The 51,861-nt window shown below is 43.7% G+C and overlaps 1 long non-coding RNA gene and 1 pseudogene across 1 annotated transcript; both read right to left on the bottom strand.

Annotated features, from left to right (window-relative positions):
* Positions 1-9,525: 9,525 nt before the first annotated feature.
* LOC100412094 (dnaJ homolog subfamily B member 6 pseudogene) lies at positions 9,526-13,660 on the bottom strand (annotated as a pseudogene).
* Positions 13,661-13,922: 262 nt separating this feature from the next.
* Positions 13,923-50,363, bottom strand: LOC118152133 (uncharacterized). Its single transcript, XR_004740496.3, has 4 exons — positions 50,298-50,363; positions 37,197-43,371; positions 20,588-20,673; positions 13,923-18,409 (listed from the first exon to the last, which is right to left on the bottom strand). It is a non-coding gene; the product is annotated as an uncharacterized LOC118152133 (long non-coding RNA).
* Between the last annotated feature and the right edge of the window lie 1,498 nt (positions 50,364-51,861).

The raw sequence follows: 51,861 nt of genomic DNA, 5'->3' as shown, positions 1-51,861 counted from the left end.
AAAAAAAACTTAAATAAGTATTTTGTAGCTGCCAACTGTGTTTATGTCAGTCCAAGGGTCTTCTGGCAGAAATCCTTTTTTTGTTTGTCTGTTTTTTCAAGACAGAGTCTGGCTCTGTTCCTCAGGCCGGAGTTCAGTGGTGCAGTCTGGGGGCACTGCAGCCTCGACTTTCAAGGCTCAAGTGATCCTCCCACTTCAGCCTCCCAAGCAGCTGGGACCACAGGCATGTGGCACCACACCTGGCTAATTTTTTGTATTTTTTGTAGAGACGGAGTTTCACCATGTTGCCCACACTGGTCTTGAATTCCTGAGCTCAAGCCATCACCCACTTCAGCATCCAAGAGTGCTGGAGAGTATGGGGATTACAGGCGTGACCTACCACACCTGTCCTCAGGAGTCCTTTTTCACCCAAAGCCGCCCAACAGACCCACACGGAGACTGCCAATCATGGCAGTTCCCTCTGAGGCTGCCTGCTCTCCCTGTGAGAGAGCCCCATTTTTTTTTTTTTTTTTTTTGGTGCTCCTTTGTTCTCCGTTTATAAGAGACCACTGACACAATTCTGTGTAGACTGAAGATCTATTTCAGTGTGATTTTCTTTTTTTTTTTTTTACCTGAAACTGCAATAAGTGAACAATTCTTTACAAAAAGACAAACCCACAAAGAGAAACCTACAGAGGGGCAGTGCTGACTGGAACACAGTGATGTGTGACTCCAGTGTCAGCACAGGTCATTCTATCATATGGGACATTTCTCTGTGCCCATCCTGCTCACTGAAAGTGCTGATTAACTATTTTCCAACAACACTGCACTGTGCCACCATGTGCCCCAAGTGCATTTTCTGTTTTTTTTTGTTTGTTTGTTTGTTTTTTTAATGGATTGGTGGTTTCAGTGGGACGGGAGAATCACAAGGAATCAGGTGTTCAGAGGAATGTATTGAGTAGAGGTGAGGAACTAGGATGTTGAAAAGTAAAAAAAGGAGAGAAGGAGAGGAAGAAAGAGGAAGAAAAAGAGGGAGAGAGAACAGGAATGTTGTTTCATTCTAAAAATGGGTATTAATAATGGCCGATCAATATTTTGTGTATTTAAAATGGAGAACTCTATAAATATTTATTGTGTTTACTTGTTCTGGATCTGAGTTGAAGTCCTGGATATCCTTATTAATTTTCTGTCTCGTTGAGTCTAAATCTCGTTATGGGTCTTATGTATCTGGGTATTAAGATCTCTTATTGTTGCATTGATCCTTTTACCACTGTATCTTTGCTGCTTTGAAATCTATTTTATCAAATGTGAGAATTGCAACTCCTGCTTTTTGTTTATTTATTTATTTTTGCTCTCCATTTGGTTGGTAAATTTTTCTCCAATGCTTTGTTTTGAGTTTTTGTGTATCTTTGGATTCACCGTTAGGTTTTGGCTGTATCTTTTGATTGGGGGATTTAGTCGATTTAAATTTAGGGTTACTGCCATTTGATGTTAACTGGCTATTTTATCCATTCATTGATGTAAATTCTTCTTTATGTTGATGCTCTTTACTTTTTGGTATATTTTTAGAAAGGCTCATACTGGTTGTTCCTTTCTATGTGTAATGCTTCTTTCAGAAGCTCTTGTAAAGCAGGCCCAGTGGTAATAAAATCTCTGAGTACTTGCTTGTTCATAAAAGATTTTATTTTTCCTTGAATTGTGAAGCTTAGTTTGGCAGGATATGAGATTCTGGGCTGAAGGTTCTGTTCTTTAAGGATGTTGAATATTGGCCCCCACTCTCTTCTGGCTTGTAGGGTTTCTGCTGAGAGATCTGCTGTAAGTCTAATAGGCTTCCCTTTATGGGTAACCTGGCCTTTCTTGCTGGCTGCCCTTAGTATTTTCTCCTTTGTTTCGATCCTGGTGAATCTAACGATTATGTGCCTTGGGGTTGCTCTTCTTGAGGAATATCTTTGTGGTGTTCTCTGTATTACCTGGGGTTGAATAGTGTCCTGCTTTGCTAGATTGGGAAAATTTTCCTTGATAATATCCTGAAAAGTATTTTCCAGCTTGGATTCATTCTCTCCATCACATTCAGGTACACCTATCAAACATAGATTGGGTCTTTTCACATAGTCCCATATTTCTTGGAGACTTTGCTCATTCCTTTTCATCCTTTTTTCTCTATTCTTGTCTTGTCGTTTTATTTCATTAAGTTGGTCTTCGACCTCTGATATCCTTTCTTCTGCTTGATCGATTCTGCTATTTAAACTTGTGCATATTTCACTAAGTTCTCGTGTTGTATTTTTCAACTCCATTAGTTCATTTATATTCCTCTCTATATTGTCTATTCTTTTCAGCATTTCGTCAAACCTTTTTTCAAAGTTCTTAGTTTCTTTACATTGGGTTAGAACAAGTTCTTTTAATTCCCAGAAGTTTCTTATCATCCACCTTCTGAAGCCTACTTCAGATAATGGCACAGAGTCCTTTTCCATCAGGGCTTGTTCCATTGCTGATGAGGAACTGCAATCCCCTGTAGAGGGAGAGGGGTTCTGATTTTGGGTATGCTCGGCCTTCTTAGGCTGGTTTTTTCCCTTTATTATAAATTTATCCATCTGTCGTCTTTACAATTACCGCCTTTCTAATTAGGTTTCTGAGTCGACGTCCAATTTATTGATTCCCAGTGCTAGGAGAGCCCCATCTTAGCCCTTGCTGTGTATCCTCTGCTGCCTAAAGGATGAGAGTTTCCTAAAGTGTAGAATGTGGGGGTGGAGGGACATTCCTCTCATGTTGGCCTGAGTCCGGCACCTGCTCAGGATGTCCTTTGTCTTGTACCACGGAGTTTGCATACATCACCTTAGAGAAGCAACCCGGTATCTTCCAGGCCGGCTGGATGCACCCCCAGGAAGGCATCCACTGGTGGGGCCAGGCGCACTGAGCGCACTTGGGAAATGAAGCACTGGGTACATTTCTGCTCAACACTACTCATAAGCCCACAAGGCCAGTTCAGAGGCTTCAGGGAGAGTGGGTGCCTTCATCCACTTTCCACGGTACCTCTTCTGAGGTACAGGAGATAGAGGTCCCTCATTTCAAGGTGACACTGGCATCAGTCAAGCACAGAGCTAACCAACTGCCGATCGTATATAAGGAAGCCAGTGACGACACCCAAGGACAGGTGCAGAAAGCTTCCCCCAGGGAGTGGGATTTGAGCTCTACCTTACAGAACAGACTGAAAATAAAGAGCAGAGTAATTGAAATTAGATTCATGTGTGTATATGTATCTGTTGCTGATGTCCAGCCTTAAAAAGCCTTGACAGAAGGCTTCAGACTTAAACATCTCACTCCACAGACAGCACCGATCTGGCAAACTCATTCGGTCTCTAGTCCATCCAGCTCAGTCTTCAAACCAAGGGGAGTTTGCTGAATTATATATTCAAGATATCAGTAGAGTTATAAAAGAAGGGTTGTTTCCCAATTAAACTTAGGGATGGTAAGAGGAATCCTAGATCCAACAGGTGGAAAAAATATGTGCATTTAATCAGATCCCTAAGGCAGCTCTCAGCCTCTGAAAGTATAGATGTAAAATTATTTCCTCGTGATACTTTAACCGATTCCTTAGGAATGAGAGAGAAAAGTTACGGTCACCAGCTAAGTGCCTGCAGACATGAATTCCTTGGCCCCTCTTACAGCACTGGTCAGTGGATGGGCTGATGTAATGAGTGCTTCACTCATTCGTGGTCACATGCAGGATATACAGAAGAGTAGCCTCAAGTTATTTAACTCGGTGTTTTACTCGCGAGTTAATTTAATTACATGGCTATGTCTATTCCATAACACCAAACATCTGGTGAAAACTAAAGACAATGTCTAATATCCAGATGTTTACATTGTGGTCATACAGAGAGAACACCTGTGCACTAAAGTAATACTCTACCCAGGTGCTTGGTGGTGTGTGCCCATAGCCCTTCTGCTATGGAATTCATCTCTTCCAGATAGCCGATGTAAAGCCCAAATTACATTAAAAATGTATCACTAATTGTAGGCTTTAATTTTTAAAAAACAAAGGAACTATAGAAATCCATGATGTGGTGACCCATGTTTTCTGCTGTAAGAGACCTGGTTTCAGAATAACCAAGTAAAGACACACCCACCAGCTGCCTTCTCTCAAAAATGACTCAAACAGCAAGAGAACAAGTCACAGAAATACACCCCATCCTTGGGAAACTAAGAAACATCTATAAACATGAAATGTGAAGACAGAATTTTGGAAGGAGACATATTTAAGGTGATGGATATCCCAGTTACCCTGATTTGATCTTTACATAATATATGAAGGCAACAGATTATTACATGTACCCCTAAAAATATGTGCATCTATTCCGTGTCAGTGAGAAAAAAAGACTTTGGGAAAAGGAATAAGAAATGACTTAGCAGAGAGAAGGAAAGTCAGACTCACTGCTGACGAAGGGAGTTGTTGAAGGGCTTCCTATGGGAGGTGAGCTAACTTTCCACAGAGAATCTTCAAAGGCAAGGACAGGAGCAGGGGAAACCAGGCAGACGCACAGCAGGATTAAGCTAAAGCCTGATAAGGACCAGTCAGATCACTCCAATTCTGAGTCTCCATCCAGTTCCTGGTTGACTCCTCTCACTACAGATACTGAAGAGGATGGAAATGGAGTTCTTTCCAGGCAAAAGGATGGAAGGACAGGCAGCTTCGTAAATAGTAAGATATCTCCATCCACACTCCCCCACTGCTCAGACCCAGAACAGCGGCCACCAGAGTAAAATCCTCAGAAAAGAAATTACAGGATGCTATCCCAGAGAAAATACTTGCAAACTCATGATATTTGGAGATCCTCAATGAAGCTGGTACCTCAATTTTCCTCAGCAAAGACCACCAGTGTCATAAGCCCAACACACGTACACAGAGCTTTCTGGTCAGGCTTTTTGATGTCTTCCTATTTTTATTATTGTTTTTGAGACAGGGTCTCACTCTGTCACCCAGCCTGGAGTGCAGTGGCATGACCTTAGCTCACTGCAGCCTCAACCTCCTGGGCTCCAGCGATCCTCCCACGTCAGCCTCCCAAATTGCTGGGATTACAGGCATGAGCCAATGCACTGGCCCTTGGTGCCTTACTTTTAAAGAGTGAATACCCACGGATTAAGAGACACTCAAGGAAGAACTCTTACATGGCCAAGATGAAAACAAACAAATAGAAGAGACAGAGAAAAGCAAGATGATAAAGGAAAAAAGGCCTGTGGCAGTGCCTCGTGTCTGTAATCCCAGCACTTTGGGAGGTCAAGGCGGCAGGATCACGAAGTCAAGAGTTCGGGACCAGCCTGACAAACAGCGTGAAACCCTGTCTCTACTAAAAATATAAAAATTAGCCGGTCATGACGGCATGTGCCTGTAATCCCAGCTACTCAGGAGGCTGAGACAGGAGAATCACTTGAACCCGGGAGGTGGAGGTTGCAGTTAGCGCAGAATGCACCATTGTACTCCAGCCTGGGTGACAAAGTGAGACTCCATCTTAAAGAAAAAAAGAAAAAAGACTGCAAAAAAACTTTGATTAGTATCACTAGTGATGTGAGGGAACATATTTTACCTACGAAATAAGAGCAAAGTAATATAAAAATGAATAATTAGAGAACCAAAAAAAAGCTCTCAGAAATAAAAATATGACAGAAATTTAAAATCAGTAGAATAATTGGAAGATGATATGGTTTGGCTCTGTGTGCCCATACATATCTCATCTCAAATTGTAATCCCCACATGTCAAGAGAGAGACCCGGTGGGAGGTGATTGGGTCATGGGGGTGGTTTCCCCCATGCTGGTCTCATGATAGTGACGGAGTTCTCCCAAGATCCTCCCCAGCATGCAGAACTGTCAGTCAAATAAACCTCTTCCATTTGTAAATTACCCAGTCTTGGGTAGTTATGCAGAGCAATGTGAAAACAGACTCATACAGAAGACAAGGTCAAGTGCATCTCACATAAGATATAAGGAAATAATACAGAAATGGGCAGCATCCAAAACAAACGAAAGAAAGAACCAAGGAAAATGGAGGGTCAATCCAAGGGATCCAATATCCAATGGAAATTCCAGAAAATGAAACTGAGGTAACCGTAGACAGGGAGCTAGCGAAGACATCATACAAGAACACTGCCTAAAAATTTCCAAGAGCATGATTTTCCTAATTTAAAAGGCATCTCAAGGTATAGCGCAACATTTGAATGAAGGTCAGATGTGGAGATGAAGACCATCATCACGATTAAGAACTAAAGGGATGGCTGGCCACGAGAGAGTAAAAGTGCTGGACTCGAAATCCTGGAGAACACTGGACAAGACATAGGAAGCAATTGTTTTCAGGCATGAAGTATTAGGCAGCACAAGACTATGGTCTTGAGGAGAAAGAAACAAATGAAGCGAGCCCTGTGATCATCTATGACAGACGCAGTTTTCATCCTGCAGTTGCAATGATGGGAGGACTCAAAGAGAGCCGGGAACGGGAGCTGAGAAAACAAACCTCAGAGATCAGATAGGCTGAGGCCGCTGGAAGGTGTGAAGCAGAGTTCCGGAAGAGAGGTGATTACGCAGAGTATATCTGCTTGAGCGTCTGCTGGGTATTAGGCAACATGTGTGGACAACAACAGTATTACACTGTGCAGGACAAAGAATGACCAGAGCATGGAAACAAAATATTCCCAGAGCTCTCGTGGGCCTTAGAATAGATAGAGCTCCTGAGAGCCAGAATGGAGCTTCCTCACTGATTCTCCAAGGCATTCATGTCTCTCTGGTAAGGCCGAACAACGCTTGGACTGAAAGCTATTTTAGCCTTGCCTGAGCAAAGCTAAAAATCAGGTCTTAAGGAATCCAACCGGTCTGCAAGTATAACTGCCTGCCTGAATAAAACCAAAGTATTATTAGAGTAAGACAAGAAAATCAAGTAAACAAAAATCCAGACACACGACAATGCAAAATTCACAAACTCTAAAATCTAATTAAAAAATCGCCAAACACGTCAAAAAGTAAGAAAATATCACCCATAATCAAGAAAAGCAATCAATCAATAAGGACTATCACAGATAAGAGCCGGAGATGCTAGAACTGGAAGATAAGACTGGTTTTCAAAGAGCTGTCACGATGGTGAACGCGCATCTCAAGCAAATACGAAGCTAAGGAGGAAATAAACGGGAGATATTAAAGAGCCACATGAAATTTCTAAGATAGAAGTGCACCATCTGTACTTAGCGGAGCCGGCGCTGAGATCCTGGTTTCTAAAACCATCCTCAGACAAAAGGAACCAGGCCTCCCTGGAGAAATGGCTGACTCTAGGGCTGTGACAGGGAATACACAAGGTGAGGCTGGAGCACCTTGTAGTGCCACAAAGTTAAACAGTGCTACATAGAAATGATAGTTCAAAGCAAGTTTGTGGTAGACAGAAATTTTAAAAAAGAAAAAAGGAAAAAGATGGTAGCATGTAAGAAAGTGCTAAAGAGTAAGAGTCGAAAACGATCTTTACTGTCAGAGGGTTCGCATTTTGTTTGTTTGCGTTTGCTTTTGTTTTTCTGAGACTGTTACTGACACAGCAGCTTCTGGAACTCTCGCGCGGAGAGTATGGGACTCTGGCGAAACTGGGCAGGTGCAGTTCCAGCTGCGTGGCAGCCTTGTCTGGGCCACGGCGTATCCACGGCATCCTGCTCCGCTCCAGAGGTTTCTTCAGACACCGCAGTGTATCTGGCCATGTCATTTGTCACAGGTGCACAACAACTGAGAGCCTGCAGCTGCTGGCTGAGTGCCTGGACGGAATGCTGCTCCTCCCAGGCACAGCTACAAGGTGCTCTTGCACTCTGGACCTGCTCCTTCCCAGAAGACAGGCACAGGGTCGACCGCAATCCCACTCCCTCAGCCACGGCCCCTCTCCCTCAGCCACGGCTGCACTCCCTCAGCCACGGCCACAGCCACACTCCCTCAGCCATGGCCGTCTGTGTGGGCAGCAGCCCTGAGCGCTTTCTCAGACCTTCTTTTTGATTTCCCTTCTCCCCACTCTCACCAGGCGGCAGTGTGGCTTCTCTAGGCCTACTAGGGACTGGGTACAGGAAGGAGACACGTGGCCGAGGGCCTGAGGCAGGTGGGCAGCCGGTGGCCCCCGAAGGACACCTGCTCTGGGTAAGATGCCTCCTAGGGCCACCCCATCCTGGCTCCAGGCCTCAGACTCTGCCACCTTCAGGAGCTCCAAAAAGCTGTACCAAGAAGGAACGAGACACTGCTGAAGATAAAGTCCACAGCAGCAGGCCATTCACATTAATTTTCAAGAGAAAAAAAAAGGTCTTGTTCATGCCCTGATTAAAGAGGACTGACAATTAACAGCAGAACAATAGCCACCAGGGCAGACCTCACAACTGGTTCAGCTTACACAATTCTGACCAAAAAATTAAGTTGAACAAACTCTCCCCTTGATGGGAGCCAAAACTGTTGCACCCAGATCAGCTGCAAAGAAGAGCAGAGCTTTCTATGGAAATTTTAAACAAGAGGGGTCAAGATCCTGAAGCGTTTCTTCAAAGAATTGTAACAGGAGAGGAAACATGGCTTTGCTAGTACAATCCCCAAGACAAAGCACAATCAAAGCCCAGGCTACCAGGAGGTGGAGCAAAAGGAGACTGGCCCGGAGCAAAGGTGATCCTCTGGGGGAATGCTCTAGGCATTTTGCTTGTTGGCCTTCTGGATTCCCAAAGAACAATAACACCTGCGCATTATGATGGGAGTATTTTGAGGAAGTCAGCCAAAGCTTAGCAGCCAATTGCCCAGGAAAGCCTCACTGGAGACTCCTTCTCCACCCGGACAATGCTCCTGCTCATTCCGCTCATCAAACAAGGATATTTTTGCAAGAGTTTTACTTATTTTATTTTATTTTATTTTTGAGATGGAGTCTTGCTCTTCACCAGGCTGGAGTGCAGTGGACCATTCTCGGCTCACTGCAACCTCCGACTCCCTGGTTCAAGTGATTCTCCCGCCTCAGCCTCCTGAGTAGCTGGGATTACAGGCACACACCACCACAGCCAGCTAATTTTTGTATTTTTAGTAGAGACGAGGTTTCACCATGTTGGCCAGGATGGTCTTGATCTCCTGACCTTGTGATCCACCCGCCTCGGCCTCCCAAAGCGCTAGGATTACAGGCGTGAGCCACTGCACCCAGCCACAAGAGCTTTAAAGGGAATCATCAGGCATCCACCTTACAGTCCTGATTTGACTCCTTCTGACTTATTTTTGTTCCCTAATCTTAAAATATCATTAAAAGGCACACATTTTCCTTCAGTTAATAATGTAAAAAAGACTGCATTGACATGGTTTGATTCCCATGACCCTCAGGGGTATTTAAACTATTGGTTCTATTTCTGTAGAGAACCCTAATACCGGCCGGGCGCGGTGGCTCACGCCTGTAATCCCAGCACTTTGGGAGGCCGAGGCGGGTGGATCACGAGGTCAACAGATCGAGACCATCCTGGTCAACATGGTGAAACCCTGTCTCTACTAAAAATACAAAAATTAGCTGGGCACGGTGGTGCGTGCCTGTAATCCCAGCTACTCAGGAGGCTGAGGCAGGAGAATTGCCTGAACCCAGGAGGCGGAGGTTGCGGTGAGCCGAGATCGCGCCATTGCACTCCAGCCTGGGTAAAGAGAGCGAAACTCTGTCTCAAAAAAAAAAAAAAGAGAACCGTAATACCATGTATCTATAGGTAAGTGTGTCTGTGTATACACACGTGTGTGTGTGTGTGTGTGTGTGTGTACCACACAGAGAGAGAGAGAGCAGTTTATTACAGGAATTGGCTCATACATTTATGGAGGCCAGGAAGTCCCACCACCATGTGTAAGCTGCAGAAGCCAACGGTGTAATTCAGTTCAAGTCTAAAGGCCTGAGAAGCAGGAGAGCTGACGATGTAAGTCCTGGTTCAAGTCTGAAGCCCCAAGGACCAGGGGCACTGACGTCTAAGGGTCGAGAACAGGGACGTTTTCATTCAAACAGAGAATGTCTGACCACCCTTTCTTTGCCCTTATGTGCTCTTCCGGCACTTCCTCAACAGAGTGGACGATGCCTCCCACATGAGGAGGGAAGATCTTTATTCAGCCTGCAGACTCAAATGCTAACCTCTTCCTAAAATACAATCAGGGACACACCCAAAAATCATATTTTGCCAGCTCTCTGGGTACTAGGTGTTCCTTAGCTCAGTCAAACTGATACCTAAACTCAACCATTGTGTGTGTGTGCGTGTGCGTCTGTGCGTGTGTGTCTGTATTGTTCTGTCACAGTCATGAACAGAACATGAACATATGTCTGCTTACTTTCAATAACATTATCTGACCTGTTTTAAATAGAACAACCCATTTTAGAGATTTAGAGAAAGCCAAGTATTCTTAGCTTTGTCCACCGAGGAAGGAAAAAAAGGGCAAGGCACTGGCATTCTGAGTGTAAAGTACGTGCCAGGCACTCTTGGATCCTTAAACACACTCTCACCCCGAGAGATCATTCCTTCTGAGGTTGGGGATGGAACTCCCAGGGTTGTGTTTTGCCATCTTTGCCTGGTCTGCTGGAGCAGGCTCCTCACTGGTATCTCTGCTTCTACTTTTTTTTCCCAATAGTTCAGTCTGCTCAGAGGTACCAGGTGTGATTCAACTATATCATGTCACTTTCCTGCCTAAAGTTCTTCACACATTTCCCATAGCAATTAGAATACAATTCATACCCTCTGCAATGGCCTACTGCCTCTCTCTGCATATGGTCCGGCCTAACTTTCTAATTTCCTCTGCAACTATTCTTTTCCCTGCGCACTGTGCTTAGCATAGAGGTCTCCGCACCACAGCCAGCCTACTGCCTGTTTTTGTTCAGCCTCTGAACCAAGAATAGTTTTTAGATTTTTAAGTGGTTAGAAAAAAGAAAAAAGAAAAGCAGTATTTTGTTCACATGAAAATGAGATGCAATTCCAACTTCAGTGTTGGTCAGTGAGGTCTCACTGCAACACAGCCATGCCCACTCACTCACGTATCGTCCGGGGCTGCTTTTAGGCTAAAGCAGCAGCTCTTACGTTTTAGAGCTCAGCTGTTGCGACCAAGGCTAAATGGGCCACCAAGCTTGAAATACTTGCTAGCTGGTCCGTCACAAAAGACGTTTGTGACTTCCGCTCTAGCCGCACTGAGGTTCTTTCTCTTGCTGAAACTCACTCTGTGCATTCCTTCCCCAGGGCTTCCTGTTTCCCAGCCTCTATTCCTGGTATGCTCCTCTCCAGTTTCTCACATGGCTGGTTTGTTCTCATAAAGTCTAGCTTAACTTGGACAAAACCAGCAGAAGGTCATAGACGATCGGACTGTATCTCCTTTCACAAGTGACCAGTTTCCAAACCCTGCCTAGAGAGATTTGGTTTCAGAGTCTCTCATTTTTCTCTGGCAGTAGTGAGGGAATGAAAAGCTTTCCTGAGGCCACGGTGGGTTCCGAAATCCATCAGCCTAGTGAGTTCTCCTGCAATTGGTATAAATCAAACTTTTCCAACCCCTGCATGAGGCCCAGGATGGCTTTGAATGTGGCCCAACACAAATTCGTAAACTTTCTTTAAACATCATGAGATTGGGCCAGGTGTGGTGGCTCATGCCTGTAATCCCAGCACTTTGGGAGGTCAAGGCAGACGCATCACCTCAGACCAGGAATTCGAGACCAGCCTGGCCAACATGGTGAAACCCTGTCTCTACTAAAAATGCAAAAATTAGCTGGGCATGGTGGCATGTGTCTGTAATCCCAGCTTCTCGGGAGGCTGAGGCAGAAGAATCGCTTGAACCCAGGAGGCGGCGGTTGAGGTGAGCCGAGATGGCGCCATTGCACTCCAGCCTGGGCAACAAGAGCAAAACTCAAAAAAACGCATCATGAGATTTCTTTTGCAATCGATTTTTAGCTCATCAGCTATTGTTAGTGTTAGTGTGTTTTATGTGTGCCCCAAACCAATTCTTCCCAGGTAAGAAGAAGCCAAAACACGGGACACCCCTGATACAAACCGATGTTCCTCCCTCTCGCACCCAGGAGACTAAGAAGCTGAAGGAAGAGACTGTGTGTTCTGTATCCCAGACTCGGGGGAACAAACGAGATGTCGCTGAAACTCTCCCCCTGGTCGTTTCGGCCACATCTCCATCACATTATAGCCAGAGAGGGTGCAAGGTGCAAGCACAACACAGAATTCTTTTCTTTTTTCCCACTCAGGAAGAATGCACCAACACATTCGCATTTATTTTCTTTTTTTTTTTTTAGCAAATGACAAAGACCCAGTTTACCAGCTTTACTTTTTTAAACCTAAGCTTAACATTACGTATTTAAACAATTGTCAAAACTTACTAAGTTGCCAGCATTCAAGCACAGCTAGAAAACATCCCGTAATTTAAATTAAACCAGAAATGTATTACCATTAACGCGTTAGTATCTTTCACTACTAAATTCTGAAAGAAATGGAAATTATTTCTGTAGAAGATTCGTCCTGGCCATGTTAACTTCACAGCAGGCCGACGCCACGTGGCTCACGTCTCAGACACAATGGAAAGCAGGTCCGTGCTGGTGTTAGTGTACCATCTTGTCCGACACTAAAGAGTCAAGACTCACCTTGGAGCACGTTTAATAAAAAAGCAAAGTGCCTACAGAGATTTACAACAATTTTAAAGACAAAAAAAAAAAATGGTCCTATTATGTGGTCCCAACAGTAAACTCAAAAGTCTACGACAAATAGAGGCTCCGATGAGCTGCTGATAAATACTTTAGGTACAGTTGTACTGAAAGTCGAGTTCGTTTGAAATCTTCAGAAAAATGCTCCTGTTAATCCTCAAACGGTGCTCGTTACAGCTGAACGTCTCTGTTAAGCGCACGTGTTGAGTCACTTGCTATCCAGGCGCCGCAGCTGCTCCTTCCCATTTATCGTAAGGACTTTAGCTGGCCGTCGTCTTCAGCTTCTACTCTTTCTTCACCATTCTCGACAAGTCTCTTTGTAGTGATTTTTCTGCCATTAACTATTTTAGTTGAAGTTGAGATCGATTTGAAGTTGCCTGTCCCACTACCACCGAATGACACAGAAGAAAATGAAGTGAGGCCTCCGTGAGCCAGTGACCCAATGAAGTAAATCCCCTATCAAAAGAAAGACGGAAATCCACTGAACGTGGAGAACAGCCCGTCCCTCGGCTTCTGCTTCCTCAGGGACCCTTTGATTCCCAAGGAAGTCCTCCAAAGAGTCTTCAAAGAAGTCAGATGAAAATGGGTCCCTTCCACCAAACAATCCCTGGAGACATCATCTGCGTCACTGGATGTGAAGCCAGATTCAAATGGACTGTCAAAATTACTTCCGCCGCCTCCTCCACCATGGATGTCCTGTTTCTTAGCATCCGACAGCACCTCATACGCCTCCACTACTTGTTTGAATTTTCCCTCTGCTGCCTCTTTATTCTCAGGATTTTTATCTCAGTGCCACTCCAGTGCCAGTTTACGATATGCCTTTTGAATATCTTCGGGCGAGGCATGTTTCTGCACGCCTAGAACTTCATAGTAATCCACCGGCTTTCAACAGATTGTTGGAATAGGTCCAAGGATGAAGGTGGCGGGACGCAGGGGAGGCGGGGTGATGGCCTGAATCTCCTCACCGCTCCAGCACTGCTGCCACAGCCCAGAATTCTTAATGGAATCATGGACGTGGGACTTCCAACAGAGGATGAGGTTTGCTTTTGATGACGGCACTGCTTCACTAAAGAGGACATCAGCAGGCCCTCTGGATACAAGCTGCATTTATCCCGATGTGGAGAGAGGTCTTCTGAGCTAAGGTCAGTGCACACCGTCTACACCACGTGTAGTGCAGTGTGGTGTAGACGGTGTGCACTGACTTCAGCTCAGAAGACCTCTCTCTACATCTGCTGCGGGTGCTCCAAGTCACCCACGCATTCTGAGCCTCTCTCATCTGTAAAATACCGACCGGCCTAATCCTCTTAGAGATTGTTTAAGGATCTGGTGAGAAAATATTTTTACAATTGCTTTTTAAACTAAGTCTTACAGAAATACAAAATACTTCACTAGCCCTTTCTCAATGGCATGAACACAAAATTCTGCTTAAGAAATAGCATCATGAGGCCGGGCGCGGTGGCTCATGCCTGTAATCCTAGCACTTTGGGTGGCTGAGGCGGGCAGATCACCTGTGGTCAGGAGTTCCAGACCAGCCTGGCCAACATGGTGAAACACCATCTCTACTAAAAATACAAAAATTAGCTGGGCATGGTGGCGGGCACCCCACCTGTAATCCCAGCTACTCAGGAGGCCGAGGCAGGGAATTACCTGAACCCGAGAGGTGGAGCTTGCAGTGAGCTGAGATCACACCACTGCACTCCAGCCTGGGCAACAGAACAAGATTCTGTCTCAAAAAAAAGAAAAAAGAAAAGGAATACCCCCATGGACAACTCCCATGATTTTGTGAGCATCTCAAGAGCATTTAAGTTGGCATGTCCTTAAAGGTATTGTTTTAAATATTTATAGGAGAAAAAGATACGTGTGAGGTTTGAGGGATGTCGCTTAGAATGCAAATACATTCTGTGACACGCGGGGTGGGGGCCGACTGTGGAGGCAGAGACCAGAGAGGGAGATTCTGAAAAAGGAAGCTGCCAGGATAATAGATCGAGGCCAGACCAGGAGAGACGCATCCAGACCTCCTGGGCAAGGATAACTCTCGCATTTACATGACAGCTTTGATTTAGAAAGCAATGTTTTCCAAAGCAATTCAGTGAATGGGGTTCATGGTAGGAATTGTTTCAGGGTTACTGAGGACAGCGAATACCAAGGGGAGTTTCATGACAGAGGCTACTGAGGGACTCTTTTTTTTTTTTTTTCTGAGACAGAGTACAGTCATGGTTCACTGCAGCCTTGACCTCCTAGGCTCCAGCAATTCTCCTGCCTCAGCCTCCCAGGTAGCTGGGACTACAGGTGTGCGCCACAATGCTCAGCTATGTTTTACTTCTTTTGTTTTTTAGAGACAGGGTCTCACTCTATCACCACAGGAATGCTATGGTACAGGCACAGCTTACTGCAGCCTCAAACATCTGGGCTCAAGCAATTCTCCCTCCTCAGCCTTTGGAGCAGCTGGGACTACAGGTGTACACCCCCATACCCACCTACATTTTCATTTATTTTTCAGAGATGGGGTCACATTTTCTTGCCCAGGCTGGTCTGAAACTCCTGGCCTCAAGCAGTCCCCCCAACTTCAGCCTCACTGGGATTATGGGCGTGAACCACCACGCCTGAAGGGACTTTTGAATTGGCATTTATAAGAAAATGCAGCAACTCCTGAGAGACTGAGGACTCTGCATGGCCCAAGGCCTGGTGTGAACATAAACTGTATCTCTATTAAGGCCCATGTGAGGGCCCCGAGGTGCCCCGGCCCTGGAGTCGGGAGATGTGGGTCCCAGGCAGTGCTCTGATGGGCCTTGGCTGAGCGAAGCTGCTGTCTGGGAGCCAGTTTTCTGGCTCTATCTTTCGGGGTGGCGGAGGGGGCTGTGTGAGGAGCAGAAGTAACGCATGGAAAGCAATCTGCACCGTACCCTGCAGGAAAGCAAGCTGCTGTTCCTATTCGAATGTGCCAGGCCAGTTACTGCAGAGATGTACACTTCATGAAAACACCGTCCAGGCTGCAGAGATACCGTGTTACAGCACAGCTGAGATGAGAAGCTGACTGACCCTGTTGGAGGACCTGGACATGACTCACGGTAAGAGCACGACAGGAAGAGGGGAAACACCTGCCCGCCCCCGCCCCCAGGTGCGAGGGCGCACAGAGAATCTTCACTTGGCTGAAGTCTCGCGTGAGTCTGGGGTTTAATTCAGAGGACTGGAGAAGGCCAGCACCATGGGAACTGTTCAGAATGGGGGTCCAGGGCCAACAGAGAGAACCCTAACTGTGTTCAGGAAGAAAGGCGAAACTTTGAGCCAGAAGAGCTGAGCTAAGCATGAGATCGGAGAGGTAGGAGTAGCATGCAGAAAGTGGGCCATGAGCCAGGAGAGGCCTGGCGAGGCGGGCTGTGCCCACCCTGATGATGCAGGCGCCTGGGGCCAGGGCGTGGTGGGGGCACTGGCTCACGGCACAGGGCCCAGCCTTCACGCCTGTCCACACCTTTCTGTGCAAGTCCTTGCCCTGGCCACGCTCCACTGGCATCCACGGCTCTGCTCTTTTCCTCACCTGCAAAGGGCAAAACAAAGCGGGCAGCAAGGTCAGGCCAGGTGAGAGGCCACCCACCCCGGCCAGCAAGTGTGGGTGAGCCAGGACAGGCCAGCGCCCCGGCAATTCAGAAGTCCCCTTGGAACAGATGGAAGAGGCAGTTCTATCCAGCGAGAGCCAATCCTCTTGCCCACTTACCAATCCCAGTCTCTCCACACAGACCTCCAGAGCAACTCCCTGGGCATCTTCAAAGCCAGAGGCCTGGAAGTGCTGAGACCCATGCGCTCTAATGAGAGACAGCCCGGGGTTCCACTTCATCTCCTTGAGACTACAGCTTGTGCTTGCTCTCCCCACGGCCACCTTCCCTTCCCGACTGCAGCGGCAGCCGGCAGATCGTATTTCCATGCAGCAGCTCAATGTGCTCGGCCAATGCATAAAGGAAGCCAGTGGAAGGTTATCAATAAATAATGGATCGAACAGTGAGGGTGTGAAAGGTGAACTGGATGTTTTCCGGGAGTTTGCGTAGTCATTCACATACATGTATACTTTGGAAATTTCCAAGAAGGAAATATAGCATGTGGCATGTCTCAAACCTGATTGTTCTATAGAAAATATTATGAGCTGGCTGGGCGCGGTAGCTCACGCCTGTAATCCCAGCACTTTCCGAGATCACAAGGTCAGGAGATCAAGACCATCCTGGCCAACATAGTGAAACCCTGTCTCTACTAAAAATACAAAAATTAGCTGGACGTGGTGGTGGACACTTGTTGTCCCAGCTACTCGTGAGGCTGAGGCAGGAGAATCACTTGAACCCGGGAGGCAGAGGTTGCAGTGAGCCAAGATGGTGCCACTGCACTCCAGCCTGGAGACAGGGTGAGACTCCATCACCTCCCCCCTCAAAAAAAGGAAAATGTTATGAGCTCAACTGTGCTTCCCCAAAACTCACACATTGGAGCTCTAACCCCCAGTACCTTAGAATGTGGCTGTATTTGAAGATAAGGCCTTTAAAATGGGAATTAAGGTGAAACGGGGGCACGAAAGTGGGCCCTGATCCAGTATGACTAGTGCCCTTATAAGAAGAGGAGATTAGGACACAGACAGAGACGCTGCACGTGTGCGAGCTCAGATGAACGACCATGTGAACACACAGCAAGAAAGCAGCCACTGTCACCTGCAAGCCGAGGAGAGGATTCAGAGAAACCAAGCCTGACAATACCTCGGTCTTGAATGTCCTGCCTCGAGAACTGAGAAATCTATTTCTCTTCTTAAAGACCCCGGTCTACGGTATTTTGTTATGGCAGCCCTAGCAAACTCATGCAGGAAACCTCTTAGTATCTGCACGATCAGTTTAGATGTGCTGAAATAGTATTATTCATCATTTCAATGCTATATTACTTATTTTTATTTTTTTTGCGATAGTGTCTTGCTCTGCTGCCCAGGCTGGAGTGCAGTGGCATGATCTCGGCTCACTGTGACCTCCACCTCCCAGGTTCAAGCGATTCTCCTGCCTCAACTTCCCGAGGAGCTGGGATTACAGGTGCCCACCACCACACCTGACTAATTTTTGTATTTTTAGTAGAGACAGGGTTTCACCACATTGGCCAGTCTGGTCTTGAACTCCTGACCTCAAGTGATTCACCTGCCTCGGCCTCCCAAAGTGCTGGGATTACAGGTTTGAGCCACCTGCCCAGCCCAGTGCTGTTTTATTAAAGGTTTATTCTATGTGTCTATTTGTATTTACTGGTTATCTAGTGTCACGGATTTCTAAGCACTAACTTTCCCCACCTTTGGTTGAGTTCTTCGCGTCTGATGCACATAAACCCTTAAATAGTACCTACTCCATAAATAGGCAACGCTTCCTGTGCATTCTCAGCCTGCACTCATAATCCCTCCCTGGCCAGCTACTGTGGTGGCTTTGTACCGTGTCAGCGTGCCTAAGCTGGTACTACGTTTCTGAAAAAATCTGACCAAAATGTGGAAGGCAGAGTGAAACAGCAATCATGTTTACAATCAAAAAGTCTGCGTAGGGCCCACCACAGCGCTGTGGGGGCTCACACACGATGCCCTGCACCCACTGGCTGCATTTATTGGTACAGGGTAGCAGCTGTGCCTGCACTGCCTCCAGCTCCCACCAGAACCGCTTCTTCAGCTTCTCTGAATCCTGGGTTTATTCCATGGTGAAGGGCGCCAGCTCTTCTGCAGATCATCTTCACTGTCAGAGCTGGAGTGTTGGAGGCCTGAGGGGCTGACATGGAAGATGTCAGTTTCCGTCCATCCTCAGGGGTTCCATCTCCTCCCTGAGGGTGCAGCTCATGCCTGCCCTCTCCCACTTCACATCCATTTGCCAGCTCTGCAGACTTCAGGCCCACTTCTGGACACAGGCAGTAGGTTGCAGCTCTCATAACAATGTGTATCCTAATCTCTTTAATAAATTCCTGGTTGTGGCCGGGTGTGGTGGCTTCTGCCTGTAAACCCAGCACTTTGGGAGGCCAAGGCAGGCAGATCACCTGAGGTCAGGAGTATGAGACAAGCCTGGCCAACATGTCAAAACCCCATCACTACTAAAAATACAAAAACTTAGCTGAGTGTGGTGATGTCTGCCTGTAATTCCAGCTACTCAGGAGGCTGAGGCAGGAGAATCGTGTGAAACTAAAGGTGGAGGATGCAGTGAGCCAAAATCATGCCATTGCACTCAGCCTGGGTGACAGGGAGAGACTCCGTCTCAAAAAAAAAAAAAAAAAAAAAGTTAGCTGAGCATGGTGGTGGCACCTGCAATCCCAGCTACTCAGGAGGCTGAGGCAGGAGAATTACTTGAACCCGGGAGATGGAGGTTGCAGTGAGCCAAGATCATGCCATTGCACTCCAGCCTGGGGAACAAAAGCAAAAGTCTGTCTCTAAATAAATAAATAAAAGTAAATTCCTTGTTTTGCTCAAGGTGGTTTTGTGTCTGTAATCAATCCTGGAACCATCGCAGGTGCTGTAAAACCTAAACTGTGTGGCACTGGCTTTGGGACCAGGCAGTGAATAGAAGGTAGAGGGGCCTTGAGAAGTGTGTCAGTGAGGGGCTCAGTAAACGTGATGGATTATCACTGAACCCCGGAAGAGAGAAGACAGGTCTATGTAGTGGTGAGACGCTCAGCAACACTGAAACCCAGGATGACCCGGAAAACAGAAAATGCATCAATGAGCTGCATGACTGAGTGGAGGGAACTGACAGCACACGGGCCACCTAGCTTCTGGAAGCCGCAATAAAGTAAGAGAGAATGGGCTGGGCGCGGAGGCTCATGCCTGTAATCCAGCACTTTGGGAGGCCGAGGCAGGTGGACCATGAGGTCAAGAGTTCAAGACCAGCCCGGCCAACATGGTGAAATCCCGTCTCTACTAAATATACAAAAATTAGCCAGGCATGGTGATGGGTACCTGTAGTCCCAGCTACTCAGGAAGCTGGGGCAGGAGAATCGCTTGAACCCAGGAGGCAGAGGTTGCAATGAGCTGGGATCACACCATTGCACTCTAGCCTAGGTGACAGAGTGAGACTCTGTCTCAAAAAAGACACACACACACACACACACACACACACACACACACACACAGAATGGGCATGAGCTAAGGAACCCATGGTGAAATATACAGGTGGCATGACTTGCAGGATTTGAAAAAAGTAAAAAAAAAAAAAAAAAAGATTTCTCATTCCCAGCCTCTCCAAATGGCAAACACCTCAAAAATTAAGAAATGGCTTGTGGTTCTGGTTCCAGTTAAGAGAGAGAGAGCCAATGCCATGTAGTTCCCCAACGGGTTCCTTCTAAGAACCCCAGAGTGGATACATAAAGCAACTTAATAGGAAATCTGCAAGGAAATAATAGCAGGTGGGTTGGAGAGGGACAGCCAAACTGCAAGAAAGATGAATAAGGTGGGGCGTTTCCTCTCTTTCCCCTTCCACGTCTCTTGACATAGATTCAGGGCACCTAAACCCAGAACTGCTTAAGTGGCAAGGCAGGAAAAGTTTCAGGAGAAATTCTCTCTTTCTAATCAGTGGAATAGGAACAGGGGTGCCTGCATGGCAGAGCGAGTGGGGGACATCTGGCTTTATTCCATCCTGACCTGTCCTGATGCCACACGGGTCTTTGGGGAGGAGATGAGTATGTTGCACAGGGAAGGCTATGAGTTACTGTTGCCAGAGCACAGGCCGGTGGACTAACACCACACACGGTGCAAGAGCCCTCCCCAGCCCACCTGCTCTTTTCATAATGTGATCTTGTCATCTCCCATCAGGAGGTGAAGTCTGTCCCTTCCCCTTGAACCTGGATGGGCTTTTGTTACTGCTTTAACAGAGAGACGATCAGAGAAGTGACACTCCGCGACCCTCAGACTAGATTCTAAAAGGCAATGCAGTTCCCTGCTGGCTTTTCCTCAGGACGCTCACTCTTCAAAAGCAGTGGCCATGCCGTCAGGAAGCCTTGACCACATGGTGAAGCCCCAGCTGAAGTCCTAGCGCCAGTAATCCCCAGACTGCAAGAGATAATAAGAATGAATGATTTTTGGTCTTTTATGCCACTGAAGTTGTGATTGTTTGTTATAAAGCAATAGCTATATAGCTATCTACCAAAGACCTAAACTGGAAACCTGGAAGCCAGTTACTTTATAAGAAGGATTAGGTCTCCCCAAAGACTACGTGCTCCATCCTCAGCAACCCTCTCCAGTATCCAGGTCCCTTAGAGGCTACTGGATGAATAAGAAAACAGAGCACAGACACCCACAGGCCTGGTGACACCTACTGAAGCTTCTGCCCTAAACTGTGTGCACCAGTGACTGTCCTTTCCCTTCCCACCCAGCCCCAGTGCTGTCTCATTCCTTCTGGGGAGGGTTTACATCTACCTATCTCCTGCTCTTAACAGTCGATCTTTCCTAGATAAAGCAAGCACAACAGACTCGTGTTCTTCCGGGTTAAGATGCTTCCTATGTTCAGCCTCACAGAAGTTACTCTAGATGTCCTGATACAACACATGGACTCACTGGGGACATCTCTCCTCGGTCAGTAATTTACTAATTATTCATTATTCTGACTTCACCCTCTACCTTTTGATTCTTCTTCATTGTAGTCTGAGAGGTTAACTCATCTCTGAGTTTTGACTGCCTTAGTGTCATCCCACGGACTGATATACATGGTCCGTCCCACATATCAGCCACAAGCCATGCCTAGTATCCTGTTTGGGTGCCAGCCAGAGGGTGCTCGTGCATCGTATCTTGAGAAACCATGAAGTTTAGCGCATGTAGTTGTTCATCTAATATTTTCATTCTGAGGCACATGAGGCTGAGCTGCTGCGTTGAGCCACACTTCAGCATAACCCCTCTGGTTACTCTCGGTCCCTTGTTATAGGACCGACAGGTTCATGTTCCCACTGTGCAGTAACAGATCCATTACACAGAGACAGCAGGGGTTGCAGCAGAGAAAGCTGAAGAATCACAGGGTGCCAAGCAAGGAGACGGGTGGAGACTCTCAAATCCATCTCCCCAGGGAGTTCTTGGCTGGGGCTTTTAAGGGGATCATGAAGGGCAAGGGGCTGGGTAATTGGGGTTGTTGATTGGTCGGGGAGGGGGATAAAATCATCAGGAAGTGAAAACTGCATTCTTTGGCGAGGCAGCCTCTTGCGGGGTCCTTCGGACGGGCTGAGACAGTAGTTTCATCAAGATGCAGGAACTAAAGGAGTAGCTCAAACGGACAACTTAATGTTTCGCAATTCTCGAGTTGTTTTCTACAGAGCAGGGAAGGGGAACTATAATCTTGCAACAGGGTGTACATGATCCCAGGACAATAGGTGTTCCTCAAACAACTCTGAGGACGCAGATCAGAGCTGGCTAACCTCACGGTCCATGCTGAACGTGACGCAAGCTGGCTTTATTTTCATGTCTCCCCCTTCCGTATCCTCTGATTAATTTTATAAAGTTGATAGGGTCAGTTTCACCCTTTTATTCAATTTTCTGTTCCCTTTTTTTTGAGATGGAGTCTTACTCTGTCGCCCAGGCTGGAGTGCAATGGTGTGATCTCGGCTCACCACAACCTCCGCCTCCCAAGTTCAAGTGATCCTCCTGCCTCAGCCTCCCAAGTGGCTGGAATTACAGGCCTGTGCCACCACGCCCAGCTAGGTTTGCATTTTTAGTAGAGACGGGGTTTCTCCATGTTGGTCAGGCTGGCCTCAAACCCCTGACCTCAGGTGATCTGCCCACCTCGACCTCCCAAAGTGCTGGGATTACAGGCGTGAGCCACTGCGCCCAGCTACTTTTTAAATCTTTCTCCTCCCTTTCCCCTCAATCTTATGTCACGGCACTCTCATAAGTACTAGCTGTGCTGACAAACTGCTTCAGTTCTTTTTGGGGAAGCAGCAAACGTTAAATCCTTACTTTTGTCGCTGAGCTTACTTCAGTTCTCAGACATGTAACCTCTTGGAGCCTCAGTTTCCTCATCTGCAAAATGGTGACAGCCACTATTGTCACCTGTTCTCTTCCCAAAATGTTCAAATAATTTCATGTGGGCGAGAACACGATGAAAGGCTTGGCAAGCCACACAAATGTCAGGAAAACATGCAGACAATTTCCTACAAAAATAATGAGGCATTCACTTTCATTCATCCAAATGCGACCTTTGTTCCTTTCTTGCATCTAATTAAGAGAAATGTCAGGTGTAGAATTCTTAGGGATCAGGGTTTTTTCTTTTTGCTGGGCAAGAAAAAAATGCCCTCAAGTGCTTTGGGCAAATAGTTAATTCGGTTTTGCTGTGCTCTACAATCAAAGCCTTATCTGGAAGCGTTATGGCTTTGTATCCTTTCAGCCATTTTTATGCTAATCAGGAAAAGTTCAGCAAGGAGGAAACTCTAAATATCTGCTACTTTATTTCATGAGCATCTTCATTAAGAGTCATGGCTCATTACACGACCGGCCTTCTCAGAAGCGAGAGGAGGCAGATGCCACGCAAGCCCTTGGAAAAGGAAATTTGGAAACGCAAATAAGTAAATTTCATTCGCGATCTCACACGAAACGATTGTGGGATGCAGGCAATTTCCCCTGCCTTCCGGCGGGACGGCTTTGTCCTCGCGTGTAACCTTTCAAAGGCCCTGGCTCCCGAGAGCCATTTTTCTCCACAGCAAGGGTGCTTTTGCATCTGCTGTAAGGTGCAGGGATTTCACTTTAAATACAAAACGCGCTCCAGCATCCCTAAGAACCTGCAGCTGTTTGGCCACCCTGTGCAAGAGGCTGAATGTTGTGCATTGTCCCTGGAGCTGCTTTAGACCAAAAGCAAAATATTTTCCACTTCCCAGGATTGGTGAAGGGCCACCTATCAGAGGAAATTTAAAATAGTTCTCCAATTAAGCTCCATACCTACAGAATCCACTTTGAATGCGAGAAGAAAGGGGCAGCCAGTTAGCAGAGCTGCTCTTTAAAAAAGCTGTTCTTGAGTTGACAAAGCTCTGTTCAGAGCAGGCTACAGCCCTATTTCTGAACAAGGAAATACCTGCATTCAAGAGGGGGCCTGCAAAGTCCTCATTCCCTCTAGGCAAAAGGAGAGAGAAGAGCTGGAACGGTTCCGTGTTGTTATCTAAGGCTGAACATCTAGAAGGAGTGAATGCCTGACTCACAAGTACTGCACGTGGTCAGTTGGCAATAAATGTTATTGAAGGAATGAGCTAATGAATACCACAGAATGCTAACGTTTTAGCTGTAAAGGTGATTTTCTTTACAAAACTCCATCAGCCTGAGTTCAAGCTGTTCTTTACGGTTCTGAAACTCAACTCACAGCTGTAGATGGACGGTGGGAAAAGGGGTAGGCTCACCTGGAAGCCGACCTGGCAGGTTAGCTGCAGCAAACCTGGCACTTACTGGGGTGAGACTTGGCATTTAATGGGATCAGAGGTCCCGGCAGGCTTTCCTTAGATCCCGTGACCTCTTCTATTCATGCACTTCAGGAACAACTATTGGCCAAACGCTGGTTTATTGCCAGACTATCACTTTTTCTTCTTTTCAGATTATTCGGAATTGACCACACGAACTTAGCTACATCCCAAATCCTTGCACCGATTATCTGTGACACCAAATGTCAAATCGTGGTATTTCGTTGTGTTCTGGAGGAATATTTGAGTCGTGATTCTAGACTACGGAAATCTATGGAAAAAGAAGTCGTGGCATACTTGCCATTGTCTTCAACCTCTTCTGTCCTGCTTTTGTTTCTGTCAGAGATGGGACAGAAGCAAAATGTCAAGGTCGTGCTTATGCCATTTGCTTGTCACAGCCATTTCACTTTTTCCTTTTCAGATGGGACTCGGGTGGCGAGGTGGCAACTTTCAGCAAAATGCTTTGCACAGAACCAAGAAGTCCTTCAGAGGGGTGACCTTTGGGGCCTAGGACACAAGGTTACACAAGAGGGTTTGGTACACAGAGGTGCTGCATTTGGCCCCGCCCTCTCTGTGTTCCAAACCTGAGGTTCTGTGGTTTGTCATGGCGTAATTTCTACAGGTAACATGCTGTATGCCAGACAGAGTCAGCTGTCATGTAGGTGTTTGATGGTATCTCTTTTGGTGTGTGGAGCAGCTTAGCGACAAGGTGGGACTGAAAACTGCAGTCTCCCAGAGTGGGACACCAGGACCCCGACAGTAAATGTCTTAACCCAGAGCTGTGACTCGCAGGCATCTGTCGGGAATCCTCGAAGGGACTTTTATAATAAAGCCCTTCAAATGGGAAGGGAGTGGCCGTTTAAGATCCTTGTAAGGTATACTAAGAAGATAAAGGACGGAGGAAGAGCCACGGAGAAGGGAAAGGGAATATTCCATCAGCCACTCTCTTCCTTTGAACCTAACCAGACAGCTGTACCAAGATCACAGTCCTCAGAGTCCTTTAGGCAGCTTTGACATCCAGGGGTCTCTCTGGTCAACGCCTGCCCAGAGATGTCCTTGGTATGCTGAACAGCTGCTCCAGTCTGACACTACTTCTCTTCTCCACATCTCTAGCTTCTGTCCAGTGACACCCTCATCTTAGGTGGTGCTGATGAAACCCAACCGCATCGCTTATGCCTCTTTTTTACGCTCCTTTTTATTATGAGCCCTTTCCTCCTAACACGTTTAAGGGGCGGTGCAAAAGTGTACACGCGAACTTCTGCTTGTTTGAATTGAGAACATGACGAAGCATTAGGAATGTCCTAGTTTTGAATGTGCAGTATCAGCAGATCCCTCATGCAACTCTCCCAGAAAGGGTGCGACTCTGCGCATGCATGCCTACGCCGTCTGGGCATCTCCTCCCGCAGGTCCCCTCTGTGAGCTCAGCCTAATGACCGGTCCTCACAGGTTGTCCCTGAGTGGAACTGAGATATTAAGGTACATTTTCTAAATGTGGAGTTTCCTATTCAGGACTTCCCAACTCGTTCCTGTACCGCCCCACTAGAAGGAGTACAGACAGACTCTCTGACATGGTGAAGCAAGTGCCCACAGCTGGCCGGGCTGAGCCGTTTCTGAAGCTCAGAGCAGCTATGACTCATCCCTCCTACAGTCCGTTAACTTCCCACTCCTGTCACTAGACCAGCTACTCCTCTCGCTCTGACTCCTGCAAACCCACTTATTTTCAAATTTGCTCAATAGCCATGACATTCAAACCCAACATGCTCCATGCACAGGATGCTGTGGAAACACACGGTGAGAATTAAGGGTCCACAGAAGAAATAATGGCCACAGAGTGAAGATTGTTTTCTTGGATGCAGGGTGATGAGAAATTTAGGACAGATGGCACATGTCCTATAACTTGCTAATAAGAGACAATAGCAAGTTTTAGGACATGTGCCATCTGGCCCAATTGAGTTAAGGGAATGCAGTCATCCTAACTGGTGGTTTTGGAAAGCCACACATTTTAATTGAATGCACAGGCTCCTGCATGATTAGGAACATAATACGTTGGTGCCCAGGCCGGATTAAGCCAGTAACAATGAGCTGAAATGGCTTCCTGCCATGAAGCAGAGAAGCTCAAGCTTATTCTCCCTGTGACACTTCCAGGCCCTGTTGCAAAGTCACAGAAGAAACTCAAGAAGCCAGTTTTCAGAGGTTCAGAGCTTTCCTGAATGGTTCTAACTACCTGTGAAATAAAATGCAGCAAGGAGGATTGCACTTGGATTCTGGAGAAACTCTCTGAAGAACGGACAAGAGGAACCAGCAGTCTGGTGCAAAGTCACTAAAGCAAGTAGCAAGTAGGACCACCTCCTCCCATCCTCCCACCAGACACCATGAATTTACAGTGGTCTCCAACCATGCAGCCATTTCACAGGGTTCGCATCTCAAGCCCACCTAAGATATTGTCAATAAGATATTGTCTTGAATTCCCAGCCAGAGTCCAGGGAATCCAGAAGTTTCCAATACTTTGAAAATAGGAAATATTCAACAGAGTCATTCAGCAAAGTATTTGTTCAGTGCCTAGCACATTCCAGTCACTAGTACTTGCCGTGGATAACAGTCCAATAAAATGAACCACTGGACTATCACTGGGAACCCCTGAGAGACACATTCAACATGAGCCTGAATTAAAAACACAACTAATTGGCAGGGCATGGTGGCTCCCGCCTGGCACTTTGGGAGGCAGATCACGAGGTCAAGAGATCAAGACCATCCTGGACAACATGGTAAAACCCCGTCTCTACTAAAAATACAAAAATTAGCCGGGCGTGGTGGCGCATGCCTGTAGTCCCAGCTACTCGGGAGGCTGAGGCAGGAGAATTGCTTGAACCCAGGAGGCGGAGGTTGTGGTGAGTCAAGATCACACCTCTGCACTCCAGCCTGGCAACGAAGCAAGACTCCATCTCCAAAAAGGAAAACGAAAAGAGAGAAGAAAAATATTACTGATTTTCCATATTGCGATTTTAAAAATGTATTTGCTTTAAATGTTAAATCAAAACGCGCCTTTCACCTGAACTCAGCTCTGGCCATCTCCATGCGGCTATCAGTGGAAGACACACAGAGACGGCCCCCCGAGCAGCCCTTTCATCTCAGCGTGTTTACAACTGAACTTCTTGTCTTCCCTGCAAATCTGTGTGTCAGCTGGTGGCACTCAATCACCCAAATCAGGGCCTGTGAACCACCCTTGCCTCTTTCCACTCCCTTATGCTCAAGATCCAATCAAATCACTGCATCATATCACTTTTACCCCCAGACATGACTCAAACAATATAACAGTCCCTTCTGTAGACAATGTAGCAGGCACACCACAGATGGGTACTCCTGTTATCATCCTTGTTTTAGGGATGAATAAACATGGCTACAGGGGTTAAATAACTTCCCTAAGGTCACACAGTCAGTATATGGCAAAGCTAAAAATCAAGCGTGGCTAGGCACGGTGTCTCACGCCTGTAATCCCAGCACTTTGGGAGGCCTAGGTAGGTAGATCACATGAGGTCAGGAGTTCAAGACCAGCCTGACCAACATAGTGAAACCCCGTATCTACTAAAAATACAAAAATTAGCCGGGCATGGTGGTGCATACCTATAACCCTAGCTACTCGGGAGGCTGAGGCAGGAGAATCACTTGAACCAGGGAGGCGGAAGTTGCAGTGAGCCAAGATTGTGCCATTGCACTCCAGCCTGGGCAACAAGAGGGAAACTCCATCTCAAAGAAATAAATAAATAAGAATTTATAAATTAAAAAAAATCAAGCTTAAGTCTGTCTGATTTTAAGGAGGAGGATTTTGAAACTCTGCATCTCTAATTCAGCAATCACTTCCCCAATTTAAACTTCATTCTTTCTACCGTCTCCTTCCTGGTTCCTCTGCCCTATGCCTTCACTTTTTCTTTTCTTTTAGTGGCTTTTCTATATTCATTCATTCATTTTATTTATTTATTTATTTGTTTGTTTGTTTACTGAGATCGAGTCTCACTCTGTCACCAGGCTAGAGTGCAGTGGCGTGATCTCAGCTCATGCAACGTCTGCCTCCCAGGTTCAAGCAATTCTCTTGCCTCAGCCTCCTGAGTAGCAGGGACTACAGGTGCATGTCATCATACCCAGCTAATTGTTTTGTATTTTAGTAGAGACGGGATTTCACCATGTTGGCCAGGATGGTCTTCCTCTCCTGACCTAGTGATGCATCCACCTCAGCCTCACAAAGTGCTGGGATTACAGGAGTGAGCCACTGTGCCTGGCCCATTTATTATGTTTTTTAAAGTCAAATTTATATGGGCATAATATATAAAAGTAAAATTCACTCCTTTTCAGTATAGTTTGACAAGTTTTGACAAATGTATATGGTTGTATAACTATTACCATAATTAAAATATAGAACCCCCAAAAGTTCTTTTGCCCCCCCCAAAAGTTTTCTATCACCCTCAAAAGTTCTTCACCATCTTTTATAGTCAGTCCCCTTCCCTGGGTTCCTGACTGTGGTAATCACTAATCTTATTTTTCTTTCCCTAGTTTTTCCTTTCAGATAATGAAATGTAAATGAATCATACACTACAGAACCTTTGGCGTCTGGGTACTTTCCCTTAGCAGGGAGCTTTTGATCTCATCCATGTTGCTGTGAGTGTCAATAGTTCAGTACTTGTCATTGCAGAGTAGTATTCCTTTGTATGGATGTACCACCATTTGTTTATCCATCCATCACATGAAAGACATTTGAGTTATTTCCAGTTTGGGGCTACTATGAATAAAGCTACTAGAAGCATTCTCATACAAGTCTTCATGTGGACACATTTCTTTCTTTTGGGCAAATAGATACACAGGAATGGAATATAGGTTGTATAGAAAATGTATGTGTATTCTTAATTTTCTAAGAATCTGCCAACCTGTTTTCCAAGTGGCTATATCATTTTGCATGCCAACCAGCAATGAAAGAGAGTTCCAGTTGCTCTACATCCTTACCAACACTTAGTGTTGATAGTCTTTTTAATTTTAGCCAGGTTAATATGTACATAGTAGTATCTCATTATGATTCCTATTTGAATTTTCTTAATGCCTAATCATGTGGAGCATCTATTTCATGTCCTTATTTGCTATCCATTTGTCTTCTTTAGTTAAGTAAACCCGGGAGGTGGAGGTTGCAGTGAGCCGAGATCGTGCCATTGCACTCCAGCTTGGGCAACAAGAGCAAAACTCTGTCTCAAAAAAAAAAAAGATATTCTCTAGAAGACTGTAGCTTCATAATAAGTCTTGTACCAGGTTAGTATAACTTCAAAAACATTTTGGCTGTATTAGGTCCCTTGCATTTGCCATAAATGATAAAATCAGCTTGTAATTTTAACAAAAAGCTTGCTGGCATTTTGACTGAGATTACATTGAATATATTGACTTGGAGAGGCTGACAGACTATTGCGTTTTCCAATCCATGAAGATGACTCAAGTCTTCTTTAGTTCCAGCTTCGTTCTGAGTTTTCTATCTACAAGTCTTGCTTTTTTGTTAAATTTATCCCTGAGTATTTCATTTTTATAATATTATAAATTATCTTTATTTAATGTTTCTATTGACTGTGTAAACCATAACTTGGATAATCTCACGTATTCTAGTAGTTTTATGTGTGGGTTACTGGGATTTTATATGCAAATGATCAGGCAATCCATGACTAAAGACATATTACTTCTTCCTTTTGAATCTATATGCATTTTGTATACTTTTCTTGCCTTAGTAGAATGGGCAGAACCCCTAATACAATATTGAGTAGACGTGATGACAACTGACATAATTGCCTTGCCCTCTTTCTAAGGGGTAAAGCATTCATTCTTTCACCAATAAATATAAAATTGCCTGTAGGTTATCCACAGATAACCTTATCAAAAAAATAGATCTATTCCTCATTTCCTGAGAGCTTTTTTTTTGTTTTATCGTTATTCAACATAGAATTCTGTAAAATGTCTTTTCTGCATCTATTGATGCATAGTTAATATTTTATATTCTGTTAGTATGATGATTTACATTGATTTTCAAATATCTCAATTCAAACATCTAAAGAAACTTGCATTCCTCAGATAAACCCCACTTAGTCCTTGACATATTGTTGGATTATATATACATATATAAATTTTGAGACCGAGCTTTGCCCTATCACCCAGGCTGGAGTGCAAAGGCACTATCTCGGCTCACTGCAACCTCCGCTGCCTGGGTTCAAGTGATTCTCCTGCCTCAGCCCCCCAAGTAGCAGGGATTACAGGTGCAGGCCACCACACCCAGCTAATTTTGTGTACCTTTAGTAGAGTCAGGGTTTCACCATGTTGGCCAGGCTGGTCTCAAACTCCTAACCTCGTGATCCACCTGCCTCAGCCTCCCAAAATGCTGGGATTACAGGTGTGAGCCACATGCCCGGCCTGGATTATATTTTTTAATATTTTGTTTGGGACCTTTGCATCTTTGCTCATGAGGAAAGTTAATCTGTAGGTTTTTTTCCCCTATAATATTTTTGTCTTGTTTGGGTATCAGCGTAACGTGGTCCCATATTTCGGAAAAATTTGTGAAGGACTGATGGTATTTTTTCTTAAATGTTTGGTAAAATTCACCACTGAAGTTACCTGGGTCAGGAGTTTCTTCATGGAAAAGTTGTTAACTGTGAATTCGATTTCTTTAAAAGAAGACTGTTCAGGCTTTCTCTTTCTTCTTGAGTGAGCGTTAGCAGTTTGTGTCTTTTGAGAAATTTGTCTGTTTTATCTAGAGCATCAAAATTATCTGCAAAATATTTATTATAATATTTCCTATCATCCTTTCAGTATTCGTAAGAATCCGTAGTGACATCCCTCTTTCATTCCTAATATTGTCATCTGTATCTTTTCAGTTGTTCATCAGTCTGGATAGTTTATTGATTTTGCCGATCTTTTCAAAGACTTAGATTTTTGTTTCATTGTTTTATTCATTTTCTCTATTTTTCCTCTATTTTATTCATTTCCTCTATTATTGATTTCTGCCTTTAGTTTTATTACCTCCTTTCTTCTGCTTCTTTAGTTTTAATTTGCTTTGTTTTTCAGGTTTCTTAAGATGAAACTTAGGTTAATAATTTGAAACATTTCTTCCTTTCCAACATAAACTTTTACTACCATAAATTTCTCTGGAAACGCTGTTTTAACTGTGTCCCATAAATTTGACATGTTATGTTGTCAATTTCCTTTAAATCATAGTGTTTTCTAAAATTCTTTGTGATTTGTTCTTTACCCATGGGTTATTTAGAAGTGTGTTGGTTAATATTCAAATATTTAGAGTTCTTTCCAGATATTTTTCTGTTACTACTTTCTTGTTTAATTCAGTGTGGTCAGAAGACTTACTTTATATGAATTTCAGCATTCCATCTTTTTCTCCTCAAAAATATCCTTTAAATAAAGAATATCTTCATACATTTTTATGGTATAATCTCCAGAATATAGTGTGACTAAGCAAGGTAGAAATATATCTTATAGGTGTTTCTAAATGGAAGAATAAACTACACAATTATAAACAAAATTATTACCCTACAGGAGCAACTGAAGAACCAGGTAGAGGTGAGTGATAGAAACTAGACTCCTCTAAATACATGTTGTTTTGTAAATTTTATTTTGGAATCATGATTATAAAACAAAGTTGAGTAAAGGAAAGAAAAAAAAGGGCAAATTCTAGAAATAAAAAATAATATGATACCAAAATCATACAGACTAGCAAAATACTTTTCCCACAATGCTTTGTATATGCTTATAAAAGTAAACAAATGCTTTGTTTGGACCGTCTCAGGGGAAGTTTGTGACTTAACTTGGCAGAGTTGTGTCTGTTCAAGATGCAGAGAACAGAGAGGGAACTACAAACCCTCAGTCTTCAGAAGGACATTCCGTAATGAGAAATGCCCATCTGCATTACTTAAATTTTAAAAATGTAAGTAAAATGTTTAAATTTGTATTTTTTGTAAAGTAAGTGTCAGGATAATGTAATCAAGTGCAAGGTAAAATGTTAAAGACAATATGCATCCGTTGTTTCTTTTTTTTTTTATTTTATTGAGACGGAGTTTTGCTCTTGTTACCCAGGCTGGAGTGCAATGGCGCAATCTCGGCAACCTCCGCCTCCTGGGTTCAGGCAATTCTCCTGCCTCAGCCTCCCGAGTAGCTGGGATTACAGGCACGCACCACCATGCCCAGCTAATTTTTTTGTATTTTTACTAGAGGTGGGGTTTCACCTTGTTGACCAGGATGGTCTCGATCTGTTGACCTCGTGATCCACCCGCCTCGGCCTCCCAAAGTGCTGGGATTACAGGCGTGAGCCACCGCGCCCGGCCTGCATGCGTTGTTTCTACATGTTACTGTTGCATCATAAAATGAAGTAGTCAGGAACACGAGGGCAGGAGCAGGACCCTGTAGATTAGACTCCTGCTCTGCCAGTGCATATCCCTATGACCTTAGGAAACTTACTCACCCTGTGATGACTGTTTTTCTTTTCACCTCTCTCATTTCACCTTCAAAATTCCTTATTTTCTTTCTCTAAGTAACATTATGCTCCCGCTGTAAAGCACACTAGTCTAGCCTCCTTCCACCCGCTTAGCTTTAACATAATCTGCTGAGCAAGTCCCAGTTAGCAAGACAGCAAAGACAGACTTACCTCAGGAGAGGAGACCCTATGCATATGTTACCTTTTCTTTCCACATCTCATTAAGTCAATCTCCCAAAATCACATACACATACACAGCAGGGGAGGAGGGAGTGTTTCTTTCCAACTCCAAAGCTCATATTTTTGTTTCTTCCAACTTTTAAGTTCAAGGGTACATGTGCAGGAGTGCCGGTTTGTTACATAGGTAAACATATGCCATGGAGGTTTCCTGCACAGACCATCTCCCATCACCTTGGTATTATGCCCAGCATCCATTAGTTATTCTTCCTGATTAGCACATGTGTGTTGTTCCCCCGCCCCCATGTGTCCATGTGTTCTCATCACTCAGCTCCCACTTATAAGTGAGAACATATGGTGTTTGGTTTTCTGTTCCTGCGTTAGTTTGCTGAGGATAATGGCTTTCCAGTTCCATCCATGTCCCTGCAAAAGACATGATCTCATTCTTCTTTGTGGCTGAATAGTATTCCATGGTGTATATGCGCCACATTTTCTTTATCCAGTCTATCATTGATGGGCCTTTAGGTGGATTCCATGTCTTTGCTATTGTGAATAGTGCTGCAGTGAACATACACGTTAATCTGTCTTTATAATAGAATGCTTTCTATTTCTCTGAGTATATACTCAGTCATGGGATTGCTGGGTCAAATTGCACTTCTGCTTCTAGGTCTTTGAGGAATCACCACCCTGTCTTCCACAATGGTTGAAATATTTTACACTCCCACCAACAGTGTAAAAGCAGTTCCTTTTTCTCCACAACCTTGCCAGCATCTTCTTTTTTTACTTAATAATAGCCATTCTGACTAGCGTGAGAGAGCATCTCACAACAGCGAGAATTTTGATTTGATTTTTTGATTTTGGTTTGCATTTCTCTAATGATCAGTGATGTTGAACTTTTTTCATATATTTATTGGCTGCATGTATGTCTTCTTTTGAGAAATGTCTGTTCATGTCCTTTGCTCACTTTTTAATTGGGTTGTTTCTTTTCTTGTAAATTTGTTTAAGTACGTTGTAGATGCTGGATGTTAAGAGCTTTGTCACATGAATAGATTGCAAAAACTTTCTCCCATTCCATACGTTATGTGTTGACTCTGATGATAGTTTCTTTTGCTGGACAGAAGCTCTGTGGTTTAATTAGATCCCATTTATCAGGTTTTGCTTTTGTTACAATTGCCTTTGGCATCTTCATCACAAAATCTTTGCTTGTGCCTATGTGCTGAATGGTATTACCTAGATTTTTTTCCAGGGTTTTTGTAGTTTTGGGATTTTACATGTAAGCCTTTAATCCATCTTGATTTTTGTATATAGTGTAAGGAAGGGTTCCAGTTTCAATTTTCTGCATATGGCTAGCCAAATCTTCAGCATCATTTATTAAATTGGGAATCCTTTTCCCATTGCTTGTTTTCGTCAGGTTTGTTAAAGATCAGATGGTTGTAGGTTTGCAGTTTTATTTCTGGGTTCTCAATTCTGTACCAGTGGTCTATGTATCTGTTCTCATATCAGTACCATGCTGTTTGGTTACTGTAGCCTTATAGTATAGTTTGGAGTCAGATAGCATGATGCCTCCAGCTTTGTTCTTTTTGCTTAGGATTGTCTGGGCTATTCAGGCTCTTTTTTTGGTTCCATAAGAATTTTTAAATATTTTTTTCTAATTCTGTGAAGAATGTCAGTGATGGTTTAATGGGAAAAGCACCGAATCTATAAATTGCTTTTGGTAGTATGGCCATTTTTACCATATTGATTCTTCCTATTCATGAGCATGGAACTTTTTCCATTTGTTTGTCCTCTCTGATTTCTTTAAGCAGTGGTGTATAGTTCTCCTCGAAGAGGTCCTTCACTTCCCTTGTTAGCTGTATTCCTAGGTATTTTATTCTTTTTGTGCCAATTGTGAATGGGAGTTCATTTATGATTCGGCTCTCTGCTTGCCTGTTGTTGGTGTATAGGAATGCTTGTGATTTTTGCACACAGATTTTATAGTCTGAGAGTTTACTGAAGATGCTTATCAGCTTATACTATGTTGAACAGGAGTGGTGAGAAACTGCATCCTTGTCTTGTGCCAGCTTTCAAGGGGAATGCTTCCAGTTTTTGCCCATTCAGTATGATACTGGTTGTGGTTTTGTCATATACAGCTCTTATTATTTTGAGGTATATTCCTTCAATACCTAGTTTATTAAGAGTTTTTAACATGAAGGGATGTTAGATTTTTATCAAATGCCTTTTCTGCATCTATTGAGATAATCATGTGGGTTTTGTTTTTTTTTTTGAGATGGAGTTTCGCTCTTGTTACCCAGGCTGGAGTGCAATGGCGCGATCTCGGCTCACCACAACCTCCGCCTCCTGGGTTCAGGCAGTTCGCCGGCCTCAGCCTCCCGAGTAGCTGGGATTACAGGCACGCGCCACCATGCCCAGCTAATTTTTTGTATTTTGCATTTTTAGTAGAGACGGGGTTTCACCATGTTGACCAGGATGGTCTCGATCTCCTGACCTCGTGATCCACCTGCCTTGGCTTCCCAAAGTGCTGGGATTACAGGCTTGAGCCACCGTGCCCGGCCAATCATGCGGTTTTTATCTTTACTTCTGTTTATGTGATGAATCAGTTATTAATTTGTATATGTTGCATCCCAGGGATGAAGTCTACTTGATTGTGGTGGATAAGCCTTTTTACACGCTGCTGGATTTGGTTTGTCAGTATTTTATTGAGGATTTTTGCATCAATGTTCATCAAGGATACTGGCCTGAATTATTCTTTTTTTGTTGTGTCTCTGCTAGGTTTTGGTATCAGGATGATGCTGGTCTCATAGAATGAGTTGAGGAGGAATCCTTCCTTTTCAATTTTTTTGAAATAGTTTCAGTAGAAATGGTACCAGCTCTTCTTTGTACCTCTGGGAGAATTCTCAGCTGTAAATCTGTCTGGTCCTGGCTTTTTTTGATTGGCAGGCTATTTATTGCTGCCTAAATTTCAGAACTTGTTACTGGTCTATTCCAGGATTCAATTTCTTCCTGGTTGAGTCTTGAGTGGGTGTATATGGTCCAGGAATTTATCCATTTCTTCTAGATTGTCTAGTTTATGTGCATGAAGGTGTTTATAGTATTCTCTGGTAATTGTATTTCTGGGGAATCAGTAGTGATATCCCCCTTATCATTTCTAATTATGTGTACTTGAATCTTCCCTCTTTTCTTCTCTATTAGGTCTATGTATTTTATCAATTTTTTCAAAAAACCAGCTCCTGGATTTGTGAATTTTTCGAAGGGATTTTTGCATCTCTATCTCCTTCAGTTCTGCTCTGATCTTGGTTATTTCCTGTCTTCTCCTAGCTTTGGGGTTTGTTTGCTCTTGGTTCTCTAGTCCTTTTAGTTGTAATGCTATGTTTAGTTGTTAACTGGAAATTTTTATAGCTTTTTGATGTGGGCATTTAGTATTATAAATTTCCATTTTAACACTGCTTTAGCTGCAACCGAGAGATTCTGGTATATTGCATCTTTGTTCTCACTCGTTTCAAATAACTTCTTGATTTCTGCCTTAATTTCATTATTTACCCAAGAGTCATTCAGGAGCAGGTTGTTCAATTTCCATGTAGTTGTGTGGTTTGGAGTGAATTTCTTAATTTTGAGTTCTAATCTGGTTGCACTGTGGTCTGAGAAACTGTTAAGATTTCAGTTCTTTTGCATTTGGTGAGGAGTGTTTGACTTCCAATTATATGATCAATTTTAGAGTAAGTGCCATGTGACAATGAGAAGACTGTATATTCTGTTGTTTTGGGGACAAACCCCACATTTTTTGCAAACTCCATCAATATAAAAGGCAAGATTATTAAAAGCAGAGCTGTCTTGAGCTGTAGTGATGAAGAAGAGATCCGTGGTTGTGAGAGGTTAGTGTGCCACAAGGATAGACAACAGGGAATTTTATCTGGTAGTGGAATTGTTCCGTACCCTGTTTGTGGAGATGGTTCATAGGGATGAATGTATACATGTATTAAAATTCAGAGAAGCTACACCCCCACAAAGAGTCCATCTGCAGTGTAATTTTTTTTTTTTCAGACAGAGTCTTGCTCTGTCACCCAAGCTGGACTGCAATGGCATGATTTCAGCTCACTGCAACTTCTGCCTTCCAGGTTCATGCGATTCTCCTGCCTTGGCCTCCTTAGTAGCTGGGACTACAGGCACACACCACCATATCCAGCTAATTTTTGTATTTTTAGTAGAGACGGGGTTTTAGCATGTTGTTTAGGATGGTCTCAATCTCTTGACCTCAGCCTCCCAAAGTCCTGGGATTGCAGGTGTGAGCCACCACACTGGGCCTTATAATTTTTTTAAAAAACAGCTGCTTCAACAGAAACATTTTCTGCTATCCAATGTGGATGACACTGAAATTGACCCAAAAACTTTAAAGTAAAAATCTAAGCTATCTTTCCTTCTCTAGAACTGTACTCAGTCAGCCGTAGGCAAAGCTGTGACTAGATAAAGGCCCCTCCTACCTGCCAACTCCTTTTCTGAGCATCCCTTTCCTCTCTGGATCCTCCCACACAGCTCTGCAGACAGGCCACGCACAGGCCCATGCTGCCCTCACCATAAATGCACATGCTCTGTTCTTTGTGACATCCAGGCCCACTGCCCCTAATCCCTGCACTAGGTAGCTCCTCCCATTCTAGAACCCTAACCTATTTATCAAAACCTGACTTCCTGAGAGGTTCTGCTCTCAGTTAACTGTGATAGTAAAAGAGTCCAATAAACCCATCCTCACCATGTAGAGCTGTTAACGACCAAGAGTAACTGAATGGACAGAAGTATCAGTCAAGCACAGGCAGATCATGGGGAACTGGAGGCAGGGAAGCTTTCACATCATTCACCTCACTCCTTGTAGTTCCGGCTGATTCTGGCCTCAACACACACATAAGCCCTCTCAGAAAGCTGTTATGCCTTTTCTTAAAAGTCTTCAGAATGGCCGGGTGTGGTGGCTCACACCTGTAATCACAGCACTTTGGGAGGCCCAGGCAGGTGGATCACTTGAGGTCAGGAGTTCGAAACCAGCCTGTCCAACATGGTGAAACCCCATCTCTACTAAAAATACAAAATTAGCCAGGCATGGTGGTACATGCCTGTAATCCCAGCTACTCAGGAGGCTGAGGCAGGAGAAGCACTTGAACCTGAGAGGCGGAGGTTGTAGTGAGCTGCAATGCCACTGCACTCCAGCCTGGGCAACAAGAGCAAAACTCCATCTCAAAAAAAAAAGTCTTCAGAATATTGAAAGAGGTTGTGCACATGTGGGAGCGAGGGCTCCATTTTGCTGTGGACTTCAAACTGATTCATAAAATAAGGTCTTTTTTTAAGTCTTCACAGACTTCTCAGTGTATATGCTGCACAGCAACTCTTTAGCATAGTCTGGCCAAAGCTGACTATGTTATTCAATGGAGTAATAATAAATAACAGTAGCTAGTAGGTTTTGAACATTTATGACATGCCCAGCACTGTTCTAAGTATTTCATGTGTACTTAGAAGTCACTGCATTTCATTTTCTAGCAATCCTAAGTGGTAGTCACTGTTATCATTTCAATTTTACAGGTGAGGAAACTGAGGTGAAAGCAACTTGCTGTGGTAGACACAGAGGGGTGCCACCCACACCCCACACCCCGGTCAGACCTGGCCTCGTTGCCTGGCTGTGGGGAGGGGACCAATGCCGTGAGCCTTCTTCTGCCAGCTGTTCAGGTCAGCCTTAGATACAGAGCCCCTCATTAATGAGGGCCTTCGCAGGCCGCTCACAGCAGGCCTAGGAGCCAGGCCCGTGTGTAAAGGTCTGGCCATTTCAGCCCAGTGTAGGCGCGCTAACTGTCAGGGCTCCCGCAGGGCTGGCCCAGCTGTGTCTGGCCGGTATCTCCTTCCCACCCCTTTCTCTGCCCAGTCCTGCTCCACCATGGGCCTGCCCTGTGTTGACCCTTGCAAACACCCTGCACCCCAAACTCTATCTCAGCACCGGATTCTGGAGGACCCAACCTACAGCACTTGCCAAGGGTCCCACAGCAGCTAAGTCATGACCCTGCAGTTCAAACCCTGATAGTCTTACGTTCTTCCACACTATTATACGCTGCCTCCAAATACAAAAACAAATCTAGAACTCTCCTATAGCAATGGTTAAAACTACTACTAAGAGTGTCAGAAATTTTTCCTTTAGTTTTTAATAATAGCTTTATTGGTATATAATTCACATACCACAAAATCCATCCCTTTAAAGTACACACAATTCAATGTTCTTAGCACATTGGCAAAGTCGTGTAATTGTGGCCTCTAGCTTATTCTAGAACATTGCACCACCTCAAAAAGAACCCCTGTCCCCACCAGCAGTCAGTTCCCACCTGTCTTTAACTTTGCTCCACCTGAACAATAATTCACGGAGTTAATCTGTTCTTGCCAGCTGTGAAATGTATCCACGGTGATGGAAGACACAAACTCTCTTAATTTCACTTCCTTTTAAAGATTAAATCCATAAACATGCTCACATTCTTGTTTGGTAATCTCACTCCTGGGAATTTATTCTAAGAAAAGAGTAACAAAAGACGGGAGGAAAACAAAACGGTTTGCTGTAGCAGCATTTAAAACAGGAAGAAACTGGAAACAAATATTGTCCGTCATGGGTGACTGTTTAAACTGTGGCACCTTAACAAAACGGAATATTGTGCATCTATCAGCCTAAATTGCAACAAGAAAAATGTTTGGTATAACATTAAGCATAAGAGCAGAAAACAAAATTGCATCTACAACTATGTAAACTATGTGTGGTTGGAGAAGGGTCAAAAGGAAATGGAGAAAAATGCAAACTGGCTGAACAGGATCTGGAACTGTGAATTACTTTCATTCTTCTGAGTTCCTTTATTCTTGTCAAAATGTGGTCTCTATAATAAATGAGAATTGAAGGGAAAACATGCATATTTCTACTCTTGCCAGGAAAAATTTCACTCATCAAGGGAGGTGCTATGACAGAAAATTATTGTTAAGGGCAAGGACTTTGTAGACACATGGACTTGGATTTCAATTCTGGCTCTGATGCTTCTGAGATGTGACAATAGGCAGTAGCCTAATTCTGTAAGTCTAGCTTTCCACAGCTGTTAACAGGGGCTGAGACAGTCATACACTACCCCATAGGGCTGTTGTGAAGAGAGGTGAGATAGTGGAGCACTCCCTTTTTTTTTTTTTTTTTTTTTCTGGAGACAGGGTCTCTCTTTGTCGCCCAGGCTACTCTCCCAATTACATATGTAACATTCCACAGGTCCCTGATACTCTGCTCAGTTTTCAATTATTAATATTATTCTCTTATCTCTGTGTGTCTCATTTTAGGCAGTTTCTATTGTTATATCTCCACATTCACTAGTCGTTTCTTTTCTTTCTTTCTTTTTTTTTTTTTTTTTTTGAGTCAGAGTCTCACTCTGTCACTCAGGCTGGAGTGCAGTGGCATGATCTTGGCTCACAACAACCTCTACCTCTAGGTTCAAGCAATTCTCCTGCCTCAGCATCCTGAGTAGCTGGGATTACAGGTGTGTGCCACCATGCCTGGCTAACATTTGTATTTTTAGCAGAGATGGAGTTTCATCATTTTAGCCAAGCTGTTCTCTTTGGCCAGGCTAGTCTCGAACTCCTGATCTCATGATCCACTCACGATGGCCTCCCAAAGTGCTGGGATTACAGGTGTGAGCCACTGAGCCCGGTTCACTAGTCTTTTCTTTTACAATGTCTGATCTGCTATTAATCCCATCTGGTGTATTTTCATTTCTGATATTTTAGTTTTCATTTCTGTAAGTATCATTTTATATTTTTATATGATCCATACCTCTATTTAACTTTTTGAACATATTGTAGAGTCATAATAGCTAATAATCATAATAAGGTTAACTAATAATAATAGCAAATCTTTGTTTATAATTCTATCACCTGTGTCAGTTCTGGGCTAGTTTTGATTGACTGATTTACCACCTAATTGTGGGCAGCATTTTCTTGCTTCTTTTTTTATCTGATAATCTTTGATTCGATGTCAGACATCATGAATTTTACCTTGAAAGGTGCTGGATGTATTTATAATCCTGAATTCTTGAGTTTTATCCTAGGATATGGTGAAGTTACTTAGCAATGATTTGATCATTTTGAATTATGCTTTTAAAATATGTTAGGCTGGACCACAGCAATGTTTGTCTATAGTCTCGCTACTGGGGCAAACCCCTTTATGTACTCTACCAAACGCCATGCACATTGTAATGCTTTCCACTTTGTTGCAGGGAAAAGGCACTATTTCCAGTGCTATGTGAGTACCAGGCAATGTTCTCTCCAACCCTTTCAGTGGGACCATGTGCTAATGAGTTCTCAGCTAAATAATCAAGGGTACCCTCTGCAGATCTCTAAAATTCTGTCCTGTCTGTGTGTAGCTCTCTCTGTTTTGTAAACTCTAGCTACCTTGGTCTCCCTAGACTCTCGGCTCCATTATCTCAACTCATGGAGTCCTCCTGGGCTCTGCCCCTCTCCCCAGCTGAGGGCTAAAAGGAGAGGCAGTAAGCTTCGGTAGTCATATGGCTCATTTGTTTTTGGCTCTGAGGTATCATTGTCTTTTGTTGCCTGATTCCTAGAGTCTTTCAAACCACTCTTTCATATATTTTGTCCACTTTTCAATTATTTCATGCAGGAGAGTAAAAAAGGTCCCTGTTACTCCATCTTGGCTGGAAATGGAAGTCTCTAAACTCGCCACATTTCTGCATAAAATTTTCTATCAGGAAAACAAATTAAGGGGGGGAAAAAGCCTTTGAAAGAGTCTTGTTTTCACTTCATTCCTTCCTGTTCCTTCTCAAATTCACTCTACTCTTTTGTCTCCACACTGCTGAAGACGTGTTCTTCAGTGACCTCCAATACATAATTCTCAGTCCTCATTTTACTCACTCTCTCAGTTTATGACACAGTTAATCATTGCTTCCATCTTGAAACATTTTCTTCCCTTCCCATCCAAGATACTACACAAACTTTCCTGGCTTCTTATTGTCTGCATCTTTGTTGTACCCACTTACTCTTTGAAACCTCTAAAAGTTGGAGTACCCCACAACCAGTCTTCAGATCTCTTTTCTCTGTTCCCATTCTTTTCTTTACCTCATTCAGTCTCAAGATGTTGAACACCATCTGTACATTAACTCATATCTTCAGCTCTGATCTTTCCCAGATATAGATATAATTACAAATACACACATATACATGTATGTGTAATTTTCTACTTGTCATTTCCACAAGAATTTCTAATAGGTATCTCAAACTTAGCACGTCCCAAAGATAATACTTTATTTTCCGCCCTAACCTGTTCTCTTTCTTCAGGGTTCCCCATCTCAGCAATGAAAACAGCACTCAGTTGCCTGGGTCAAAATTTATACTCGTCCTTCACTCTTCTCTTTTGCTTGCACCCCATATGCAATCCACCTGTAAACTCAGGGAGCTGTAACTTCAAAAATCCCACCACTCCTGACCAATTCTATGGCTAATACCCTATTCCAAGCCACCTTTCATCTTTTACCTGGACAGCTAAAGTGACCTCATAACTGTTTTCTCTATAGTATATTCTCCATGCAGCATCCATAGCTTTACTTTTAAAACATAAGTTATCCCAGTTGGCCTTTTTGTAGAAATTGATGATATGATTCTAAAATTCATACCAAATTTTGAGAGACTCTGAATAGCCAAAACAATTTGGAAAAGGTAGAACAAAACTGGAAGATTCATACTTTCCAATTTCAAAACATACTACAAAGCTATAGTTATCAGGCTTGTATTGTTACTGGGAGAAGGATAAACTTATAAATCAATGTAATGAAATGGAGAGCCCAGAAGTAAACACACACATCAGTGGTCAATTGGTTTTTGACACGGATGGTAAGATAACCAATGGTACAAAGAACAGTCTTTTCAACCAGATACCCACATGCAGGATAACACATTTGGATCCTTCCTCACACCATTTAGAAAAAATAACTCAAAATGGATCAAAAATTTCAATATAAAAGCTAAAACTATAAAACTCTTTGAAGGAAACATGGCTGTAAATCTTCATGTACTCGGATTAGGTAATAGCTTCTTGGCTAGGACACCAAAAGCATAAGCAATCAAAGAAAAAACAAATATACTGGGCTTCAGCAAAATGTAAAGCCTTTGTGTTTCCATGGATACAATCAAGGAACTGGAAAGGAAAAAGTATTTGCAAATCACATATCTGATGAAAATCAAGTATCAATAATATATTTTTAACAACTCTTGTACTCAATAGTAAAAAGGCATAATCCAACTTGAAAAGAGAAAATATTTTCTTAGTCCATTTTGTGCTGCTTTAACTAAATACCTAAGACTGGGTAATTTATAATGAAAGAAATTTATTGGCTCAAGCCTGTAATCCCAACACTTTGGGAGGCCCAGGTGGGCAGATCGCATGAGGTCAGGAGTTCAAGACCAACCTGACCAACATGGAGAAACCATGTCTCTACTGAAAATACAAAATCAGCCAGGCATAATGGTGCATACCTGTAATCCCAGCTACTCGGGAGGCTGAGGCAGGAGAATCACTTGAACCCAGGAGGCGGAGGTTGCGGTGAGCTGAGATCATGCCATTGCACTCCAGCCTGAACAACAAAAGCCAAACCCCATCTACAAAAAAGAAAGAAATGTATTGCCTCACACTTTGAGAAGCTGGGAAGTCCAAGATCAAGGGGCTGGCATCTAGCAAGGACTTTCTTGCCACATCAACCCATGGCAGAAGGGCAAAGAGAGTGAGAGAGCAACAAGGAGCTGACTTGTGCTTTTATAAGAAATTTCCTCCCACAATAACAAACCTACGACCTTGATAACAGCACTAATCCAACCATGAGAGCACAGCCCTCGTGACCTCTGAACGGTCCTACCTCCCAACGCCACTGCCCTGGGGAGCAAGTTTCCAACACACGAACTGCGGAGGATATATTCAAACCACAGCAGATTTGAATGGACATTTCTCCATAGACATGCAAGTGACCGATAAGCACATGAAAAGACGTCCAATTTCATTAGTTCTTAAGGAAATGCAAAAAGCAATGACGGAATAACACTTCGTGCACACGAGAGGTCTATAAGTAAAAAATAAAAAATAGTAAGTGTTTGATCTTGGGCTTGCGAGTACCATAAGAAAAACAGAAAAAGGGAAAAGAAAAAAAATAGTAAGTGTTGGGAACGCTGTGGAGAAATTGGAACCCTCATACACTGCTGATACAGATGCTGTGGGAAACAGTCTGGCAGTTCCTCAAAAGGTTAAGTATGGAGTTACCACATTAACCCGCAATTCTACTCCTAGATACATACCCAAGAGAAATGAAAACATATGCTAGTAAACACTTGTACACAAATGCTTATAACAGCATTATTCATAATTGCCCAGAAGTGAAAATGATCCAAATATCCATTAACTAATAAATGAACAAACGAAATGTGGCGGAACCATACAATGGAATATTATTCAGTTACAAAAACAATAAGATGCAGATAAATGCTAAAACATAAATGAACGTCGAAAACATATGCTAAGTGCCAGAAGCCAGACACACAAGGTCACATATTATATGATTCCATTTATGTGAAATCTCCCGAATAGGTAAATCCATGGAGACAGGACGCAGATTCGTGGTTTCTGCCTGGAACAGGGAAATAAGGTAACCACTATTAATGGGTCTGCTAAGGGGCTTCTTTTAGGGGTGATGAAGTGCTCTGGAATTATACAAGGCAAAGGCTGGCAATCTTGTGACTATATTAAAATCACCAAATGGTTCACTTTCTAAGGGTAAATTTTATGGTATATAAATATGTCTCAATTTTTAAAATTAAATATAAGATCTTGTTACATCCCTGTGTAACACTTTCAGTGAATTGCCATCATACTTTCTTTTTTTTTTGAGATGGAGTTTCGCTCTTGTTACCCAGGCTGGAGTGCAATGGCGCAATCTCGGCTCACCGCAACCTCCGCCTCCTGGGTTCAGGCAATTCTCCTGCCTCAGCCTCCTGAGTAGCTGGGATTACAGGCATGCGCCACCACGCCCAGCTAATTTTTGTATTTTTAGTAGAGACGGGGTTTCACCATGTTGACCAGGTTGGTCTCGATCTCTTGACCTCGTGATCCACCCGCCTCGGCCTCCCAAAGTGCTGGTATTACAGGCGTGAGCCACCGCACCCGGCCCTTACTTTCTTTTAAAATAAAGTCCAAAGTCCTTCCTTACCCTACAAGATTCTGAATGATGCAGACCCTGCTTTCCTGTGTCCTGTCTTCACCTGCCGTCTTTCACAGTCCTCTGGCTCTACCCTCTCTGCTATTTCTCAGCCCACTCCTGGCAAAGGCCCTCGCCTTTTCCATGTCTTTATTTGGAATGTTCTTCCCTAAGATCTTTACCTGGCTTGTTTTTTACTTTCATCCTGGGAAAATGTTCAGTTGTCACTTCCTCTAGAAGACCTTCTGCTAGCATCCTATCTAAAATGACAGCACCATTATGCTCTGGCTCTCTATCCTGTGTGACTTTCTCCACAGTACACACCATTGCCGGCCATTATCTACTCTGACCATTTGCTCACTGTGTGTCCCTCACTAGCATGTAAACAAGGGATGGAACTTTTCTTGTGTCTTGTTCGCTATTGTATTCTGTACCTCTTTTCTGTGTCTGAGACCTAACAGATGTGCTGTATTTATTTGTTGAGTTAAATAACAAAGGTGAGAATACATATAGTGGGATGAAAAAATATTTGAAATACAAAATGCCTTTAATTGCTTCTCTTATTAAGGAAGCGTGACATAATTCATATCAGAAAGTAAGATTCACAACCACTTAAAATAGATGCTAGAGAGGGGAAAATATTCAAAATTTCTAAAATTTTGTCAACGCTAAAGGATGACTGACCTCCTAAGACAGCCTTTGTTTACAGGACACATTGGCAGGATTTTGGATATGTAAAGCCAAGTCCAAAGCCGAGACGCTGTGGGAGGCTAAACTGCTCTGTATGATGAAGAGTAAAGTTATACTTTCCTTGAAGATATAAGGAAAAGAAGCTCAAGAAATAAAAAATTGGATGCTCCATAAAAAGTCAGGGCTCCAGGCCGGGTGCCATGTCTCAAACCTGTAATCCCAGCACTCTGGGAGGTCAGAGCAGGTGGATCCGCTGCTCAGAAGGTTCAGACCCAGGCAACATGGCAAAACCGCATCTCCACTAAAAATACAAAAATTAGGCAGCAGTGGTGGTGCATGCCCGTAGTCGCAGCTACCTGGGAGGCTGAGGGAAGAGAATCACCTGTATTCAGGAGGCAGAGTTTACCATGAGTCGAGATCACGCCACTGCACTCCAGCCTCGGCAAGAACGAGACCACGCCTCAAAAAAGAAAAGAAAAGAAAAGAAAAGAAAAGAAAAGAAAAGAAAGAAAGAAAGAAAGAAAGAAAGAAAGAAAGAAAGAAAAGAAAAAAATCAGGGCTCCGGATGAGTTGGGAAAAAGAGGGGAGGAGGCTAGAGTTGGAGAAAAAGATATTTGTTAAGGATCTGGTGAGGCTCTGTCCTCTGGAAGCTGAGACAGTGAAGTGGGTAAGAACAAGAACTGAGTCAGTGTCCCTGGGAAGTGGCTGGAATCTTGGAAACAGCTCAATTATTCTTAGAAAGTTACCTCAGCTGACATACCTCAGGAACAAAAAGAGCAATGTTTAAATAGAACCTGAATCATCCCCGTCTCCTCTTAAGAACCTGATGAGAATAAATACTCATGGCCTCTCCCTTGAAAAACATGACAATTTGATGTGTAGTTCCCTGGGTTGTACAGGGACTGATCTGAGGCTGTGAAGCCATGTTAATAACAGAGGATGAGGCTTCCATCTCTGCCAGATGCATTAATTACCAGAAACAACCAGACTTGGACATGCTTCCCTCAAAACAGAAGGAGTGAGGGGTAGAGTCCTACCCAATTTTATCTGGGCTGTTCCTGATAGGAAAGGGTTTATCAAGATATTTTAATGCTTTGGGCAGGACATCAATTAGGTGCATCTTTAATTTGAAAATCATAAAGTTGGGTTGAGCACAAGGCCCCTGCCTGCAATTCCAGCCAAGGTGGGAAGATTACTTGATGCCAGGAGTTCAAGACTAGCCTGGGCAACATAGCAAGACTCCACCTCAACAAAAGATAAAAATAAAAAATTAGCTAGGCATGGTGGCACACACCTGTGGGTCCCAGCTACTTGGGAGGCTGAAGCAGGAGGATCACTTGAGCCCAGAGGTCAAGCTGAAGTGAGGCATGATTTCACCACTGCACTCCAGCCTGGGTGACAAAGTGAGACCCTGACTCAAAAAAATATAAATAAATAATTAATAACAATAAATTTGAAAGTATTGTTTTAATTATTTATTATAAGCATGTCTAAACCTAAAGACACAGAAGAACAAGGACAATTCAATTTAAATCAGTATTTTTTCCACTTAGGAACAGAGCACAGAACAGTGGTACTTTCATGATTCCATCTCTAACATTTAGGTAAGAAAATATCTTGTAATCTTAAAGCAAGGTTGAGGTGACTGCTATTCTCCACCAAAGTCCATCCATCCTGAATCGAATGACACTCAAAAGAATGTTACCACGTACTCCACAGCCCTCTCTCTGTGAGGAAATGGCCTTGAGTCATAAAAAGAACCGCTGGAAGCATCTATCATTCTTCAACTATGGCTGTCCCTCCCATTGATTTCTCATAACGACAGAGCAAAACAGAAACCAAGAAACAAGATCACAGCTCAGAATGCTGCAGCTATTTTTTTCACAATCTGCCCACTTCTTAAGTAAACATGAACTATTATAACTAGCTATATTCAGATACTACAGGAAACAGAAAGACCAGAAGAAAAACCTCAAACACCCAGCCTTCATATTTCTTGTACATGAAATCTGCTTTTCTTCCTAACTACAAATGTCTCCTTGCAAGAAGTTAAAATTGGGCATGATGTCATAGAACGACCAGGTTCACATTTTTTCAGAATTGGCATTTTTCAGATAAACACACAACCCACATATCAGGAAAATTACCATTTATCAGAGGAGAACCAATTCTAAAAGTTCTGTTAGAACACCAGAAGTTGTATTGATATGTAAACAAGAGGACATAATCGAGGGTTCTGTGTGAGTGTATAGTCCTTTGGATCTTTTATGAAACGGTTCAGCTATACATGGTAACACTTACGGTCGAGTTGAGTCAGTGTCTTTATGGTGCTTTGCTGGAATCTAACATCTCTCTTGTCCAAAGAAACAATCTCAGGAGATAACAAAAGAATCCTGGTGAGCAGAACATCAGCAGCAAAGGGTACACTTTTTCTCTCATCTATCAGTTGAAAGCAAATGAATGGCACCTCTGACCTCGAACCAACTAACCCTGCACTTTAAGTGGCAGCTTGGGGCAAACTGAAGGATTTGATGTCAATTACTCTATTTTTCTGGGCTGTACATGCTGAAGATATTTTCATTCTGTTTTAAAACAAAAGGACCCAGCACAAAAGTGACTACGCCCTGACTCTGTACATTCCCAAACTTCTGTATTAACATCGTTTCAGATTTTAACATCCCAACTTCACAGGCTAGACTTAAATCCAAAAATGTTACTTTTAGTACACTTGTAAATTTCTTACAAATTTCCCCACTTTGATATTGAATAATAATGATGATGATGATGACAACAGCCACCTCTTAATAAACACTCACTATGGGCCAGGCGCTATGCTGAGCCCATTATATGCATCGACTTTTCACCACTGGTACGACCCTACATGCTAAGTAATACTAATCCCAGTTTACAGATGAAGAAATTGAGGTTCAAGGAGATTGGACAACCTGTCCAAAGTCACACAGCTAAGTATGAGGTAAAGGGAACTCACACCCAAGTCTGTGCTCCTGCTTCACTAATTCTTCAACTTCTTAGATATCAAACTGAAAATGTGCTCTTTTCCTATAATCTGCCATCCTTCTAGCCTTTTCCCACTTCTCTCCTACTGAGGCTGTTCAGGAGTATCTCATGATGAATTCCAGCTCTTCATTCATTCAAAAAAGTATTTACTGAGTGCTCACATTAATGCTTCATTCAGTTATTTGCAAAGGCTTCTTAAGAGCCCACTGTGTGCTAGATGCTGTGCTAGGTGCTGAGGGTTCATCAGTTCACAACGTTGACAAAAATTCCTGCCCCTGTGGCGCTAACATTCCGGAGAAGGCAAAAAGACAATAAACATAAGAGATAAGAAATAAAGTGATGGCTCAAAGATAAAGAAACCCCGTCTCTACTAAAAATACAAAATTAGCCAGGCATGGTGGCACGTGCCTGTAATCCCAGCTACTCGGGAGGCTGAGGCAGGAGAACTGCTTGAACCCGGAGGCAGAGGTTGCAGTGAGCTGAGATCATGCCATTGCACTCCAGTCTGGGCAATAAGAGCAAAACTCCATCTCAAAAAAATAAAATAAACAAAAATAGAAAACATGACGTTTGAGTAAAGTCTTTCTGGGGTATGGGGGTTAGTTTTACATGTGAACTTGGCTAGGCTATTATTTCAATTATTTAATCAAACACTAATCTAGGTGTTACTGTGAAGGTATTGTGTAGATGTTTTTGAATGCCATTTCTAGCGGCCCTGGTCTTTCATTGCCCGGACACTTTACTGATTACCAACTCACTCACTTTCGGGAGACTGTAGCATTTAGGAACTATGTTGACATACTTTATTTTGAACTGCCTTTACAAAAACTGTCAAGCAGGGAGGACAGGTAATATCACCCTTATTTTACAGACAAAAAACTGAGACTCAAAGAGGGAAACTAACCGGTAAGAGATTACAGAATTAATAACTAGCAGAGCTGGGTGTCAAGGCACCATCGTATTCTTCTTAACAAAACATTGGAAAAGGAATTTACAATCATTTCTTATTGCTCACCTTCCAGCCACTATTCACTCTTCAACCTGATGTATTTCAGTCTGACACAGCCCTAACTCAGATGTTTTGCTTTTGGGCGAGGTGGGGGGCGGGGGTGAGGTGGGGCTATAGTTTTCCATGAATTGCATACATTAAGGGTGTCTATCAGTCAAGCGACGCATTAAGGAGACGTCTCATTTCCCCAGGACACCGTCTTCAGAACAAACACATTAACAAAAACCAGCTGAAAAGAATCAACCACTACAAAGTCCACAGCTCAGAACAATCTCTAAAGGAAGCACACAGGGTAAAATACCCGTCTCCTCTATGGTTCTCTAAATTTCCCACTAAAATCCCTTATAGATAAAACATTCACCACAAAAATACTATCCAGGATTGTCAGCCTATCCCACATTCTGGGACGGATTCCTACAACTCCAAGGACGATGTGACCGAGGCCAAGAGCCAGCAGGAACCACCTGTGCTGGGCCCCCGCAGTGAGAGGCAAACACCTCTCTCCCGGTTCAGAGAAGCAAGGTTTGTGAACAGCAGAAAACTACACAGCCGTCTCTCTCGGTGGTGCCTGCTGCTTTTTTGCGATAGGCAAAAAACTATTAAAACACATAAACTACTCCCAGTACCTTCCCAAGCAGCCGACAAACAAGGGCCCTTGTACCCTAAACTTCGCCCAGACTGGGCGGAGCCCTAAGACACAGACACGCCCGGCAGGAAGTCGGGGTGCCGGGGAGGTGACGGCGGCGCGGTGCATCCTGGGAGTTGTGGTCCGCTCTCGGAGGCGCAGGCGCAATGGTGACGGCGGGGGAGCCGGGGGGCCGCACAGCGGATTGTGGTTTTTTCCTGAATGACACAGTCCTCCTTCCACATCCATGGGGAATTGGTTCCAGGACCTCTGCTGATACAAATCCCGGATGCTCAAGTGCCTGATATAAAATGGCGTAATATTTGCATATCGTCTACGCACATCCTCCGTGTACTTTAAATCTTCTCTGGATTCTAATACCTAATGCAATGTAAATAATTGTTATACTGTATTGTCTAGGGAATAATATTAAGGAAAAAAGTCGGTACATGTTCAGTACAGATGCAATTTATTCAAAGATATTTTCGATTTGTGGTTGATTGAATCCACCGGTGGGGAACCCGTGGATACTGAGGACCAGATGTATGAAGGGTGTCAGAAAGTCAGGGGGTGCCGTTAGAAGCCCTCGTTTCACAGAGGGAGGGTGATCTGGTCAATGTCTGCCGCAAAGAGAGACTTGGCTTGGAAAGGGGTGTCGGCCTCTGTCCAGTCTTAGATCTGAAATGGAGTCAGATAGCCCCCAAGTGGACAGAGTCGGGTGAAGAATAACCCACACGATCTACAAACAGGACTGGAACTGTGACTAGGTTGGAAGAATCAAGGAAGGCAAGCGACGCAGACTCAGAGACAGAACAAACCTCAAAGTCATCTACCTTACAAACAGAACATTTTTAGTAATTTTTGGCTTCCTCAAAAAATATCCCCCCCCAAAAATGAGCAACAGCAAAGCACCAACCCATATTACATATAGGACTTGTAGGCAGATGAAAGCATGGCACGGTCTGGAATCATATACATCAAAATACTCAAATTAACCTTCTTTGGATGAGAGGGTTATATTTTATATAACTTTCTTGTAGTTTCCTCACTGTTTACAAGGATGAAATAATTTTTTGTTTGAAATATTTTAAGTATAAAGAAAAGCATATAGAGCAATTTTTAAACACCTTGGTATCTACTGCAAAGTTTTATCATATTTACTTCAGATCCTTCCTCCCTCCCTTCCTTCCTTTTTTCCTTTTTTCTTTCTTCTTTCCTTCCTTCCTCTCTCTTTCTACAAAAGAAAAACAAAAAAAAAAAATACAGAAAAAAACCTTTACAGAGTCCCTTATGTAGCCTTCTGTTCTCTGCAGAGAAATGCATATATACACACATAGATTCTGCAGGGTATTTATGTATATGTCTGTGTGCTTTTGTTTTTTGAGACAGGGTCTCACTCCGTCGCTCAGACTGGAGTGTGGTGGCACTCATGAGGTTGTGCAGCCTCAACCTCCCCAGGATTAAGGCGATCCTCCCATCACAATCTCCTGAGTAGCTGGGACTACAGGTGCACACCACCATGCCTGGCTAATTATTATTTTTTTTTTATTGAGATGGAGTCTTAC

This window comes from Callithrix jacchus, chromosome 3 (assembly GCF_049354715.1).
Source record: "Callithrix jacchus isolate 240 chromosome 3, calJac240_pri, whole genome shotgun sequence".
Taxonomy (NCBI): domain Eukaryota; kingdom Metazoa; phylum Chordata; class Mammalia; order Primates; family Cebidae; genus Callithrix; species Callithrix jacchus.
Note: the sequence above shows the minus strand (reverse complement) of the source record. Positions and strands in the feature narration are given on the sequence as shown.